Below are 69501 nucleotides of genomic sequence, written 5' to 3'. Positions count from 1 at the left end.
GAAGCAGAGAGATAAACACTGGAACTCTGACAAAAGGGATTTCTCCCACCTCAGTAAGCTCAGTATAGAAATTCCCTCACAGACGTGGCTAGTGAGTTGTCTCCTAGGGAGTTCTAAATTTTGCCAAGTTGACAGTATTAATAATCACAGCCCATCTTTGTTATCAACTAGCTGTGTGGTCAGGTGCAAGTGTCTTAACCTCTCTGACCCTCCTCCAGTCCCTCAACTTTACCACATATCATTAGGTTGCCGTAAGAGTTAAAAGTACCTAAGATGGTGTCCAGCAGATCACAAGAACTGAAGCATCGGTAGTTACTGCTGTTATAATTTGATGAATATTATCATAATAATCACTGTTGTAATGATCTGGGGCTCCTAACAGGGTAGACAGATTTCTCCATCTTGAGGTCCTAATGAAGAAGCACTGACTCAGATTCCAGGCAGGAGTGACAGTACCTTGGGGGCTGTCACCTTCCTGGGTAGGTGGGCTTGTCTTGGCTCCTCCACCTTCACCCGCTTCGCTGTAGCTGGCTGTTAGTGCCTCCGCCACCAAGGTCTAAGACTGGCTGAAATTCCAAGTTCAACCCCAACTCTGCTAGGAGGAAGGCTGTGTGTGTCACATGCAAATGACCCAGCTCACCCCCTGGACAACCCAAAGTATGGCCCAGTGCCCCTGGAGTGGGTTTTTGGTAGCAGAGGAAAATATTTTAAACTAGGAACAGCAGCCCCCACCATCCAGCCAACCGCAACACACACATCTGTGGCAGACAGCTGAATGAGTTAGCCCTGTTTATGGCTGGTGATGCTGTATCAATGCCTGTCCTTTGTGTCTCGGCCCATCTTTGCCTTTCCATAGGTATCGGAGGCCTGTGATGCTGTGTTTGTGTCTGGCCAGGAGAGCCAGGGTGCCAAGGGGGTGCGGGTGGACTTCTGGTGGCGCCGACTGAGGGCTTCCCTGAAGCTGACTGTATGGGCCCCACTTCTGCCCTTGCGCATTGAGCTGACTGACACCACTCTGGAGCAAATCCGAGGCTGGAGGGTCCCAGGCCCATCAGAAGGGTGAGTTCAGGCCTGAAGGAGCCCATAGGACTCTGTGATTTCTTCTGGGACTGAGGGTGCGCAGCAGATATCTCTGTGGACCAAGGCTGGGGTCAGAAACACTGCTCACTGCTTGCAGCCTGTATTAATTGCCTTCCATGTTGCCATGACAAAATAGTTGACAAAAGAAACTTAAGAAAGGCAGTGTTTATTCTGGCTCACACTTCGAAGCACAACCCATTATGGCGGGGCAGTCGATAGCGGCAGGAGTTTAGACAGCTGGACAGGCCACACTGCTTCCAAAGTCAGGAAGTGGAGAGACAGATGGATGCTGGTACTCAGCTTACTTTCTCCTTTTATTCAGTAGCGGGACTACAGCCGGTGAGGTGGTACTGACCGTAGTTAGGGTTTACCCTGATTGAAGAGCTACCTCACCACCTCACTGTCAGGCCCAGAGAGTTACCTTCTAGGTTTTGTCAAGTTGACAATGTTAGCCATCAGCCCATCTTTGACCTCCAGAACCCTGACCACTGTGGTGTGCTCTAGCAACCACCACACCCCCTCTCCCCTGCTTCCTAGTCTGCTATGGCACATAGGAATTCTTTTTGCTTGGTTTTCTGTGCATCCTTCTCCCGTTCTACACTCCATCCCTGAAAATGTTCACTACTGTACCTCGAAGCCTTGAATGGCCCCAAGCTCCATAAAAAACAACTACCCTGGAGAGTGGGGAGGCTCACCAGAACCCGAGGGCAAGGATGAAGTGCCTGGGCCACTGGAAGGAATGTAGCTCTTAGGCTCCGCAGAAACTGAGTTGTCAACCCCATTTCCTTGTCACCTTCCCACTCCAGGGTTATCCAGAAACAGGTGCAGTCAACTGGATAGGCACATTTCATCAGTCAGGACTTGGGGGCTGGGCATCCCTGACCTGAGCAGAAAGACTTGACAGCCAGAGATGAGGGTATTCAGGACAGAATTTGAAAAACAGGAGGCGTACACTAGTGAGACGACTCTCGTTACTATCGTTTTGTCATTTGGGCAAGCTGAGGCAGGAGCTGGGGCATGAAGCTTCGATCTAGAACCTCAAGATGAGTGGCTGGGCCCGGCCTTGTTGAGTTTGGAGTTTGGGGAAGGAGTAGATTCCCAGTGGGCGGGGCTCCTCACTGACGTCCCGCCCCACAGGCAGTCGGAGCCTGAAGCTGCGGCTGACGAAGCTGAGCGGCGCTCCCGGGGCTGCCGCCTGCAGTACCAGAGAGCTGGTGTGCGCTTCCTGGTGCCCTTTGCGGCTCACCCGCAGGACGGTGGCCGCCGCCTCACCCACCTGCTCGGCCCTGATTGGATGCTGGATGTGAGTCACCTCGTGGCAGCCCACGCCCATGTGCAAGATCCTCGAATAGCCTCCTTGGAAGGCGGCCGCATCCTAGTGGGACAGGAGCCTGGAGTCACCTCTATCGAGGTGAGCCACCACGGGGGGCGCTAAAGAGCGAGACTCCACCCCCTCCCCCCAGGGTTCTGGAGGTCAAAGATGGGCTGATGGCTAACATTGTCAACTTGACAAAACCTAGAAGGTGTCTCCAGAATGTTTCTGGCTCAGGGTGAAGGCTGCAGAAGATGTTTAGGCTGTGGCTGGGGAGAATAGGTGGGCAGTCTAGGAGGGAGAGGAGACCGAGAATGAGGTTCACTGTAGGAAATGCCGTACTGTGAAGGGTTAGGGTCTAAGTGTGTAGGGACCACCTCCGGAAAAAGGGTGCTGTTCTCTGCTGTGGATTTGGAGTCTGTGAGTGTATTAGAGTGTAGAGGTGTGATGCTGGGAGCCAAGAAAGGATACTTGGGGGGAGACATCCCCCTCACCCCACATTTGCATCTGCTCCCCACTCTTAGGTTCGTTCCCCACTCTCTGACTCCATCCTGGGGGAGCAGGCACTGGCTGTGACAGATGACAAGGTCTCGGTGCTGGAGCTTCAGGTGCAGCCAGTGATGGGCATCGCACTGTCCCTGAGTCGGGGCACGTCCCACCCTGGGGAGGTCACGGCCATGTGCTGGGCCCAGTCATCTCTTCCAGCCCCAAAGCAGGTGATGGCTGGGGGTGAGGGAGCATGGTCAGCTGCTATTGATGGGGGCTGATGGTGGAAGAAATGGGAGGAAGTGGGTCCTGGTACTTGGACCCCTTGCTCTAGGGTTTTCAAAACAAGGACTGCTTCCCTCTGAGGAAGTGAGTTCTCTGTGGCAGGAAGTGATCAAGCAGTGGCTGGCTGGAGTATGGCGTTGGGAGGTTCATTAGGCTCTCCTGACTCCTGGGCTGAGTAGCAGCCAGGTGATTGACACGCGTCCCCTCTCTCCCTGTGTTTTGTCCATTTGCCTGTGTCTCTGTTTCCTCCGTGCTCTTTCTTCCGTGTGGCCTGTCACTGTGGGAGTGGTCTGTGTGTGCATGCGTGCGTGCCCGCCCTCGCGTGTCTCTGCCTGTGTCTGTGTGCCCTGCAGGAGGTGGCCCTCTCCCTGTGGCTGTCCTTCTCTGACCACACTTTGGCCCCTGCTGAGCTCTACGACCGCAGTGACCTGGGACTGTCTGTCTCAGCTGAGGAGCCCAGTGCTGTCCTGCCTGCTGAAGAGCAGGGAGCCCAACTCGGTGTGGTGGTGAGTGGGGTTGGGGCCGGCGGGCTACCCCTTCATGTGGCTCTGCACCCACCGGAACCTTGTCGCCGGGGCCGCCATCGCGTCCCCCTGGCCTCAGGCACCGCCTGGCTGGGGCTGCCCCCACTGCCCACACCAGCTCCCGCCCTCCCATCCAGCCCTGCCCGGAGTCCACCGCTCACAGAAGCCACTGTGGGGGGGAAGCGGCAGCTAGCGGGTGGTATGGGGGCCCACGTGGATGTTAGGGGCAAGTTTGAGCGGGCAGAAGAAGCTGGGATGGAAGAGGATGAGGCCAAAGAAGAGGAGGAAGATGAGGAAGAGATGGTGCCTGCTCCTCAGCGTATCACCAACCTAGAGCTGGGAATGTATGCTCTGCTGGGCGTCTTCTGTCTGGCCATCCTCATCTTCCTGGTCAATGGCGTGGTCTTCGTGTTGCGCTACCAGCGCAAAGAGCCTCCCGACAGCGCTACGGACCCTGCCTCCCCCCAGCCCCATAACTGGGTCTGGCTGGGAACCAATCAGGAAGAACTGAGTCGTCAGCTGGACCGTTGCTCTCCCCCGGGTCCACCCAAGGGGGAGGGAGGCTGCCCCTGTGAAAGTGGGGCTGCAGGGGACGCCCCAGCTGCGGTCCCCAGTGCTTCAGAGGGCACTGCTGGCTCCTCGAGTACCCTGGCCCGCAAAGACGCTGGGGGGCGTCGGAAGCGAGTAGAGTTTGTGACGTTTGCACCAGCGCCCCCAGCCCAGCTGCCCGAGGAACCTGTAGGGGCCCCGGCTGTACAGTCCATCCTGGTAGCAGGTGAGGAGGACATCCGCTGGGTGTGCGAGGACATGGGGCTAAAGGACCCGGAGGAGCTTCGAAACTACATGGAGAGGATCCGGGGCAGCTCCTGACTACTTCGCAGCCAGCCAGGTGCAGCTTTGGCCACCAGCTCAGGCACTGGGACCAGTGGGATGTCTGGCTGGACTTCTTGCCTGGCCCACATGCTCATCTTCTGGTGCTTGTTGATCCGAGTCCCCTGCTGGGTCCCAACCCAGGTCCCTTCCACCCTACCCCTTGTCGTGGACTATGGTCAAGAGGGAGGGCGCATGCCCCTTATTTATGGGAACCACTTCATTCTAATGTTGGGTACAGAATAAATGAGATGAGAATGGGCACAGCTGCCAGCGCTGTGACACTGTCTGTCTGGGTGGGCGGAGATCAGTTCAGCCCCTGACCCTGCTGGATGAGCTCTGGGAGGCCGGATCTTGACGAGTCCTCTCATAGCGACCAGCAATCCAGAGAAACAGGATGGCTGTGACAGCCTGAATGCCGGCCAGCAGGAAGAAGTAGAGGTCCATCCGGCAGTTGTTGATGTTCCCTGGGGACAGGAGGGCTGGCATGTGGGCGGGAAGGGGCTCTTGGGCTAGCAGCTAAAGCCGCATACCAGTCAGTATGGTCTGAATAGTGTGTGTGCGTGTGGTAGAGAGCCCTCGAGTATCTTAACTCCCCACGTGTTTCTGGTGTGTCTCCCATTCCTCTTCCAAGCCTTCCATTCGGACGCTTGAAGCAAACACCAGGCAAAAAATGTGACCAATCAACAGTGATGGCTGAGAGTCTAAAGCATGGTTGCTCTTCCCATCCCTAAGCCTCCCTCCATCCCTGTCTTCTCCTTGGAAGGATCCCCTCTCACTCACCAAAGTCCTTGGGACAGTACATCCAGCCTCCTGGAAAGGAGAGTAAGGCCACCAGGCCAGAGCCTAGCAGTGACCCTACCCCCGAAAGGCAGAAGAAGATGCCCATGATTGCACCCTGCATGGAGCGTGGGGCTTCTGAGTAGGCAAACTCCAGACCTGTTGGGGAGAGAGGGAAGGGGCTTGAGCTACAGGAGGAGCAGAGATGGGTCCTAATGGCAGCCTTCCACTGTGGGGGAATCACACTCTTTTCCAAGCCTTTATCCTAATTCCCTTGGATGGCTGTGCTCTCATGGTTGACAGCACAGGCGTACCCTTGACATGATGAGCTTTATCGGCCCTGCTTGTCCACGCTTGATAGAGCACATCCCTGGACACCATAAGCACTACTCATTGGACCCGCTGTGACTTTCCTCTCCACACTCCACTCCAGGGCCATCCCCTCACTCCACACCGTGCTGGGCTCATGCTGTTTCCTTCCCATACTTGCTGACTTAGCTTTCCCAGAGGCCCATCTTGTCCCTCTCCACTTGACCCATAGCCCAGCCACACTCTACAGTCCCCAGTCCAGCACTGATTGTTTTGTTTTGTTTGTAACTTAAGTTCGCAGTTTTATCAGGACCTAGAATTTCCACCATGGCCTAGTGGAAGAGTCTGCCCAATGCTTACAGTTCTGGTTCCTTGATCAGGCTGGGACACACACACACACACACACACACACACACACTAGGACACAAAGTTGAGTTCCAGAAGGGAGGAGCCCCCAACCTAAGGGATTATTGAGGAAAGAGGCAGACTGTGAAGGCCAAAGGTAGACAGAATCCATGGCAAAGGGGATGTATGGGAAATGCCTCTTAACCTTCACCTCCTCAGGGTCTATTGTAGTGGCTGGCTCAAGCCTAGAAAGTGCTTCAAACCTCACTGGAGCACATGCAGACTCAATGCCTCCTTCACACAGAAGCCAGAGGGCTGTGCCCGTGTGTTGGAAGGTACACACCCAAGCAGAACCCAGCACCAGTGTAAGAGCTGGGGAGGGAATCCGGGGTACCTGGGATGCTGGTAAAAATCTCGCTGACCCCGATGAGCAGGTACTGGGGGATTTGCCACCAGATAGACAGTGGCGCCGCGTAGTACAAGTCGTGCCCAATCACCTGAGGCACAGTCTGGTTGGCAGCGATGTACTGCAAGCGTTCTTTCTCCAGGACTCCTGGGGGGGTGGGAACAAGAGAGCACAGTCAGACCACCCAAGGCAGCAGTTTAGAGCTCGAGTTCCATCTCTTTTTTGGGGGGTGGGGGAGGGGATGCCCTTGGCTGCTAGGTTTTGTGTTTCGTAGGAGTTCTCATTAATCCAGTCTGTTACGGCATTCTTTGCAAATGAAGAGAGTGAAACTTAGGTTGAGCAATCAGCCCAGAACTGCACAGGCGATAAGCAGTTAGGGCTGAATCTTAGTCCCAGTATATCTGGTTTTCAGGTTGGCCTACTTTCCTCGGGATCACATGACTCCTCTAGTGCAATGTTAGGTATTATGGCGTTTTTCCCAGCCTGGATTTTATGTTTATTGTCTTCTCCCCTTCAGTGCTTGGGAGACACCTTTGCCCTGGTGAAGGAATCACAATCAGATGGGGGACTTGCAGTATCATCCTGGCTCTTCCACTGGCTTGTGCAACCTGGGCAAATCACCTAACCCTGTGGAGACTCCATCCCCTTACCCCAGAAGCAATAAAATCCCTGGGATTACTGAGGATGAATAGGACAAAACACTGTAAGGAATGTAGCCATAAAAGAACACAGTTTCTGTTGCACATGATCAACAAGACAGTGCTCGCTTAGCTTCAATTTCTTCAGCCCCCTATTTTTTTCATTGTTTTCAGACAGTCTCATGCAGCCCCCGTTGGCCTTGAACTCCTGATCTTTTTGGGTGCTGAGGGCTACAACTGCACACCACCAAATGACTTTCACTCCATTATACTATGTGTCTTGAGGGCAGACCTCTCACCCAAGGTGGAATGAACTTGATGTCTCACACACCTGCCACAATGATGGACGTGAACCCAAAGAACATGCCCAGGGCCATCTTCCGCAGAGCTGAGGGCGGTAGCCTCCACCGAAGCAGTAGAGGGTCAATCACGTGGTCCTTGACAGGGACCAGAATCAACACCACCACAACGCTGGCCAGCAGGAGCCAGGCTTCTGGGATCTGGGTGGGAGAGGTCCAGGAGAGGTAAGCTGACAGAGCAGAAAGAGCTCTGGGCTGGACAATATCCCTCGGTAACCCAGGGCTAGTGACCCTGCCCCACCCCCATCACCCATGGAACTCAGCCTTCTCAACTGCGTAACTAGGGGACAGGGTTATATAAGGGAAACAAAGAAGTTCTTCCTAGACACAACAATTCCATCATGAGCACAGCGTGGAAATGGTTCCAGGACAATAGGGGTGAAGGCAGTGTTGAACAGGAATGTTCAAACTGGGGGTGCAGAATGGATGGTGAGCAGTAGCACGGGGTGGGGACACCTGGCCTGAGTTCCTGTGGGCAGCTGACCATGCTGAGAGAGGGGCAGGATGTTGCACGCATCCCCCCACCCTGCAGGTGCTCCTCTTGTGTCCTAAGCGTGCTGCCTCACTGAGGAGTAGGGGAGACACAGGCAGCCCCATTTCCTCCTATTCACACAGGTGTAGATTCTCATAGCCCCAGCCTGGCTGAGGCTGATCACACACTTACCCTGTAGTTGCTGCTGGCTGATCTCAGAGATAGAGAGCTACTGTTAGGGTTGGTCCTGAAGATGTTGGGGATATGGAGGTGGAGACCTTGAAGGACATAGGTAGACTGCATCTGTGGAGAGATGGAGGCAGGTTAGGGTGGTGGAGCCATTGGACCTCTGGCTCCAAGATGCTTTGGGGCAGGCATTCCTCAAGTCAGCAAAAGGTACCCCAACCCACTTCTCTTTGAGAGGCAGCCTTGGGGATGGGAGCCTCTGATGTTCTTGGGCCATGAGCAATGCCCAGAGCCTAACCACAGCTTCTCAGATGCCTGTCACATTGTGTGTCCTGGTCTTTCACAGGGCGGGTATGAGAAGGTAAGCATTTATTGAAATGGGGAATGTCATGACAGCCGGGAGTTGCGGTCCGACACTGAAGCCAGCCTGAGTCCCAAAGGTTGGAGAGGTACTGATCTGCCAGCACAGCTTTGGGCACAGCTGCTGGAAGGAACGGGTTTGGTGATCCTGCCCCTTCCTATACCAGACATTGGCAGTCTAGCTGCCTTGAAGTGCAGGGGTTCCAGGAGACTCTGGGGTCACTTGGGGCAGCAGCTACTTGTCAGCCTCTGTGGAAAAATGTCAATGTCCTGACAGCTGGTGTGGGCAACTTCCCCACGTCTCCGGATAATGTGGGACAGTCTGTGCCACCCTAGACTAGCAGGCTACGACCCTATCTTAGGTTCTCTCCAGTGAAGAGGGAGGGCGTGGGAAGCAATGGCCTTGTTATTTTGGGGTTAGGGATGGATTAGGCTGCTGCCCTGCCTCCACACTTGTGAAAGCACATGCACATATAGACCATGCACATACACACACTCACATGTATGGGGAGTCTATGTACACATGTGCAACGCATGGACATAGACACATGTAGATGCCTGGATGCACTTGAATGCACACACACCATTACCCTGGGGAGGTAATGCTGTGGGCTTCTACTGCAAGGACCATGAGGGGCTGGATTGCCAGGCCCCTGCTCGGAAGGCAGGGAAGCCTACCTGGAAATACACCATCCAGTAAGGCACAAGGGTCACCATCACAGGCAGGAGCTTCACCAGCACCTGGAAGTTGTCCCTGTCTTCCTGTGGAGAAGCTCCTGGCTGTTGATACCTCTGGGCAGGCAATAGGTGGGCAGCTTCAGAGTCCCTGTAAGGCCACGGGGAGAGAGAGAAAAAAAGACAGCCACAACTTGACTCTGTCTAGGACCAAGGCCACAGTTTCTACCTCTATCACCCTCCTCCCAGGATCCCACTGGGAGTAGGCAGTGAGATGGCTCAGCTGGTAAGGGCACTTACCTTTAACCTGAATTTAATCCCCCAGGCCCACACAGTGGATGGAGAGAACCAATTCCCAGACCCTGGGGTATCCCAGCCAGTCCTTTCCTCCATTACACCATTAAGACCACCAGCACCGACTTATCATCCCCACTAGTGAGGAGACTGATGTCACCCAAGCTATCACAGGTGGCCATCAGAATTATCCTGATGGGTTTGGGAGTGGTAAAACCAGAGCCAGAGGCTTTTATTTTTGTTTTTGACCCAGGGCATCCATTTACCATGAGAACCATGGAATTCCCAGCACAAATCTGACTCGGACTCTGACACAGACTTGATGTACTCCAGCTCCCTTGTTGCTGACCCCAGGTCTATCCTCAGTGGACTAAACCGAGAGGCGGAGAGTAGAGAGGCAGAGATGGAAGGACCACCATTAGGAGACCAAATAGACTGACCACTGCTACAACCTTTAGCCTTTGCCCTCAGGGTTTTTGAACTTTCTCATACAAAAGCCCTGAGCTGTCCTCTGAGACTCCAAAAGGAAATTGTCCAGCTGGTCTTCTTCAGGGACAGCTGCCATCAACTCCTCCCCTCCCAGAATTCCACAGCGTTGCCTGTTTCTCTTGCCAGATCCAAGCTGGCTTTGTGATGCTTTGATCAATAGGAAGAGGCAGATGCCATGCTTTGCAAGTCTAAGCCTCTGCAACCCTGAAGAAGACCCACAGCTTCATCTACCTCCCACCTTCGGGAGCATTCCTTCTTAGAATGCTCTCTCTTCTCATAGCCCAGACAACATCCCCAGGAAGTGCAAGCAACAGATGAGGCCATGGGAAGGGGAAATTGAGGCTCTCACCATCACTCCCAGCTGAGCTCTGAGCTCAACATCTACTCCCACCGTGTGAGAATGTTCTAGAATCCAGCCCTTTAAAGCTCCCAAATGACCTGTTGATGCCAAGGGCACAGAAGACACACCCCGCTAACCCCAGTTACCCCCGCAGCATCTGAGAGAGGATGAAAAGCTGGAGCTTGAGTCAGTAAGTTGAGGTGTGGTTTGTGAGGCAGTAAGAGCTAATTAAAACCACCAGACTCCTTGGCAAATGTAACTTCACTAACTGACCTTCAGCCACCGAGCAGGCTGGGGAAAGATGAGACTCTAGATCCCATCCCAGTTGGGTCTGGGTCCAGCCAGGAATTAGAGACAGATCTGCTTGGTATAAGTGGTCAGTTGGGTACAATAGAACTTTATTCAACCATAAAGAGCAATGAAATTATGAAATCTGAGGGAAATGGAAGGAATGAGAAAGTATCATATTAAATGAGGTAACCCGGGCTCAGAAAGACAAGTGCTGCCTGGTTTCATGTGTGGATCCCAGCTGCCAACTGTTATGACATGCTTATATGTATGTGAGATTGTGTTTAGATGCTAGGAAACTAGAAAGGAGCCAGGAGAGGAGACCAAAAAGAGGCTTTAAGGCAAGAGTTAGGAAGAGCAATAGAATGCATGTGATAGAAAACTGGAAGGGAGAATAGGGGGCAGAAGGGTACCATGAGGAGTGGGGGCAGGTAAGCGAATGGAGCAGGGTTAACAAAAACTTAGGATGTATGAAAATGCCAGACTGAAATCTGTTATCTTGTATGCTAATTAAAAGAGATTGGAGGTTTGACAAGATGGATCAATGGATTAAGACACTTGCCACCAAGTTTGACGACTTGAGCCCATGGGTCCCCTTTGGTAGGAGAAAACTGATTCCCTCAAGTTGTCCTATGATCTACACACACACTCACTCACTCACACACACTCACTCATTAAATAAATGAAGTTTTTAAAGGCCAATGGAAAGGACAAAAGTAGACTACCAAGCATTTCCAAGGACACTTGGAATCCTTTTCTCTTAGGTGTGCGCTCCTGAGGGAGTGACCATGGCAGGTGCTTTCTGAAGATCCTAAAAACAGAGTTGTTTATTTTAGAGTAATTGTGATCAACTGTGGCTCCATCTTTGACCTTTGCTCTTTGCCCTTTGTCCTGATAATACCCTAACCCTTTCTTGGCCAAGAGCATTGTGTCATCCTTTGAGACTCAAGAAAGGATAACACCTCTCCAAAGATTCAGATCATATCTCAGGTAACTTCATCATGTTACCGGACCATGCTGATTGTCACTATCAGCCCACTTCCAGTGTCTCGTCAACATACCATCACTGCTGCCGAGACCACCACTGTCCTCTAGACTCCTTTTCTTTTCTTTTTTTAAAATTATGAATGTGTAGGTGTGCATGTGTGTGTGTGTTGAGTTTATGTGCACAGGTGACTTAGTTTTAACTGTCATCTTCTTCACACAGCTTAGAGTCACCTGAGAAGAGAGTCTCAACTAAGACATTGTCCTATGGGTGTGTGTGTGTGTGTGTGTGTGTGTGTGTGTGTGTGTGTGTTTACTTTTTAAATTTATTTATTTTTATTGTATGTGCATTGGTGTTTAGTCTGCATATGTCTGTGTGAGGGTGTCAGCTTTTGGAGTTCAGAAAGTTGTGAGCTGCCATCTGGGTCCTGGGAATTGAACCAGGGTCCTCTGGAAAAGCAGTCAGTGCTCTTAACTAATGAGCCATCTCTCCAGCCCCCAGACATGGGAATGTTTGTGGGGAGTTGTTTTGATTTTTAATTGATATAGGACCCAGCCCACTGTGGTGGGCACCATTCTCTGGGCATGTGGTCTTGGGCTGTATAGAGCCAGCATGAGCCTGGGCAATCCAGCAAGCAATATTCCTATATGATTTTTGCTTCAAGTTCCTGCCCTGACTTTCTTCAGTTATGGGCTGTAACTGGTAAGTGGAAATAAACCCTTTCCTCCTCTAAATTGCTTTCTTCTTCTTTTGTTATTCTAGACAGGGTTTCTCTGTGTAGCCTTGGCTGTCCTGGAGCTCAAAGGCAGAGATCCACCTGCCTCTGCTTCCTAAGAGCTGGGATTACAGGGGCACACCACCAATGCTCAGTTTCTCTAAGTTTCTCTTGATCATGGTGTTTGTCATAGCAACAGAATGAAGTTAGAACAGTGTCGGTGCACCTTCTTGTGTAGGCTAGAGGTGACATTGACTCTCTTAATTCCTTCTCACCTATCAACATGCTTTTAAATTTGTGTGTGTGTGTGTGTGTGTGTGTGTGAGAGAGAGAGAGAGAGAGAGAGAGAGAGAGAGAGAGAGAGAGAGAGGTGAAAGAAAAATCTATAAGCACAAGTGCACATGGAGACCAGAGGAGACCCATAGGGTCTTTCATTGAACCTGGGCCAAGCTGTAGACCAGCAAACCAGCGATCTTTCCCCCTACCCCTAGTGCTGGGATTACAAGGGTGTGTGTGACCATGCCTCACTCTTTACATGGGTTCTGGGGTTCTAAATTCAGCTCCTCATGCTCATACGGCAAATACTTTATCAGCTAAGCCATCTCCCAAGCCAGTGTGTGTGTGCGCGCCTGTATGTGTTTACACAGGTGCAAATGTGTGCATATACACACAGAGGCTGGAGAATAACCCTGGGTCTCATTTCTAAGAATGCTGGCTGCTTTCTATGAGGTGATCTCATTTGGCCTGCAGCGTGTGAATTAGGGCAGACTGGATGTTCAGCAAGTCCCAGGGACTCACCTGTCTCTTCCTCCCCGGTGCTGGGACTGTAGGATTGTGCTACCATTTTGGGCACTTTTATGTTGGTACTGGGGGAGGGACTCAGGTCCTCCAAGTACTTGTAAGGCAGGCTCTTCACTGACTGGGCGATCCCCACAGCCTTGTCCTTATGATCTCTCATTAAAGAATCATTAGTAACAACACCATCAACATCACCACCAGAACCCCTATTGTTTTCACCACCAGCACCCCTAATGTTTTCACTTCAACCTCCGTCGTCAGTCATAGCACCTCCGGCCCACTTGTGGGCAGGTTCTCATTCAGTGACAAGCCTGAAGCCAAACAGAAGACCAACAAGTTGGATTTGGCTTCCCCCTTGCCCGTCCTTACCTGGAAGAGCACCGGGGACAGCAGTTTTGGAATGCAAGCTTCAGCATAGATGACACTTGGCTGCCTGTTGGGGGTTTGGTGATGAAGACGGGGGTGGCAAGGAGAAAGATGAAGAATGCCAGTCCCACGAGGCCCACGATAATGCTGTAGCCCCACAGGAAGCTGATGTTCTGCTCAATGAAGGCCACCACCAGCAGGGACAGTACGGCACCCAGGCTGATGCTCCAATAGAACCAGTTGAAGAAGCGGCGGGTGGCATCGCGCCCAAGATCCATCACCTGCCATTCAGCCAGGGATGAGAGTTAGGGAGGACCCAGGAGGTCCTCTGTACGCACACGTCCCACAGGGATGCTTCTGGAGTCAGCAAGCAAGTACATGAGTAATCTCTGATGGCCAAATATATGTTTGATAAACATCCACTAAATGAATAATGAACATACTTTTTTCATGTGTGTGACGTACATATGTGTTCATGCATGTTTGTATGTATGTAGAAAACACATGTTCCAGGGGTGCTCATGCACATGTGTAGGAGTACTTTTGGAGGTTTGAAACCTGATGTCAGGAATCATCCTCAATTGCTTGTCTTCACCTTATTCAGTGAAGAAGGGTCTCTCAGTCAAACCCAGAGTTCACCAACGCGGCTAGTCTCCTTAGCCAGGCTGTTCTGGGGATCCTATCTCTGCCTTTGAAGGCTGAAATTACAGGCCGGCCACCAGGTCCACTTGGCATTCTGTGTGGGTTCTGGAAATACCAACTCAGGTCTTCATGCTTGCACTGTGAGCGCGTTAATTGCTGAGCCATCTACCCCATCCGTGTTTACACCCTTCTCATGAGAGCCAGTTAACGACTGAAACACTTTTACCCAGCTGATAGCATGTACTCGCGACACACACACACTGTGTCTTCATTGTCACTCACTAAGACATGCCACAGATGTCTTCAAAGCCATTTTGTTCACTTCTGGCTGACTTATTCCTTTGCCTTTGAACAGCCCACACTGTGCGTCAATCAGCAAAAGATCCATAAGGGGCTACACCAGTAAACGTTTTGTATGCTTGCTACTGAAGGGTTAGACCGAGACTGGTTAAGAATTTTCTTTGCAGCTCAAGTTGCAGGCTGAGTTATTGCATGGAAGTTTTCCCCTTCTGATGGGCCTCCCTCCCTCTGTGCATGGCCTAACGAAGCTGGAGTAGCAGCGGAGGTAGGTGGAAATGGCTCTAGATGCACAGCACTCAGAGTGGGCTCTGAGCTTATGAAAAAAAAAAAAAAAACCATCTTTCACAGGCCCCTCAGCAAGGGTAGATCTTATCCCAGGACTTATGTCAATGTAGAGCAGATAGTCCACTTTGTCCTGCTGTCTCTGGCTGCTTCCCCATTCCCAGACCATGACCCCTAGATTCTAATTCTACAGCTCAGCAAGGAGGCCCAGGCTCCTGAATTTCTAAGAAGCCATAAGAACTGAGGGTCACTTTTCAAATGAATCTCTGCATTGTTTGTGGTGTGTGCATTTGTGCTGAGACTTATATATATGTACGCAAACATATATATGTGTGTGAGTGTGTGCAAGTTCGTTGATGTTTATGTGTGTATATACATGTGCCTGTGTATTCTTGCATATATGTGTGTGCATCATGTGCATGCGGTTTATCTATGAGTGAGTGGGGTAGCAACACTGGTGACTGACACGTGTGTTCACAGTGTGTATGTGTGTGTTTTTTTTTTTAGATTGACAGCTCTTTTTTAAAATTTATTTATTTATTATGGATACAATATCTGCATGTATGCCTTCACATCAGAAGAGGGCACCAGATCTCATTATAGATGGCTGTGAGCCACCATGTGGTTGCTGGGAATTGAACTCAGGACCTCTGGAAGAGCAGCCAGTGCTCTTAACCTCTGAGCCATCTCTCCAGCCCCACAGTGTGCTTTTTACAGGACTGCCAGGATCCTCCCTCAGGCCCTCATGATTCCGTGGCGTATGCTCTTAGCCCTTTGCCTTCTACCTTCCATGCTGAAGGTCCAGCTTAGAGCCCCAAGCACGCTACACATGTGCTCTATACCTGTATCTACATCTCCAGCCCTCTTTGGCTTTTATTTTGAAACAGATTTTCACTAAGTTCTGGAGACTGATCTTGAACTCACTCTGTGGCTTATGCAGAACTTGCCATCCTCTTTCCTATACCTCCCAAGTAGCTGAGATTACAGGCCTGCCGTACCAGGTCTGAATAACAGCCGTGTTCCAATAGCCACCAAATCTCAGAACTCATCACTGTCCTTCTTCCAAACATGGAATACAGATTTTCGCTTGCTAAGAGGATTCTCCCACACTTTCCTTGCAGTTATGCTGAGGAAGAGATAAATGTTTTTCTCCTTATCTAAACGTAGAGTTGTAATCTGTACAGATGTGCTTAAAATTGCATTGCCTTGGGGATTCCTTAAGGTACCATTGGGGGAAAAAGGAGGGGCACCACCATGTCAGCTTGCTGAGAATCCTTGCCTGGACCTTCAAGCAGAAAATTGAATATGCTCCATTCTGAACAGCTACCTCCATTTATTAATTGGAAATAAATACGTATGACAAGTGTAACTTGAAGGGAAAGGCCAGGCAGCCCAAGCAGGAAATAAATGAGTCCTCCCAGAGCAAGTGAATACCTTGTGGAGAATGATGGATTGCCCTTCCTGAAATCAGCAAGTGGGCTGATTCACAGCTCCTAGGCATAGCTCTCTTCCAGATGGTGCCAGGCTCCCCATGTCCCTAGACGGACTACCGGTTCTGAATGCTGCAACAGCCTGTCTTGTGCTCTCGTAGCCCAATCCTGTGGCTCTGCCCATCTCTCCACTGCAGTAGAGCCATCTTTAAAGAACTTCAGTCCAATGACATCTACCCTGCCTCGAGCCAGTGCAGTGTCTCTACACTTTCCTAGGGAGTGAGATACAAAGATAGCAAACATCACAGGGAGATGGGAAGGGAAAGGAGCCCCTCAACCCAGAGTCTTCTTTGAAGCCTCTCTCACCAGCTGGTGAATCAAGAATCAAGAATTCCAGCACAATAATTTTGTTGCAATGCTTGCCAACGCAGAAACAATATTCATCTTGTACATAGCGATTTTGTGTTAAAAATAACAGTGACTGGGCTGAAGAGACAACTCACCGAGTAAAGCTGTGCATGCCACAGCGCTGTGACCTGGCCTATGGGCAACCAGCTCTTTCATCAGAAGGAAAGAGAGAAGAGGTGCTTGGTGGCAGAGGCCCTCGGAGGGACGGCGGAAAGACCAGAGCACGGAGATGGTCTCCTCTAGGGAATTTTTCACAAGCTTGGTCCAGGAATCCCAGACTGCTGCTAGTGGGCAGAATTCTCTGAGCTGACTGAACTGCCCTGCAACCTGAGCTTTGGTCAGGGCTTAATTTTGATCAGCAGAAACTGCCTAGATTTGCATGGCTCTCGTTTGCATAGTTGATATTACCCAACTGGAAATTCTATATATAGCAGCTCATGCTGACCTCCCAGAACTGTACACTACCAATCTGGGCTGCCTTTCTTCGTGGTGTACAAATCACATGCCAGGAAATGCCCACAAAGGGCCTCACTCTAACCAAGTGGAGGCCCACGCATTATTACCCTGTGCTGCAGGCGGCATAACAGCTACTTCCCAGCCAGCTGCACACTCAGTAGCAACAAACTCTTCTTTGTATTCTGTTTTGTAGGGTAAGTTTGTTAATTGCCTACAAGCCCCCGTGACAGCAGGTCACCCCTATCTACTCCGGGGTTTCAGGGAAGCTGGGAGTCGGTAAAGCAGTGGGGTGTCAATCAAAGAGTAAAGTTAGTAGAAGGGGCACTCCTTTCAGCAAGTGTTGGGAATCTTCTGGTCAATGCCATATGAGAGGAAGAGAAGGATACCCGAGGCCCAAGCTGTTCACAAATGCCCGTAACTCAAGCTCCAAAGGACCCAGTGCCCTCTGTTGACCTCTGCTATGCATCTGCTCACATGTGTGCACATATACTTGCAAAGACACATACATAAACGAATATAATGAATGTTAGTGAAAAGGGAAATCCTTAGCAAGGATTACGGTAGCTGGGAGGGGTGATGGGCTGTGGATGCCGACCAGAAGACAACCCGTTTAAAAACCACCTTCCTGTGAGTGCTTATGAGGAAAGCGAAGTGAGTTAGAAAGTACAGTTTGCCCAGTGGCCTGGTCACGCTGCCAGTATCACCTGTGGACCCCTCACCTTTCCAATGGCTGGCCCCGTGCGTTTCCAGATTCTGCCTTTAATCATTCACACTGTGTATGGTTGTTTTAATAATGTCCTCTACTTGTTTGCTTATTATCAACTATCCTATTTGTGTACATCTACCAAAAACAGGGCCACATCAGAAAACTTTAAGTCAGTCATTTAGCAAGTATTTATTGGCCTTGTTTTTCCCTCATGCCACATCATGGCTCAGGGGAATGTAAAGGGCTGAGGTTGATGTCTAGCCGCCCCTCTTGGGAGGGGTAGAGATGAGGTCTGAGTATCTTTTAGTCACCGCCTCTGGTGTTGCTGAGTGAGAAAAGGCTGGCTGGCTCCTGCACCCGCCCCCAGGTCCCATCGGCACCTTAGGACAGGGCTCAAGCAGGGAGGGACCTGAGGTTCAGCTGCCTCACCAGCCCTCATGACTTACTCTCTGTCATCTGAGATAAGTTGAGGGGCCCCAACACTACTCACCTAGGGGATAGTTCAGAGGGCCAGGTTAAAACACGGAAAGCAACCATGCGTGGTGGCTCACATCTGAAATCCCAGCACATAGGCGTCTGAGTCAGGAGGATAGCCACAATGTGACATTCATTCTCCTTAATGAATTCTAGACCAATCTGGGCTACAGAGGTGTGACCCTGTGTCAAAACAAGACACACACATACACCATTGAGGCAAGCATGGTGGCACACCAGCATTTGGGAGGTGGAGGCAGGAGGTTCAGGAGTTCAAGTCCCTCCACAACCACAAATTGAATTGGAAGCCAGCCTGGAATCCTGGGACCCTGTCTTAAAAAAATCAAAGGCACTTGGCCTGGGCTTGGGCCATGGCTCAGAGGTGGGACCTGTGGCTAATCTTACTGAGGCTCCTACATGGCTCTTTCCAGAGCAAGTAGCCCTTCTGTCTTCATATAAGGAAACTTGGTATAGAGAGGGGAAGTGGTTTGTCTGAGGTCTCTCTGGAAGCTAGAACCTTTGCCTCGGGATCTCCATGGGTCTCCATGACACAATGCCTCTGTCTACTCACCTGGTCAGCCCCAAAAGACGTGAGGTTGCTCCTCACGGAGCTGGCAGCCAGCGCCAGGAGCAGGAGCACCAAGTAGAGAGTGGTCGCGCAGTAGGGGCTGGACCAGAAGCTTTGGCAGTCTCCGGATGGGCAGGCGGGTCCCAGCGGAAGCTCGGGCATCTCTCCGCAGAAGGATCTGCGACCATCGTCGGTGATGACGGTGAGCAGCAAGCCGGTGGTGGCCAGGTAGAGCAGCAGGCTGAGCGAGATAGCGAGGAAGCGGCCCAGGTACACGTCGGCCAGCCAGCCTCCCACTGGAGCCAGCAGGTAGGAGGCGCCCAGGAAGAGGAGCGTGGCCCGCGAAGCGTGCTCGCCCTCCCAATTGAAGTTCAAGCTGTTGAGGTAGAGCACGAGGTTGGAGGTGACGCCGAAGAACGCAGCTCGTTCCAGCAGCTGGACTAGCAGCACCGCGGCGACCGCTGTCCGTCTCCACCGTGGGGGGGCCCGCGAGCCTTGAGCCAACAGCGGTCGCCGCTCTCCGGACCTGCTTGGCTGCTCTCCGGCGCGAGGAGCAGACATCCTGGGCCTCCTGTGACCCAAACCCTCTCCTCTATCCTCTCTTTTCCTCTAAATCGGAACGCTCTCTTTTCTCTCCCCTTGTTTCCCTCTTTTTTTCCCCTCAGGTCCCTCTGTTTGCTACCTAGATTCGATCTCCTCCTTAATTCTCCACTCTCTCCTTCCACTCTTCAATCCTTCTTGTTGCTCATCTCCTATGTGCTTCTGCCCTCTCCTTCCCCCACTTCGGCCTTCTCTTCCCCCAAACCCCACCCTGTCACCCCGATTACTCCACTTCTCTACCCTCCCCCTCTTTCCTGCTAAATTCCCCCTTTGTCTGTCTTTTCTCAACTGTTGTCTGGTCTTTTATGACACCTGGGTCTCAATGCACACCCTGGCCTTGCCACCTCCTCCACACACTCCTCTTTGCCTGACTGCCTCCCTTCCTCTTCCCAGTCCCCTCTGTCCTTCTCTCTCTGCTTCTTAAGAAACTGCGGACTTCCCCTTTCACTGGCCCTGGGGCTGCCTACGTCACCCAGTATTTAGGAGAAATGAAAGCCTGTGGGTCACAAGGGTCCCTTCTCATCCAGCTTTCTAAAAATCTCCTTTCTCCTGGGCTGTTGCCGGCCCTCCTAGCCCGGGTCTGCCGGCTTTCCCAGGGCCAGGAAGGGACCTTCCTTTCGGTTTCCTTTCACCCCCTCCCCCCTTGCCATCCTAAGGCAGCATCCTCTTCCACTGGAGTTTGCCTCTGTAGCTGGGATGAGGCAGGCAGACACTGAGGGGCATCTTCTACCCAGGGAGCCACCTTTGGAGGAAGTTCAGGATCCTTCCACACTAACTTGTGGTGATGCCAGTGAGATCAGCCCGGTGGAGCTGAGAAGACCCAGATGTCCTTTCACAGACCCAGAGACAACCCCAGTGGGGGTGGGGAAGGGAGGTGGGAAATGACTGGATCCCCCGGTATCTGAGCCCCAGGGTCCACCACTGCCTGTGTCAAGGGAAGTGCTCACATGTGCTTTGTATTGCAAAAGCAGTGGAGGGGAAGGAAGTGGGAGCCACAAGAATGATGGGGCACTGACCTCAGACTCAATCACAGTCACCCCTTACTCACACCCCTCTGGCCTCATGCAGGAGAATAGAGAAGGGCCAGCCACACCTTGGCCTACAAATTTAGAGGCACCTGACCCTGTCCTCTGACTGCGTCTCAACCCACTGAGTGTGGTCTGCTGACCTTTTAGCTCTCCTCTCAGTCTGGCTCAGCACCTTGCTTTGCTTATCCAAATAGACTCTTCCCTGAGACCTTTACGAGGCTATTTTCTCTTTATTTAGGTGTTGGTGAGGAGATTCCCCTTCCCAGGGGCCTTCCCAGATGGTCTGATGTTAGCAGCCACCCGACTGAATTTTCACCATCACACCCAGCAGATCCCCCTGTCCCAGCTCAGCCTCCCTGGCTTACTTACTGTTTCGCACTCTGCCTTATGCGGGGAAAGACTCACTACTGGGGCAGGTGCCCTTGAGAATCATTTATTCCTAGTACTTCCCAGTGCTTAGCAATGGCAGCTGTTCATTAAGTATTGCTTGAATAAATGAATGCGAATGAGAGGAGCTTAAGCAGCAGCATTTGCAAGAATGACATCAGAAAGCTAAAATAAACAGAATTGCCAAAGCTTTAAACTTGTGTGTGTGTGTGATTTCCATTTATTATTTTCTTCGCTTGTATATATATATTTTTTTTCTTTATTTAATGTGTTGGTGTTTTGCTTGCATGTATGCCCGTGTGAAAGTGTCATATTCCCTGGAACTAGAGTTACAGACAATTGTGAACTGTCATGTAGGTGCTGGGAATTAAGCCCATGTCCTTTGGAAGAGCAGCCAGTGCTCTCAACTCTTCAGCTCCTGTTTGCTTGGTTCTTAAGGTCAGGCCTCAGGTAGGCCAGGCTGACCTGTAATTACCATGTATCTGAGGATGACATTGAACTTCTGATCTTCCTGCCTCCAACTCTAGACTACTATGATTGTAGGCGCGTGCCACCATGCCCAGTATATGTGGTGTTGCTAACTAAACTGTGGGCCTTGGGCATGCTAGGCCAGCACTCTACAAACTGAGCTACATCCCCAGCATGGTTTTTATTCATTCATTTCTTTTTAAATATATATTTCTTTTTATTTTATATGTTTGAATGCTTTACATGTATGTATGTATGTATGTATGTATGTATGTATGAGTACCTCAGAGGTCTGAAGAGGGTGTCAGATCCACTGGAGCTGGAGTTATAGACAGTTGTGAACTATCATGTAGGTGCTGGAAGCCAAGCCTAGGTCCTTTGGAAAAGCAGCCAGGACTCTTAATTTCTGAGCCATCTTCTCCAGCCTTTCAGGGCAGTTTTTAACATTGTATATCAGGGAAGAAGCCCAGCTGTGACAGAGGAGAGTCCATGGGAACATATTGAGATAGGCAGAGACAAGGCCAGGAGTGAAGGCAAATACCTTTAACCCCAGAACTCAGGAGGCAGAGGCAGGTGTGTGTGAGTTCAGGGCCAAAGCAGACATAGCAAGAGGGGGAACAAAAGATAGGCAGAGACAGAGGCTGCTCCTAACCAGCCACCTCTGCTTCTCTTGGAGGATGCTTCGAGATCCTCTGACACATAACTCCCTGGAGTTATCCATGGAGACAGGCAGAGACCAGAGATGCCGAACCAGAGACTGAGACGTGGTGACACTCGCTTGATGCCAGTCATCCTCAGGGGTCCACGAAGAGAGCGTTTCTCTTCTGCTGAGAGAAAGCAGCAGCAGAATGAGACAATCGGAGAGGGGGGGGCATGATGGTGTGCCCAGCAACGTGAGGATCCTGAGTTCCAGCAAGGCCCTGGAGGTGTAGGGGAAGGGGAGAGAATGAGCATTCCCACTGGGGGAGGGGGCAAGTAGCAGAATGCAACCTTTTGATGCCACAGGGAAAGATTCAGAAATTTTGTTTTACTTCCTTCCTGCCGCCACCAGGAAAGCCGGATGCCTCTAATGGAGTGGAACGGAGGCAACAGCCGAGCCTAAGGCTCCTTCTGGGTTTTCGGACTAGTCCAAACTCCATTGTTCAACCTTGGTGAAACCCTCCTGTGCCCACCCAGAGTGTCATCTCTTGCTCTGCTCTTTCTACCCTTCCTGGCTCACTCTGCCCTCTGCTCAGCTTCCAGCTTCAACTCATTTGCATCCTGACCCTTGCTGTTCCTCAAGCCTAGGACTAATTACTGTAGTCCCTCAGGACTTGACCCAGTAGTCACCTGTTTTGAAAAGTCTCCCCTAATTTCTCCAGGGAGGTTGGGCTAACCCTCATAAGTCCCCCGTGCTGACTTATGTCATACTATCTGCTCCTCTGTTTCTCCAAGGGACTAGAGATTTTGGGGAACGGGGTTACACTTTCTTTCCCATGCTTCAGAACCTGGCGACCCGCATGAGGTAGCCACATCCTCTCTAAGAGAACAAACTCTGGAGGTGACCAACTTGAACACAGGTACAGCCAGAGAAAACTAAAGGAAAACCATATTTACGTCCGAATTCTTTGTGATCGTCAAAATGAGATGGCTGGCCTACTGTGGCTGGCCTACTGTGGCTGGCCTGTAATAGAGGGCCGACAGATGTCTACACCTTAGTTAGTGTGATGGTCAGCCTGACACCACCCAGAGTCGCTTGGGAAGAGAGTCTCCATGAGGGACTGTCTACGATGGGGGTCGGCCTTTGGGCACTTCTGTGGGGATTGTGTTAATTAAGTTAGTCCGTGTGGGAAGTCCCAGCTTATTGTGGGTGGTGCTGTTTTCTAGGCAGGATGACCTAAACTCCATAATAATAATAATAATAATAATAAAATCAAGCTGAGTATAAGCAAGAAAGAGGGCAAGTAAGCAAGCATGCCTGAACGCATTTATGCTCCTCAGCTCTTGACTGTGGCTACAGCGTGAACACCTGCTTTAAGGTCCTGACACTGTGACTTCTCTGCTCTAATAGACTGTAACTGGATCCCAAAACATTGTTTTTCTTCCCTAGGCTGCTTTTTTTTTTTTTTAAAGGTTATTTTATTACAGTTAAAACAAATTAAACCAGAACAAAAATTTTAACCAATACATCTCAATGAGCTCCTACACAGCTAGAAATGACCATTTTGAAGCTATGGAGTTTCGCTTAGGGTGTCACATTTTGGTTATCAGTTATATTTTTATGTACTTATCAACTACAAGAAATACTATAACGGGGTTTATAGCCACCTACAGCATGATGAAATTAGCTCCAAATCTTTCGTCTTACATAAAACTCAGTTGGAAATGGATCAAATCCCCAATTGCTCACACTTCTAGATGGAAGCACAGGGGGCATTCTGTGAAATTGTGGGTGGGCAGGAGCACACCAACAGCACAGGAAACGATCCTGAACAGATGGGATCACGTGACGTTAAAAAGTCTCTCTGCACGGCAAGGGAAGCCATCAGCAAAGCAAATAGACAGCTCAGGGGACAGGAGAGAACCCTTACCACCTACACTTCAGGAACGGATATCCAGAATTTACAAAGAACTGCAGAAATCACATGCTGAGAAGATAAAATTTTCAACCATCAAATAAACTAGTGAAATGTTCAGTTTTCAAAGGGGAGAACGTACACAGCCCATAACTGTTTTTGAAAGTGTTCAAAGTTCCCAGTCATCAGTTATATGCAAATTGAACTACCTTGAGATATCACCCACTCCAGCCAGAATGGCCTTTGTCAAGAAATCTGACAACAAATTGTTGGGGAGGATGTGGGAAAAAGAAACTTTACCTACTGCTGGTGAGAGCGCAAAGTAATGCAGCCATTGTGGGAATCAGTTTTGACATTCCTCAGAAAAGTAAAAGTAGAATTACCACCTGACCCAGCTACCATCTGACTCCACAACCTACCACAGAGATATTTGCTCACCCAAGTTAATTGCTGCTCTATTTTGGACAGCAAGGGAGTGGAGCCAATATAGATGTCTGTCAACAGACCAGTGGATAATGAGAATGGTATGTATGTAAAATGGAAAGTTATTCAGCTCCAAACAAACAAAAAAAAAAAAAAATGAAGTCATGAAATTTTTAGGAAAAAAAAAATGGGTGGACTTATAAAGTGTACTATTAAGTGAGGTCATCCTAACTTAGAAAGAAAGAAAGAAAGAAAGAAAGAAAGAAAGAAAGAAAGAAAGAAAGAAAGAAAACAACACATGTTCTCCCTCATATGTGGCTCTTATCCTATAATTCATACATGTATAGATGTGACAGACGTAAGGAAGAGTATACCATAACAGTTAGAGAGGAGACCGAGAAAGGGAAACATTGGATGATGAGGAAAGACGGGATATAGGCAAAAGGACAAAGAAGTCAGGGAAGAGGCTGGAAAAGTGTCTTTCTCGCACAGCCCAAGACCACTCTTCCAGGAAACGGTGCTACTCCCAGCGGGCTGGGCCCTCCCCCATCAATTCACTGTCTCCTGCAGACGTGGGGAGTGCAATCCAACCTAGGTATTTCATCAGTTGGGAATCCCTTCTCAGGCGACTCTAGGCTGTGTGTCCCCTTCAATGGCACATGCTCTATGACCAGAAGACCTTTGTATCCGTTTCTTTTATAGCCAATGCTTACCAAATACCCAACAAAAGCAACTTAAGGGGGGTTGGGTGGAGCTTTGAGGGGGCACTCTACACTCTATTGGGACAGGAAGGCAATGTGGCAGAAATGTCATAGCTGGTTACTTTGAGTCTGCAGTCAAGAAGCAGAGGGAGATGGAATTCGGGTGCTCCGCTCCCTTTCTGCTTTTTACTCAGCTCCAGACCCTGGCTTGTGGAATGGTGACACCCACATTCAGACTGTGCCTTTTCTGCTCAGGCAAACCTTTCTGAAAACACCCTGTTAGCCGTGCCCAGAGGTGTGTTTTCTAGCTCATTCTAAATCCAGGTGAATGGCACTGTGATTAATCACTTTCTGCCACAAGCTCCATCTCTTAAAGTTCCCACCACCTCCAGACAGCACCATGGGCTGGATGGATCCTGGGGACATTAAGCAGCACAGATGCCTTGAAAAACTAAAATAAAACAGAGAGACAGAGACAGGCAAAGAGAGAGAGAGAGAGAGAGAAATCTTTTTGGGGGGGTTCAAAATAGGGCTTCTCTGTGTAGCCTTGGCTGTCCTGGACACACTTTGTAGACCAGGCTGGCCTCAAACTCACATGGATCTGTCTGGCTCTGCCTCCCTAAGTGCTGGGATTAAAGGCATGCACCATTACCATGCCTTTTATTCTTGATAGTTTATTCTTGAGCCAAATTTTAGTGTCCATGCCTGGGGAACACAAGATTCAAGTCACCCCAAATAACGAGTTCCAACCAGGAAGCAGTTCCATGAAACTGTCATAGTTACAAGACAGGAGAAAGTTATAAAGCATTTTCTAAGAGCATTGGTCTGATTTCCCAGAGCTCCACTCTGTTGTGGCCCTGAGGCCTTGACTGTCACAGAGAGTCACACGTGTGGCATTGGCTCCACCTCCAGGCTGCTGGGGGGTGTTAGATTCAGCCATTGCACAAGTCAAAAATGGTGAGTGATAGGGGGTCCTACAGGGGAGAGCACTGAGCCTAAGTGGTGCTGTAAATGAGGCCTGCATGTCTCTGGCAATTCTTTAGGGAGGAACTAGGTTTTGTGAGATGCTGGCTCTAACCTCTGACCACCACAGCCCTGATCAGAAGCAGCAGCGGTTCCAGCTGCCAGGGCCCTGGCAATCTCAACAACAACAACAAAAACTACTGTAACCGTTGGATTACACATTCCTACAGCAGTGAGTGAGGAAACAGGGGCCACAGCTGGTTTTACTTAATGTCCACAGTGAAATGTTTAGCATTGTTCATATTCTGAAGTTGCATCCCAGTGCCTGAAGAGAGGGGGACCTTGGTGGTTAAAACCCTTGCAATGCAAACATGAGAAGCTGAGTTGGAACCCGCAGAAACTATGTGGAGAGTGGATATGGCACCCCACTCCCTTAATCCCAGAGCTGGGGAGGTGGAGACAGGATCCGCAGGACTTGCTGGCTAGTGGGGCCAGCAGAATTAGCGAGCTCTGGGTTTAGAGAGAGACCTTCTGTCAAGAAAAAATAAGGTGGAGAGAGATTGAGGAAGACATCTGATGTTGACCTCGGGTTTTTTTAAATGTGAGCTCTCACAGAGGGTGAGGGAAGGGACAGGAGATGGAGAGAGAGACTTACACAGAGAGACAGAGAGACAGAGAGGAGGGGCAGACATCGTCAACTACATACATGTACATATCACACACACAAAATAATCACAGGCCACAGACACACATTTTTGAGGTTATGTGTAACAAAATGGGGAGAAGATTGTCCTAGCTAGGGTTACTACTGCTGTGATGAAACAGTGTGAGCAAAATCAAGCTGGGGAGGAAATGGTTCATTTGGCTCATATATTCTGATTCTCAGTCCGTTGAAGCCAAGGCAGGAACTCAAACCAGGCAGGAACCTGGAGACAGGAGCTGATGCAGAGACCATAGATGGGAGCTGTTTACTGGCTTGCTCCTCATGGCTCACTCAACCTGCTTTATTATAGAACCCAGTACCACCAGCCCAGGGTGGTACAGCCCAGAGGGGTTGGCACCTCCCATAATTAGCTGGTTTTCCCACTTCACTAATTAAGAAAATGCTGAAAGAAAGAAAGAAAGAAAGAAAGAAAGAAAGAAAAAAAGAAAAGGAAAGAAAAGAAAAGAAAAAGGAAAAGAAAGGAAAAGAAAAGAAAATGCTCTACAGGCTTGCCTGCAGCCCCATCTTATGCAGGCAGTTTCTCATTTGAGGCTCCCTCCCCTCAGCTGAGTATGGCTTCTATGAGTTGACATAAAAGTATCGAGCACAAAGGTACTGAGCACTGCAGGGTGCTGTGGCACAGTGGCCGCATCTTGGCAAGCCCCTGATCTGCTGTTCTGGGACTCGCTAGCTGAGCTGGCTGGATTTGTTTTTCTTTTTAAAAAGATGCCATATTTGGGGGCTGGAGACATCAAGAAGGTTAGGAGTGCTTGTTGCTCTTGCAGAAGACTGGAGTTCAGTTCCCAGGCCCCTCATAACCTCCTATAACACTAGCTAGCTCCAGGGGGTCCAAAGCCTTCTTCAGGCCTCCAAAGGCACCTGCACTCATGTGCGCTTCTCTCTCTCCCACACACACACACACACACACACACACATCATAAAATAAAACAAATCTTCAAGAAAAGAATGCTAAATTTACTTGGATCCATAACTGTTCAGACTGAAGAAACTGTCAGGCAGTGTTTTGAAAGTGAAGAAGGCAAGTCTGTCATATCAAGGGAAGCAACTGGTGGTAGTTGTTGCTACCAATGAAACTGGAGCTTTTAAGTGAAAAATCTGAATTTTAGAAAACTCTGCCACTGTGATATAGACAGATTCCCAGCGACTGTAGTTTCTGGATGGGATCAAAGACACAGCAACCTTGATTTCTTGATACTGTGTAAATGAAGTCCATTGATATTTGAAAGAGGTAAATAATTCTCAATTCTATGAACCAGCCTGTTCCACAGATGACCCATGCATGTTTGTACAAAACCGTGAGTGGGGAGAGACACATTTAGAGCACAAGATGGATGCCTGGGTTTCAGTGTTAGTCTCTTGCGAAGCCATGATGATTTTACGTTACAATCCACCGTCACCGACCCCCTCTTGTCTTAAATACATATAGTTTACTTATTTATTGTGGGAGAGGAATGTGCACATACCATGACCCATCACGGTGGTAGCCCAGGGTCAGCTCGCTTAGGACTGGTGACATCAGCCCTCCCTGCTGCACACAGAGGTGAGCTGCTTCTGTGAGCTTTCTCTTCCTTCTGCTTAGACACTTTTCCCTTTGTCATTTTGAGGCCCAAGGTCAGTGGAGAGAGAGTGAAAAATACTTGGATCCCTCGATCACAGAGAGCCACTGGCGCCCCTTGCAAATTGAGATCCAAAGGCCTTGGTTCCAAGAGTTAAAAATAAATAATGGCCTCACAGATGTGAGCATCCAACTGGACATGTCTTCCAGCTTCCTGCTCTAAGCTTCACGCCCATGAAGAACCAGCGGCTTGGGATGTATTGTGTCCTTGTCCTTCTAGCCACCACAGCACTCACCTAGAGCTGCCTCCTTGAGGTACCCAGTGGCCCCCTGCTAGGAACACCCTTCCCCCTACCCTGTACCTCCCTCTGCCACTGAAACCTGCCCCTCCTTTCTATTCCATTTTTAGTTTTGTCTTTTCTGTTTTTATTTGGATTTAGGGAAGAATCCCTTTTCATTCTATTTTTAAAAACTGTGTGTGTGTGCACGCCTGGGCGCCCGCGGGCGTGTGAGTGTGTGGATGTCAGAGATCAGAGGGAAACTTGCAAAAGTCAGTGGTCTGCTTTTACCATGTGATGTGAGTCCCAGGGATTGAACTCAATGTATCAGGCTTGGCAGTAAGCACCTTTACTCACTGAGCCATCTCATTGTTTGTTTGTTTGTTTGTTTGTTTTGTTGTTTTGGGTTTTTTTTGTGTTTGTTTTTCTTGGCAGCATTGGCTGCCCTGGACTCACTTTGTAGACCAGGCTGGCCTCAAACTCACAGAGATCCGCCTGCCTCTGCCTCCCTGAATGCTGGGATCACAGGCGTGTGCCACCGCGCCCGGCCACCATCTCATTCTTACTGTGAATTGTATGCTTCTTGAAGGCAGGGGAGTTGTTTCATCTCTTCTCTTCCCATGGAGTGTTTCTGAGGTTACGCCCTCCCAAGCCTCTGGCGAGGGAGTGGAGTGGAATCTGAAAGCCAAAGCTGTCCCTTGTGCTGTCAGAAGCTCTCCACTAGAGGGCGCCCTCAGCCGATGCCAGAAGCGGTTCCCGCCCCTCTCTCCCTCTGGGCTGGGCGTGGTCTCACGGTGGGAGGGGCCTGCTTCACTATGGCTTCCCAACTTGCCACATCAAATTTCCCCTCAAGCTGGTGGGACACTCCCACTACAGGGAGAAATCCTTTCCATGACACACGTGAAGAAATGAAGACAAGCTAGAGTGGAGGAAGTGGAGAACCAGAAAATGTCATGTGTCATGCGACAAGGCTAGACTTGGAAACCAGTCCTTTTCTAGACCCTGGGGTTCTGCTTAGAGAGACAAGTTATCCATTCTCTCTTTCTCTCAACAAAGTTTATTTAGCACCTACTATGTGTTCCAAGGGGAGCTCATTGGTGAGCTCAACATACACTCTCCGGCCTCCTTCCTAGCACAATTCAACACCTCCCAGGCAGCCTGGTCCCCGCCCCCAACCCCAGCTCTTTCCTCTCTGAATCTTTTCCTTCCCCAGCAGCCTCCTGCCATGGCCATCTGCTGAAAACCCACTCACCCGCTTGTCCAGCTCTTATGACATGAACAGCCGGTCCTCGAAGGCAGAATCCATATTCTGTGGCACGCCTGTGCATCTCCTACCTGGGATGGAGGTGGGGGAGTCCTACTTTAAGATCCCTCACTCTTTGGGTTTTCCTTTGGAAAGGCTTAGGCCTTTGCTTCTCGAAAGCGCACCCCAGGACTGGGGAGATGGCTCAGTAGGTTGTCAGCGAAGCATGAGGACCAGAGCTCAGATCTTCAGAACCTAGATAAAAGCCTGGCAGGCATAGCAGCCTCCTGTAAGCCCAGCACCTGGGAGGCAGGGATAGGGGTTTCCAGGGGGACCTGGCTAGCTAAACTAGTGGACTCAGGAGCTCTGGATCCAGTGAGAGACTCAACCTCAATAAATAAAGTGGAGAGCAACTGAGGAAGATTGGTGACATCAGCTTCAAGCCTATACACACACACGCACACTCACACACACAAATACCACACACACAGTCACACACACACCACACACACCACACATACACACTCACACACACAGGCACACATTCACACACACACCACACAGACACACAAACACACACACACACACACACACACACACACACACATACACACAGCACACATGATATATCCCTCCATACACACAAGCAAAAGAAAAGCACATTAAGACCCTACCCCCTGTCTCTTAGTCACCACCTTCCCAAAGACGATGCAAACCTTGGCACTCACCCCCACGAGAGCTTCAGTGTGTGGGAGGGGCAGCAGGGGGCCAGGAGTTCACTCTTCCAGCCCCAGTTGCGAGACCATCTCTGAGCTGTCTGTCTCAAGGGAGGAAGCAGCCTCTCTGTCTTTCTCGGGAGACCCTCGACGATGTGCACATTTGGGCATGAGACTCTGTGATTCTTGGGGTTCCCATGGGTTGGTGGGCTTACAAAGGCAGCTTGGGCTCCCCCCCCCGCCCCAACACCCCTGTGACAGCACCCCTGTGACAACAGCCTGGCTTCCTGGAGACCAAAACCACAAGCAGAGTGTAGAGGCGTGAGCTACTCACAGGCTGGGCCTGCGTGAAGGGGAGACGGGTGTGCAGCACAGAGGACCCTGGGAACAAGAACAGAAAGGGCAACTCGGGTGAGACGGGCCATAGGCGGCACGGCTGCCTCCCCGAACCAGGATGGCGCTTCCTCCAGGCAGGCGTGTGTAGCAGCGGGATACAGCACCAGACATGTGGCTCTTCCTTGGGATCGCTGGATTGCTGACGGCGGCGCTCTCAGGTATATATCTTCCGTCGCTTCTCGTCGCTTGGGCTTGAGGACCTGCATCCTGTCTGCTTGGCTCCTTGCCAGCTGTTTGCCTGTGGCCACCTTGGTAGAGCCTTTTAACCTGCGGCCATCCTGGTGTGACAGCACCTTGGGGCTTGAGCGGACACGGGGATGCGTTAAGGGGCTAGAACTGGCTGGGTGGTGCTCTCATCCTGAAAGGCCTCCTGGGAGTGAGATGAGTGAGCTTTGTGCCTGCCTAGGGTCCTAGGTCTAAGGAGGGAAGCACCATACCACCCATCCATAGCTTCTTACCATCTCACAGAAGGGCAGGGACCACTCCTTTGAGAAGGAGGACCAACCAGCAATAGCATTTTTCATGTTAAGTCCTGGTGGGACTCACAAGGGCCAAAAACAGAACCCAGGGAGAACCAGGGGACCTTTAGACCTTCAACTTGGTGACTTTAGTTCAACCTCCTGGATTAATTTGAGACACAAATGATCAGGGAGGCTCTTGAGGTCCCGAGCCTTGTGTCCTGGGCCAGGGTTCTAGAGCAAAGGCCCAAGGTCACCAGACACTCATGAGGCGCCTTAGAGTGTCAAGGCTAAGCTGGTTGGAACAGGCAACAGCCTAGAGATTCGGGAGTCCCTGTACGTGGTGGGCTTTTACAACTCAGGAAAGGAAGATGGTACAGAAACAGACTTAGGACCTAAGAAGTTAGATCTGCCTCACAGAAGCCGAGCCCAGGCAAGGAGTAGGGATATCAGGCTGGACAGAGGCTGTGAGCGCTTGGGGACTTCTAAAGGAGCGTCTCCATCTGGATCTGCAGGCACATCCTCCAAGCCCCCTGCTGTTAAATTAGCTTGTGTCTTGGACAGTCGGGCTTTGTTGGCTGTCTTTCTTGACCAGCTATTTCCAAAGCACTGGTTCTTGAGGCTCAGCTGCCAGGCTGACTACAAATGGTGAGAGGCCTCCTGCCTCTTCCTGTCCGTCAATGCAACTGCCATTGCCCCTCCCGAGAGGCCCTGTACAGGCTCAGGATTAAGTCCTAAAGGGAAATGACTGCTGACTGCCCCAGACTGGGGCTTCAAACAAACCAGCTTCTCCTGTTTCCACTGCCTCCCAGGAGGGATGAGACAGGATGAGCCGGATCCCAGCGCCCTTTGTTCTAAAGCTGATAGGTGGCTGGTCCTCGGTCTAAGATGGGCCCAGGGTGATGCCTACGGAAAGGCAAGACCTCAGCACCAGGCAGGCTCCTTAGGTATGGGTTGCACCTGGCCCCATGCACGGCCTCAGTATCCTCGGCTCCTTCCTGTCCCCGGGTTGATGTCAGTTGACCTGTTTTTTGTTACTGATACAAATTTAGTTTTGAAAGAAAACTCTGTCATGTCGTAAGTAGAAAACCCTTATCGTTTGCCAGAAATTAAAAAAGGGAAACAGAAAAATAAATGGTAGCAAGCTGGTGATGGCGCACGCCTTTGATCCCAGCACTCTGAGGCAGAGGTCGGCAGATCTCTGTGGGTTCAAGGCCAGCCTGGACTACAAAATGAGTTCTAGGACAGCCAGAGCTGTTACACAGCTGTCCTGAAAATAAATAAATAAATAAATAAATAAATAAATAAATAAATGAAAACAAAAAAACAAAAAGGGAGCAAAACCCAATTGTGGCAATTGAAATGATTCTAGTCAATGCCCTGAAGCCTAAGGCCTATAACCTCCCTCCCTCCCAGTTAATGGGGTGATGAGGGAGGGCATAAGAATATCCTAGTTCCAAATTGTTATTTTCTTCTGAACTTGCCCAGCACATTGAGCAGGGAATAGGCCCTAGTTTGGGCAATGCTCATTCATCCATCACTGATGGTCTATGTCCCACTGAGAAATGTCCCCGGAGGACGATCTTTGCAGGTGTAAGGAAAATTGTACCCCTAAGTGACCCTATGTCTCCCTCCTGCTGATGTCAGGGAGGCTGAGGCTCTGGGCCCAGGGCCTGAGTGTTCCTTCCCCTCTGCCTGACCTGGCAGGCCTCACTGGCTGGGCACGGAACTGTGTACAGGGGTGCCGGATCTGTGTTGGACCACTCGGGCTTAGGGAGAGGACATTAAGGGAGAAGAGAAAGAAAGGGTAGAGAAAATGGTGAACAACAAGAGGAAAGGGAGCAGGAGAGTGAAGCCCAGAAGAGAGTTCTGGCGCTTTCTGGCGCTTAGTGTCCAAACCCACGTGGTCCAAGCCTTGCTTGGTTCCATTCTGGGAGTTAGGGTAGGGAATGCCAGGGGTTGGTGGATGCCAGCTTTCCTGAGAAGCTGGAGAGCTCTCCTCTGCTCTTCTTCCTAGGTCTGGTACCCAGCTCTCTACTCTGAGTTCCATACAGCTTTCTTTGGTCGCCCACCTCCGGCAAGGCCTGAGTGTTACTGGGTGGCCAGGGCTTACAGAGACAGACCCTCTGGGCCTCAGTTTCCTGATCATCCAAGGGAAGAAAGAGACTGACAGTGAACTAGAAATGCTAACAAGAGGGAGTTTGGGATTAGGAAACTGGAGTTTTCACCCAGTGTTGCCTGTAATTCACCAAGTGCCTGGGCTCCCATCCTTCCCTGTTCCTCGTTTTCCTGGTTAGTGGATAAAGTCTTTTGTGTCCTGAAAAAAGAAAAATTGTACTTATCTAAAAAGACTATTTCAGGCTGGAGCTGCTGCTCAGTGGTTGATGCTTGTCTAGTATGTGCAAGATGCCCGCTTTGACACCAAGCACCACACATAAAAATTGTTAAATTTTTAAAAATTAATCAATTTTCCTCATTTGTGAATATAAGTTTGTTTTATTTGTAAGCTTGATAATTTCAAGGGGCCTTTGAGCCAATGAGGCTGAAGAGAGCAGTTCCTTTTTCTGATTAAATGCATCTTACTGATTAATTCTAGCTAATTAATTCCCTCAGCTCCATACTGTCCAATATGGCCGCCCCTGTGTTCCAACCATATGAGAAGTGTCAGTGCGAAGCACAAAACAAATTCTGAAAATGATTTAAAATTGTGTGTGTGTGTGCACGTGGGCACACTCAAACTAATATATGTCAGAGCGTATGTGGAGGTCAGGGGGCAACTTTTGGGAACTGGTTTTCTCCTTCCAATATGTGGGTCTCATGGATGGAACTCGGGTTACGAGCGCCTTTGCCCACGATACCATCTTGCCAGCCCATATTTTACATCTTAAACTGAATTTAGGAATCGAGGGGCTCAAATATCCTTACCATCCGTCCTTACTCTCAGACCCACCAGAGCCTTTCCTTTCACAGCAGAAAACAAAGACTTCCCAAAGAAGGAAGATCTCAGACTGGGAATTCTCCTGAGGACGCTGACGATCTTGACAGGCACATCAAATCCCCTTGAATTTTTAAGTTGAACATTGACTTGAGGGCACTTGCTCCGCCTGCTCTGTGGGAGCTCCGAGGGCCAGGTGTCCTCAGATATCACAAGCACAGCCTCTTCACATACCAATGCACAGAATTTGACCCAACTTTCACTTCACGCACCGCTAGAAACACTCAAAGGTTCTATTTATTTAATCACGTATTCTTTGTAAAGTCTGGTGGGGTGTGCTGGAAGTCGGGGGCCTCCTCGAGAAGGAAGGATTTGTCATCTCAGTGGACTCAGTTGAGGTCAGTGGGGATTTTTTGTTTTGTTTTTTCATTTTATCAAAATAAAAGATGTGATTCTTCTGTGCTGTCAGCAGCCATGTTGCCGCCTCTTCTCCTCCAACTGGGCAGTCCTTTGATCCACAGTTTCTGGGTACAAGGGGCACAAAACTAATTTTCTATGTCTGTGTCCTTACCTGGCAGATTAAAATCCAGCACGTGTCCATTTTTCCATTACATTTTGTGCCACATTCTTCCTGCCTGTCATACAGTTCACAGATAGCATCAGTAACACAGGACAAGCTTAGGCTTCCTCTGGCTTCTTGTGCTGTCTGGTCATAGGTGATAACTGATAGGGGACAAATGTCACGGCTATTACATCAATGGCCATCCCATGTGGTAGAGCTGGCACATTTAGGCAGATGTAGATGGTTTCAGAGTAAGCCGAGTGGACTGAAATATTCTGCCTACAGCTCCCGTGTTTATTCTGTGTGTGCCAAGGCCTTCTGGGCTGCCCACCTCAGCCTCACTTCCTTACAAAAAAAAAAAAAAGTCCTCATGATACAGCTAGACCCTGGCTGCTAGATTCTGAGGCTAAAAAAACCCAAGCTTTTCCCTGATTCAAGTAAGAATAAGCAGCAGTTGGTGGGGGTCAGCAAAAATGCTTCAACCAAGCCTGGTGACGTAAATTCCATCCCTGGCAGAAGGAGAGACTAGATTTCACACACCTTGTTCTCTGGCCTCCATATGTGTGTCTTGGCAAATCTATTTACGTACACAAGAGAGAGGGGCAGGGGTTGGAGAGGGACGAAGGAAGGAAGGAAAGAAGGAAGAAGAAAGAAAGAAAGAAAGAAAGAAAGAAAGAAAGAAGGAAGGAAGGAAGGAAGGAAGGAAGGAAGGAAAGAAAGAAAGAAAGAAAGAAAGAAAGAAAGAAAGAAAGAAGGAAGGAAAGAAAGCAAGCAGAGTAAGCCAGGGAGCTAGAGAGTAACTCTGACTGATCAGGACAGAGCTAGAGGATCCGACAGAAAAAGACTGTTTTAGAACCAGGTCACCTTCCCCATGCCCAGACCACAGACTGAAGCCAACAATTTCAATGCCTGTGCTAAGGCCTAGGCTTGCACTGAGGAGCCCCTGTCGATCGGCATTCCCAGTCACCAGTGTCTTGCCATCCCTCAACCCTTCTGAAATGTCTCGGTTTATTTGTAGAAGAGAATGCATGTGGCTTACAGGGAAAGCTACAGGAAAGCACCTGAATGTGCTGTGAGCAAAAAAAAATAAGTGTCACGGAAACAAAAAGATGGCACCAGACACTAGACACCAGCCATATGCTTTGGTTGTTCTTGCTGTCCTCCAAAGAAGTGGTTCTCAACCTGAAGGCCGAATGACCCTTTTACAGGGGTCGCTTAAGATTATTGGAAAACACAGCTATTTATCTTGCAATTCATAACAACAACAAAATTACAGTGATGAAGTAGCAGTGAAAACAATTTTATGGTTGGGGGTTACCACAACAGAAGGAATGTGTTAAAGGATCGCAGCATTAGGAAGGTTGAGAACCGTTGCTCCAAAGGGAGAGGTTTGTGTATCAGAGAGGCATTTACCACTGGCCCCACAGGAAGCCCTCTCCTCCATGACAGGCTGCAAGAGAAATGTGATAATAGTGTTGAGGTTGGTGGCCAAACAAAGCCATTGGGCAAACTTTTGGGTGTGTACTTGCATCATGGAAACACTGATCAAAGAAAGGTCAGGGGCATTGGACCCATGCCCACTTGATAAGACTAAATCTGAGGAAGCCACTCAGCTGCCTGGAACATTCTGGATATAAAGACCCCATAATGGGCAGCCCAGGGTACTCTGGGAAGCCCCTGAATGTCTCTGATGAGCCTTGAAATAGATATGACATCCAAACTCATGCTCTACAGCTCTGGTTTCTGTTCACACGGAGGCCTGACTTCAATCGAAGATGTTGCTCCTCTGCAGCCGTCCACCTTGTCGGGAAAGCATCCTTGGCTGGCCCGGAACTCACAAATTAGGTTAGGGTAACTGGCCAGCTAGCTCCAGGGATCTGCCCATCTCTCTCCTTAGTGCTGGCATTATGCCACCATGCTCAGCTTATTTTTTCATCAGGTCCCGTGCTTGCAGACTAAGCTAGCCCCTTCTGCTTCCCAGTTGACTCTGGAAAAAGGGTTCCCTATGACCTGGAGAAGATGGGGACTCTTTGAAGGGCTGAAGTCAGGATGGGTTTGGGGACCAGCTCTCACCTTAACTAACTCTGCAGGGTAATCTCAGGCAAGTTCCTTCTTTTCTCCCGTGCTGGCTTCCTCACTGGAAAATTAACATATTGAGCACTAAGGTTGCAACGATCTAGAAATCCTTGCCCTCTAAATATGTCCCTGGAGACTACAGACTGAGAGAAACCCAACCTCTGGATGGGTACAGTGTGTCACAACCCCAGCCGAGACCCCGAGGCCAGACAGGCTTGTTTCCAATCCCAGCTCTGCGTGACATGGAGGCTACAGATAGCAATGCCTGGCTTGCCAAGGTGGTCAAGTCAACTTAGATCAGGCCATCCAAGGTTGCTGAGCAAACTGCGGCATTCAAAAGTGTTATATCAGAAACATGTCACATGAGGCCCAAGACAGTCAACCTTGTGCAGGTTGCCTAAGATTTGCTCATTAAGCTGACACCATTGTACAGTGAGCTCATTTACCTATAAAGCAACTCTCTCTTATAGATGCAGAAATGGAAGCTTGGCACACCTCAGAGATGAACAAAATATATAGCTAGCGAGAGCAGGAAGCTGAGCAGCCCAGAGCCCTTTCCCCCATGAGCGAGTGGCCTGGTTGACACCTTCTTCAGTTGTGAAGTTTTTTTCCCCAAATAGCACCCTTCTTTTGCTTGCTCACCATTGAGTCCAGGGTCTGCTGGAGGGGGAGGTGGGGGGCTCTGGGGTTCTGTGGTTCCAGTTGGCCTTTAGCAATACAGGAGACATAGTGTGGCTGCCTTGCTCAGCCATGGCTCTCCTTCGGAGTTTTCCTGGCAGGAGGGTCCATGTTAACATATTTATTCTGCACTGAGCCCTATGCTCACATTAAGATACAAGATAACAAAAGTCATATCATGATGAAGCAGGTGGGGAAACATATCAGGGCCAACCTGGCCTAATGTGGCCCCAGATACAAGCCAACGAACTCTAACCCCCCAGCCATCCTTAGGGACTTTCATTTTCTAAGTCTCAGCTTAGATGTTTATCCTATCCAATCCTCACAATTCTAGGGTAATTACTCCTATTTTAGAAGAAGAGAGTTTGAGGCTCAGAAGGTTACATAATTTGTCTCAGTGGTAGCTAATGGTAAATTTAAAGAAATCATGTCTAGGATTGGGAAGATGGTTCAGTGGGTAAGGTACTTGCCTTGTAAACATGAAGGTTTGAACCCATGTTAGAAAACAAAAGGCTGGCATGGTGGGTGTGCAACTGTAATTCCAGTGCAGGGAAGGCAGTAACTTATGGGTCCCGGCAGTTCTCTAGCTAGCCAGCCCAGCTGATATAGTAGAATCCAGGCCAGTGAGAGAGCCTAGCTAGCCAGCCCAGCTGATATAGTAGAATCCAGGCCAGTGAGAGAGACTCCATGAAATGTCAGCTGACGCAGACTAAGAAAAAGATTAGGTGTCTTGGGATGCTGCAAGGGCCCTACAGCTGCATTGTTCGGCAGCAGGTGATGTGGCCGAGGCATGGGACAGCAGAGGAGAAACAAAGCAAGGGCCAGGTTTCGGCCCGCCATTTTGTAGGTTCAGTGATCTGCCTAGCCGCCTGCCTGAAAATGGTGCCTGAAAAAGGCACCAGGCTACAATAGTCAGTGCAGCTGATAAACTGTTGATCGAGCTATGGGCCAGGCTTGGCACATCTGAGATTTCCAGTAAAGAGTCTTCACCAGGGGAAAGCAACCTCTTGCTTTCCTCTGCAAGAGACTGAGCCCCTGGGTCTCCACAAGTGTTCATGATGGGAGGATATAAAAGATCCAGCTTCCATATCTCCAGGCCAGTCCTGACCTCCCTCACAAGCCTGGCCTGATGATTGTTTCCAGACAGTGCCAACAGATGCCCAAGGGTTCTGTGTGGGACTGAAAGGATGGGGAATGGTGGCAGGTTGGAAGAGGAGAAGTCTCCCTCAGAGCTGGCAGCTCTTTTGAACATCCATCCTCACTGAGGAAATCTCCTGTCACTGTCTGGGTCAGGAGGACCCTGTATCTTCAGAGGTGGGGGCCAATGCTGAGCAGGGATCTGCTCCGTTTTCAGAAGAGCAGAGTGATGGCAAGGAGCCTTCAGTTCCTGGTAGCAGCCCCACCCCCATCCCGCCCCACTCCTGCCCACTAGCTGCCTCTTTCTCAATGGGGTTAGGAAGAAAGGTTTCATCTGCATGACAATATGCGTTAGCTAGGGTGTTTAGTTCTTTCTGGAGGGGTACCTTCAGATGGACTTGGGGCCAGGGCAGAGGTAACAATGGACTATTGGGCTGCCAGAGACCCAGGCCCTACCCTTCTTGACCCAGCCTTCTCAAATAAGTTCCTTGGAGAAATGTCTTCTTCCCAGACGAGACTCTGAACATACAATAGTATTTAAGCTGGAGGACACCACAGTGGGCAGCCAACTGCTCCTATTTCTCAGAGGAGGAAAGTCAACTGCAGAGTGGGAAGCCCAAGGTCAGGAGAAGGCAACTCTACAGGTCTAGTCCCAACTCCAGGACTTCTTTACACATCACCTGTGAGACCGGTTCATGCTCAGCTTCCTTTATGGGAGACCAACTAGGGGATGCTATGGTCTAACCTGCTCTCACCTGAACACAGGCGGCCCACCCTGGGCTTCAACTTTGTTGGCCAGCTGGATGAAGACAGGAGCTGTCTCCTACAGGCCCTCTAGCTTGCCCGTCTACCAGCTGACCCAGCCCCAAAGTTCTGGGAACTTTGTATCTTGGGTGTTTTCATTTTCCCTCCAGTTCTTCCTTCCTTCTTTTCTTCTCACTTCCTCTCTTCTCTCTTGTAAATTTTACCACAGCCACTTAATTTGAGACTTACTGAGAAGTTTCAAGGACAACACGGCAGATTTCTGAGGGTACTTCATCCAGATTCCCACCCATTAAATGCACCTCATTTGCTTTGTCATGTGCTCTCAAAGCGCATTTTCTGTTACCTGTTACTGTTTTCCTAACTATCTAAGAGCAGGTTGTGGACATACTATTTCCCCCTACATGCTCTAATATGTTTTAGTTTTCTCTCTTAGGTTACATTGACGTTTTTGTTTGTTTTGTGCTGGTTGTTTTGCTTTGCTTTGTTTTTGAGACGGGGTCTCAGAGTCTGACCATGTTGCCCAGGCTGGGCTCAAGCAATCCTCCTGCCTTAATTTCTCATGTATCACTATGTCCAGCATTAGTTTTTCCCCCCCCCCCATGATTCCCATGAGAATTTCATACATGTAATAAAATATAATAAAATATGGCCTTATATAACCTCTATTTCCCTCCTGCAACTCATTTTCCCTCCAGTACCTCCTCCCTGTCCTAACTTCCTGCCCCCAGGTCCTTGCCTTAGCCCAATAACTCCAGTTAGTGCTGCTTCTATGTGTGCCGTTGTGGAGTCACCTAGTGTAGGAAATCTACACTAACCACATCCTAGGTGAATCGTTCTCTCTTTTGTAGAAGCCATCAACTGCCAACCGTTTTTCAGCAAGAGATAGGGCCTGGAGGGCACCTCTCCCATCTACATAGGAACTTCAGCAGCATGTGCACAATAGCCCAGGTCAAGTCCAGAAGACAGCAGTTCACAGGGCTGGTCCCCATCCTCTAGCTCTTTTGGTTTTGTTTTTTTTTTTTACTCCCTCTTCCAAGATTTCCCCTGGACTGTGTGTGTGTGTGTGTGTGTGTGTGTGTGTGTGTGTGTTAAAGATGTTCCAATCAGGGTTGGATGTTTTAGTTTTGGGGGAAAAAAAAAAGACATTTTCTTACATAATGACACTGCACTTTCCAAAAATCAAGAAATTAACCGGGACACAATATTATTACTGTGCAGACTTTACTCAGATTCTGCAGACCAGTCTAGTAACATCCAGAAGAAAACTCTGCTTAACATTCTGTGTGCGGTTCTCATGTCTATTCTCTTTCACCTAGAATGACCTACCAGCTTTTTTTGTTGTGAGCCTAGGCTTTAACAGCTGAGCCATCTCTCCAGCCCTTACTAGCTTTTTCTTTCTCTTTCATGACATCGATCTTCTTGAAGCACACAGATTGCTTGTTCTGTGAAAGGCCCCTTAACCGGCTCATCTGATGATTGCTCCTGATGGCTTTGAGTCATGCCTTGTTGGGCAGGCATGACATAGGTTGACGTGGATCCATCTTAGCACCTCCTTCCGGGAAGCATGTGGGATGGACGGTCCCACCATTGTTGGCCTCACTGATCACTATCTGCTGGGTTGCTCTATTAGAGCTTCCTCTGAGACTGACACACACTTTCTGGATAGAGTTTTTTTGTTTTGTTTTGTTTTTAAGAATGTACACATAAATACATAAATATCTGGTCCCCTCCAACCTTTGCCTGCTTTGCAAAATGGATGACCCTCGCCCGAAACACTTACTTTGGTTATGGTTGTCAGTCTGTGACCTCGGAACACCATCGTCGCTCCTGAATTTATCACTACTCACGTGGTTTTCTTAACTGCCTGAGTGGGTGCAATCTTGTTAGCTTGGTGCATGGAAGGCTGGTAGAAATGAAACCAAGGCTGGAACTTGCCCTCGGGGGAGCCTCTGATGGCTGCCCTGCCTCAGTTGTTAGATTTTGGCTCAGCAACTCTCTGCCACCGTGGGGAGTTCTCCTTCCTCTTGCTGGGACTACAGTATTATGCGTTGCCTACTTTAAGTCACAGAAGTTATGGGGAAAAGTGAACTATAAACACATTTTAAAAACTGTATCATTTCATGAAGTGGCACACACAGGAAAAGTGATGAAGCAGTCTGGGTTAGAGATACAGGCAAGAGCTCTAAGGACATGGGAGCAGAGTCCTGGGTGACGCCCATATCTGTGAATGCTGATATCAGGGAGGAAGCCAGTCATCCCAGGAACAGGGAATAGCTGCCACAGAGGCCTGGCGTCAGGTATAGGAACGGGAGGGTAAGGAGATAGGCCACAGAGCCTGGGATTCAGAACATACCCGGAGGAAGTGGGAAGTCAGAATTTAAAGTATGAGATTATTTATACATATAAGCAAAACACTAAAAACAGAGGGCCAGCAAACAACTTGCCCCCAAGCCTGAGTGGGCTCTTTTTCTTAAACAGTGTTAAAGGTTGGTAACACATATTGATATGTGTGTGTTCACATGTGTGTGTGTGTTAGTGAAGCACAGTATGTGTATGGCGGTCAGGGAACAGTGTGCAGGAGTCTGTTCTCTCCTTCCACCCTGTGGGTTTTGGGGATCAGTTCAGGCTTGACAGCAAGCACCTTTGCCAGCAGAGCCATCTAGAGCACTTCAGATTTTTCTTGAAGGGTTGGACAATTAGAAAGGGTGTCGTTTGCTTACTGTGCAATGCAGGGCTGTTTAATCTTTTATCTTAAACTGTCTCCGGAACCAAGGCTGCTGTGGCAAAGGTTCACTAATTTGTGGGAACAGTAGTGGGTAGAGGCAAATGGGATGGTGGAGAGGGGGCCATGTTGCGAGGGACAGGAGCAGAGTTTACAGTCAGTGCTGGCAGCCGAGCTCCTTCAGGCAGATTCCAGCTGGCCCAGTGTCTGAAGGAAAGGACCAGGCGCTTAGTGAAGATGGTCAAGGTAGCTGGGCCCCTTCCACCAACTCTCACCACCCCACCCAATTCTAGTGAAAATTCAGAAACAATGTAAACATTAGTCATCCTAATTGTAAAAGAATTGTAGCAACCACATTAAAAAAAAAAAAAAGAAGAAGAATGCAAAGAGAACAGAAGTCTCACTCGGCACTTCACACCCCTCCCCTTTGTCCTTGAAGAAGGGACCTTTTAATTCTCAGAAGCTTAGAGGACATTTTGGCCCATCAGCACATGGGTGGGGGTGCTAAGAAGTAGGCACCAGGCAGGTTTTGAGCAGCTTTTGTGGCGTGGCTGGGAGCACACAGATTCCAGGGTCTTTGAACAGCACTAAACTCTTTGTTCCTGTGAATTTGAGGAAGTCCCCAAACTCTCTCCGCCGGTAGGTCAGTCCTTCCACTCCAGGGCTGTGACAGACCCTGCGGCTCCCTACAAACTTCTACAGATATTTTGTCACCAGCACGTGAGGCTGCTTAAGCTCTAGCTGTATCAACATAGTCACAAAACTCAGGCTTTGGAAGGACGTGCTTGCTTATAGACTCTACAAGCAACCGGAAGTAAAGGAAGACCCGTCCTTCCATCTTCCTGGTTCCTCTCCTCTCTTCTAGAATTCTAGGCTCCTCCCTCTGAGCTCTCGTGGAATTTCAGTTGCAGATATGAGTGTAGAGGTGGGTGATTTAGTGTCCTAGGGCTAAGTGGCAAAATCCCAAAGACTAGGTGGCACCATTCAGAGACGTCTATTTCACACAGTCCTAGAGGTTTGAATTAAGGTCCAGGGTCAGCAGCTGGGGTTCTTGCAGAAGGCTGTGAGGGAGCATCTGTTCTCATCTCCTAGCGTCTGCAGGTTTGTGTCCCTCTTGGGTGTTCCTTTGGCCTGTAGAAAGGTCACTCTAGGGCTAGGGGTGTAGCTCAGTTGTTAGACTGCTTTCCTAGCATGGGATAAGTCTTAGGTTCAAACCCAGCACTGCATAAACTAGGCACAGTGGCTTACAGCGTAATCCTAACAATCAGGAGGTAGAAGCTGGAGGACTAAGAGTTCAAGGCCATTTTGAGTTTAAAGTCAGCTTGGGCTACATGAGACTCTGTCTCAGAAAACCAACGAACAGCGAAGCAGCACTGCAGTCTCTAGCTTCCCCTTGACAACACTGTGCTGTCTTATGAAGACGCCCGTAATGTTGGATTAAGACCTGCGTACCACAGACCTCACTTTTACTTGATGCACACTCTATATAAATACTTTATTTTTGAATAACGCCACATTCTGGGGTAGCTGGATTTAAGATTCCAGCATTTAATTTATTATTTTTATTTTATGCACGTTGGCGTTTTGCCTGCGTCTATGTCTGTGGGGGGGGGGGTCGTCCTATCCCCTGGAACTGGAGTTACAGACAGTTGTGAGCTGACATGTGGATGCTGGGAATTGAACCCAGCCCCTCTGGAAGAGCAGCCTTAACCACGGAGCCATCTCTCCAGCCCCCAGCATTTAATTTTAGTGGAAAAAAATAATCACACACACAAACATACCCAAAATTAAAAGAACAGAATGGATAATTACAGCATTTCTGTATGTTAGAATAATACTTCTTTTTTATTGTTGTTGTTTTTAGCTTCAAAATACCTGAATTTCAGCACAGAGCCATCTCCCCAGCCCCTTATTAATGGCACTTAAAATAATAGTTTGTTGTCGTTCCCCTGGCTTCTTCCCCAACCAGCGCCTGCCTTTCGCCAATAGCTTTCTTTCTTTCCTGTACCCCACACTTCCCAAACCCTCTTTGCCCTCTAATGGTCTCCGGTCTAGTCTCAGAGAGGTTTTGCCTATACTACAACTTCATATACAAGCACTGAAGGGTAGGCTCTGGGTAGAAGAGAGCATGTGTGGTTTCTCTCTGAGCCTGGGTCATCTTACTAATAGTCTTTTTAAAGCTCTCCCTATTTTCCTGAAACTTCAGTAAGTTTATTTATACACTGCTTTCCTACGGTTCACTCCTCTGTGGATGGACATCTAGGCTGGCTCCATTTCCTGAGAAGAATGTACAAGCATCTGTGTAGTGAGACGATCCCTCGGGCATGTGCCTAGGAGTACTGTAGTTGTATTTTTAATTTTTGGAAGAATCTCCCTACTGATTTTCATAGATGGCTATGCTAGTTTATACCCCCCACCAGCAGGGAATAAGGGTGCCCCCTTCCACATATGGCTTAGATTTTTAAAAGTTGGCATGATGCATATACTGTCCATGATGCGATGTCTCAGAAGGAGGCAGGGAAGCCATTAGAAACCACATACATTCACACTTCAACAGAAAAATGTAGGATTCTTCACACTTCGTGGGATAAATAAAGATTGCAAATGGCTTCTTAGGGTGGGCCTCACAATCAACAGAGTTATAGAAGCACCCTCTAGGGCCTCAGATTTGCAGTATGGTTGTGTAAGAGTGGTCACCACCGCCCCCAGGGTGGTGACTAAGGCTGGCCCTAGGTGCCTGGGCTCTCTTTCACTGCCTGACATCCCTCAGAAAGATGTTAGGTTGGCAAAACACACTAAGGCTCAAAAATAGAAAGCAAGGGATTTGAATCCACCTCAGCCTAGCTCTAAAGCCACAAACCCCCCTAAGCTGCGGAATTTGCCCCTCTCTCCCAAAGATTTCAGAATTTAAATGCTAAGTCATAACCATGTGTGGTGGCTCACACCTTTAATGTCAGCACTCTAGTCTGAGTCAGGCCAATCTCTGGGTTAGAGGTTAGCCTGGTCTACAGAGTAAGCTTCGGGACAGCCAGGGCTACACAGAGAAACTTTGTCTTGAAACACCCCCCCCAAAAAAAAAACAAAAAACAAAAACAAAAACGAAAAACAACTAGATCCTAAGCCAGAAGAGGAGGCTGGGTGAGCAGGCAGGTGGCCATCTACCTGAGAAAGAGTCACCCCAAACAGTGGGCACTGATTGACAGAGTCTGGGACGGCTGCCTCATGCCTCTGCCAAAGTTCCCAGGTAATCCTTGCACTTTGGCCTTGACAAACGTTCTATCAAGTCACTGCAAGTCCCATGTTGAAGACTTATGGACTCTGTATGACATTCAGAGGCTGAGAAAGCAACGTTGCACTTTCAGCATTAAAATCAAGGTTTGAATTTTGTTTGTTTGTCTTGTTTTTCAAGACAGGGTTTCTATTGGCAAGGTTTGAATATTTTTGTTAAAAAAAAAAGCATATGGGTTTCCTGTTGTATTATCTCACTGATGACAAAGGAAAGGTGTGTAGGTGGACAGGGGGTACAGTAGGAGTGGCAGGTTACCGTTCTATACAGCTATATCTTACCATTCACCCTCTGAAAATATACTTTTGTCTAGCTTAGGTTGTTAGGCAGAGATATGAGTCTTTGAACAGAGTCTCAGTCCTATTACTTCCTCATCCTTGATAGTGCCTACTTGTCTTCAAGACATCCTTCTTTTTCATCTTTACTTCTCTCAAAGTTTGCTTCAAACCCTAAGAAGTACTTTCATCTGCTCACAGTCATCTGTGAACTCTACCAAGACAGGGTGGCACAGAACCAGCTAAGAAAAAGGAATCCATAGAAGAATGAACAACCAACACCTCCAAGACTAAGAGTTTAAAGACACAAGAACTGGAAAGACCTGGAGTTGTCACAGAGGCACCCACAATGTGACTTACAGAGCATTGTGTAGGATAGCCATACGGCTAGGTAGCTGCAGGGGCTCTTGCTACTCAAATCTGGACATGTTGCTTAGTAATTGTTATCTTGGAGAGGTCTTTACATGCTGCTGAGCCTCAATTCTCATCTGAAACCTGAAATTTCATGGGTCCCTAAGAGAGATGAATGGGCACACTCTTAGTCCCTCTCTAGCTTCTCTTAGAACATGGCATTATTCTTGACTTCACTTAAAGCCAGGTGGTGGATGAAAGGAGGAATGCTGAAGATGGGGGTCTATGAACACAGGAGAAATGCCTGTGAGCCTGGCTGCTGAGTTAGAGCTTGCTCCTGAGGCCTGAGTTCCCTGGACTCTGGTCCAGCCTGGAGAAGCCTGTTTCCCTCTGAGGTGGGATGATGATGACTTCTGGTGCCTTCTGGTACCCAACATCAAGGTGCCCTTCTCTTAGGAGACTCCAGCCATCTTAGGAAGGTCTTGTCTTAGCCCCCAACCTCCACCCCACATGGGGAGACTGCTCATCCCTGTCATCAGCCTTAGCCCCCAAATGCTGCCCACAGCAGGGAGATTGTTCATCCCTTGCCCATGCCCAGAAACTGCTGCCCCAGCATCCCAAGAAGGCCTCACTGCAGCTCGACCCCCACCCCAGCCAGTGGGTGGGGACAGGCCCCAGGAGGTGAGACTCAGCCCAGCAGTTTCAACCTCTGCCCCTTCCAGCCTACGAAAGCCAGCTCAGCCTTCACATAGACAGCTACCCTCTAGACAGTTTCCCTTTTCATTTTAATCTCTAGTCTAGTCCAACACACCGGCCCGCTCCATGCTGTCTCCAGGCCTTTGCTCATGGCACCTCCTGCCACTTCTACCTCCTCTCATTTGTTGAAGCCACCTGCTATATTCGATAGAATGGCTCTGTCAGAAGCCCTGGAACCAGAGTTACAGATGTTTATTAGCTGCCATGAGGGTGCTGGAAACTGAACCTGGGTCCTCAGGAGGATCAGTCAGCTCATCTCAGCAGCCACCTCTCTAGCCCCTGAGACAGGTTTCATAACATTTCCTCATATGATGTAATGTACTTCAACCCCTAGGCCCAGAGAAAGTTCTTGGTACGTGTGGAAATGCTTTGCCAGACCAGTGAGAAATCCCCTTTCTGGAGGGTCATTAAACCTGAAAGTTACTGACCTCAGTAGCCACTGATTCAGTCACTTCCTTTATTCAGGCAAGCATGGTGATGCACACTTGTAACCCTGGCTAAGGAGGTTGAGATAGGAGGATCATAAGTGCAAGGTCTACCTGGCCTGTACTGCAAAGTTTAAGGCCAGCCTATTTAACAAGACAAGACAAAACAAAACAAAACACTGAAAGAACAATGGGCCAAGGATGTGGTTCCAGACAGAACACTTACTTGCCTACTATATGCTAGACCCTGGCTATAATTCTTAGTACTGAAAAAACAAAGCCAAGATCTTCTTGGGTTTGCTGGCTCCCCTGCTTCAGCCGAGAAGTCCTTGCTCTCCTTTGGGTTTCTGAGACTCATCGTCCACTTCTCTGTCACCATCTGCATCCTATAAATAGGATTCTTGACACCTGGACTTTCAAGCTTGGTGACAGCCAGAAGGCCTGGCAAGGTCCCATATCTCTGCTTCCTAACAGAAGGGCAGCTGGTCTGGGTACGGCTCAGGAGACACTGCTGGAGTGAAGACTCCTCAGCCGTCACAAAGGTGACATCACAGAGGTGTGAGTCACCCTGAGGAGACTGAGTGACAGTTCAGGATGGTCTCAGTCTGGGCTCTGCTCTGTCTCTTAGGGACTCTGTTGTTCTAGAAAGTTCCTTCATCTCTTGACTCTCATCTCTTTACCAGTAAACTTACCTCTGAGAACCATTACAGAGACTGAGACCCATAATTTTCCAACTAAGAATGGGCAGGAAGACGTTTGGCACACATCACGGTTGCGTGGGTGATTTACAAAGGCCTCCCGCACATGTGCGCATCAATTCTATCCTTATCACTAAGATTGAATATAGTAAATGTTACAGAATTTAGAAAGCACAGAAAAATGCCAGTAATGCCACCTTTATAGGTGGTTCTTATTTAGTGAGTGTGCAGGCCGTATCTTCTGTGTGGCGGTAGGAGGACCACTTAGGAGCATCTGTCCTCTTTCTACCATGTGGCTTCTGGAACTAGAACTTAGGTCATCAGCCTTGGCAGCAAGCGCCTTACCCGCTGAGCCATCTTGATGGCCCTCAAAGATGGATCTTGTCACTACCCATTACAGCATCTCCCAGAAGCGTTGTGACAAATATCACACTCATACAAGTGTAATATGAATATTTTGACAAGCCAAAGTCATCCTTAACCCTCATATTTAAGCAATGCTTTTGTTTTGCCATATTTGCTCAGATCTCATAAGGAAATTATTGATTAGCATGAAAACCACACAGATATTATCAAATGACTTCCTTGTCTTTTGCCGCCCAGAGAGCATCTTCTCTCCGGAACCAGCATGGCGTGTGCATCTTTTTCTTCTGCCCACGCACAGGGGGCAGAGTTGGGATGCGAGCTGAATTGCATATTGATTATGCTCTCCCACCCAAGAACTAAGCAGGCCCCACCCTGCTTAGCTTGTATGACCGGACAAGATCAAGGGAGCACTGAGTGTGGATGACATGTATGGGACATGGCATTCTAAACCTTCACCCGGGGCTCTGAAGCTGTGCCAATGAGCTGCTCCATTCCTTTAACTCGGTACTTTCTCTGTATACAGCACAGTACAGCCACTTGCAGCTGGTGGGCTGTGAGGTGGCTTCTCACTTCTGTTAACACTGAACATTTCTTGCATACATCGGCATGGGAACACCCCAGAGGGTTTCCCCCCTAGGATGCACACGTGAAGCTATGATTTCCAACGTCTTGAGTGTTTATCAAGGAATCACCATTCTCTATGCTATTTCTCTGAGAAGTATAAGGACGCCTGGTATATTTCGGGTGCGATCTGCTTTCCCCACCCACGAGACATATGCGCGCACATATAGCTACTACATACTTTATACGCTTGGGCCAGGTGATTCAGCAAGACCTTCCTGGGAACCTACAGAGTCAGCAGTACCCTGAGAGGGTTCTTCTAATTGTGCCTCAGTCCTGTGAGGTTTTTATACCCAGGAGGTGACAGTAGGTGAAGAGATTTGTCCAAGGTCACTCCACACTGGAAGGGAAAACTGAGTATTTTAAAATATTGTGGGTTTTTGTTTTTGTTTTGTTTTTTCTTTTTGAGATGGGGCCTCATGTACCCTAAGCTGCTCTCTAACTCACTGTGTGGCTGAGGATGACCTCGAATTTATCATCTCTCTACTCCCTGAGTGTTAAGTGTACAGGTGTATACAACACTTTGTGTAATGGTGGGTATGGAGCCCAGGGTCTCATGAATGTCAAGTAAGGACTCTCCCAGCTGAGCTACTGTCGGGCCCAAAAGAGACTGGGGACAAATGGCTAACTCTAGCACTATTAGAATGCACTATACCAAAGTGCATGCTGGCCTCCAGGCTCTCCCAGCATCATAAGTACCTGTTACAGAGTCCATGCTGGCATCCGGGCTCCCCTCAGCTCTTCTCACCCTGCCCCTACCCTAAACCTGTCCAGCTCAAGGGCTTCGTATTCCTATACAATCCTGCTATATTGCCATGTGTTCTCTTGGTTCTTGGTCCTCTCTTGAGGCCCTCTCTCCTCTTTTCTCTTCCTCTCTCACTCTCCCTGTCTCTCCTCTCACGGCCCAGTTCAGTCTACCGGCCATGTGTAGTATACTATTCTATCTCCCTGCTCTGGACTCCCCTGCATATTGACAATAAATCCTTCCCTTCAGCCATACCTTGGAGTGGTCATGTCCTCATTTTGTACAGCTACATCCCTAACTCCAAGGCTAAATTTGAACCCGCTCGTGTTTGGTTGCAATCTGGTACTCCTTCTGCTATGTAACATCTGCTAGAACAGATGGCTTTCCCCAACCAGATACCAAGACTCTAAGATCCTCCAGTGAGTGCGACGCTAGAAAGCGACCTGGACTTTCTATTCTGCCCTAAAGCCTTAGTGTAAGATCAAATGTTCATGAAGCAAAGGAAAAGCCAGTGTTCCTGGCTGCTGGGCTCTTGTGGAGGCAAAACCTCCCTGTGCTCCTTGGGAATTTTATTTCAAGTGCTCTTTACTCTCTGTGAAGTGGTGTCTCATCTTGCTGTCTGGTAGCTGCAAAGAAGGTGCAAGCTTAATAGGCCAAGAAGAGAGCGATTTCACATAGAGAAACTCTTGTCACCATGGTAACCAGAGCCCACATCTCTTCAGGAACAGAGGATGCCATGTTTGCAGAGTCAGGGAAACCAGCAGCTAAGCTGTGAAAGAGGCAGCCGTGATATGATTAAGGAGAGAGATAGGGAGGGAGGAGGTGAGCATGTGGCCTTGGGGAGAGTGGATTGCTCCTGTGCAGAGACAAAGGCTGAGAGGCTTCAAAGTCACCACGAAGCCAAGGAAGGAATATATAATTACTGCTACTTTGCACTCTCAAATCCCCTTGGGGTTGAATTAGAGAAGTGAGGTCGGAGCCTCAGGGTGAAGGGTAATAACAGCGGCAGCCGTGTGCCACGTCCTCAACCTTTCACACATGTCACCCTCCAAAGCAATCCAGTACCAGGTTATTGCTAACTGGGCTTACCGACTTCGTCAGGTCCTGAGGCTGGTGATTGGCAGTGATGGCTTAAATCACTTGGGGACAGACCAGTGTGTCTGTCCCCAAGATCCTCTTCTAAATCATGAAAAAAAAAATAAAAATAAAAAAAAAGGCCTTGAGAACAGAGGCCAGGACACGAATGAATTGCTGCTCTGGAAACGTCATGCTGCTTCTACTTTCTAGATCATTCCATTTCCGCTTATCTCCTTCACACCCACCCCAGCTCCCAGCATGAAGCTGAGTTCAGCAAATGTTAATGGGCTCATTGCCTACACTGGCATGAAGGCAACAGGCTTGTTTCCCAGCATCGGGAAGAGCCTGGCTCACATATTCTCACTGTCTCAGGTTGAGGCAGGGGACAACAACCAAAGCCTACTGGACTGTGAAGAACCTAAAGTAGAGATTCTGAACTGCCCCTTTCATCTACCTGGACTCAGTGTCAGAAAGGGAAGGGTGAAAATTGGAGTTCAGGGAGGCACAAGAGATGCCAAGTAGGTGAATGTCTTCTGCTGTGGGATATGGTGACAACAGTGCTTTTAAAAGCTGTGCTCTTGGGCTAGAGAGGTGGATGGGCAGGTAAGAGCACCTGTTGCTTAAGCATGAGGGCCTGAGTTCAATCCCCGGCACCCACATAAAAAGGCAGGCATGGTCATACACCTACAACCCTAGCATTGCAGCAGTTAGGGCTAGGGCAAGACAGGACTTGCTGGGCATCAGCTAAGCTCTGGATTCAGTGAAAGACCCAGTGAGAGAGAAAGAACAGGGAATCAACATCTCTCAATTGCCTCTACAACACACACACACACACACACACACACACCGAAGGACCGAGTTCTTTGGGGTTGGAAGCCCTTGAATCTCTGACACTCATATTTCTACATCAGTCAAGTACATAGACTCTTTACTGCATTCCCCAAGTCCTTCCTAGGTAGCATGGGTGAATAGAAAACGTGAGGCTTGTGAAGTAAAGGGAAATGATACCAAAATTCCAAACTAATGATGCTACCTTGACCACACAGATAAAGCTAATTTAATAATGCTTTATTTTCTAAAATATTTTTATTTCTTATTAGTGAGTCTCTTTTATATCCTGTTTCCCTCACTAAGTCATTAGAATACAGTATGAACTTCACATTTAAAGCACATATAAATTTGAACATTAATTTTTAGAAATAAGCAATCTGCACTGGGCGTGGTAACACATAACTGTAATCCCAGCACTCAGGAGGCTGAGGCAGGAAAATGGCCCAGTTTGAGTGCTAGTATGCACAACAAAGCAAATACTGGAATATCCAGCTATGTGAGATCCTGTCTCAAAAAGAAGAATAAAGAAAGGGAGGACAGGAAGAAGAGAAAGAGAAAGGAGGGAGAAAAATGTTCTAGGTTTATATCTTACAAATTTCCAACTGAAGAGGGAGATTGCTATACCCAAGTTGTTCCAAGCTTTTTTTTTTTAAAAAAAGCTCTCCAGACAGCCAGGCGTGGTGGCACATACCTGTAAATCCCAGCACTTGGGAGGCGGAGGCAGGCAGATATTTGTGAGTTCGAGGCCAGCCTGGTCTACAAAGCCAGTCAAGGACAGCCAGGGCTATTACACAGAGAAACCCTCTCTTAAAAACAAAAAACAAAAACCAAAACAAAACAAAAACAGAAGCTCTCTAGGTCCAGGAGATGGTTCAGGAAGTAAAGATGATTGCTGAGCAAGCCTGGCAACATGGATTAGATCCCCAGAATCCACATACAGAGCAAAGAGAGAATCAGCTCCACAAAGCTGTCCTCTGACCTCACACATGCACTGTGGCATGAGCTCCTACTTCACAGGATGAGGGTGGTGATGATGATGATGAGGGTGATGATGATGATGGTGATGGTGATTATGGTGATGGTGATGATGATGATGGTGATGATGATGGTGATGATGGTGATGATGATGAGGGTGATGATGATGGTGATGGTGATGACGGTAATTTATCCTTTTAAAAAAAGCTCTCCAATGGTTGAATGGAACTTAAAATTAAATAGAGATTCGTCAAATCACATAAAAGGAAATTTTCTGTTTCTCAGCTGCACAAACCACATCCCATGGGGCCACAGCACATGCAGCTCTCCCTCCAAACTGAATAGGTCAATCTTCTGAAGACAGGTCCATACAAAAGACCAAAACATAGTCTTCCCAGATTAATTTTCTTGGCAGCCTTCAGGCTGTGAGTTTCCCGCACACAGTGACATTGACCCAGCCTTTGCAGTGGTACCAGGGGTGTAAAGAAGCTGTCCTTTCTAGACTTAGGGGTTCAGCAGAGTGGCTTCCAGAGCTTGGCTACTCAGGTGCAAATCTTGCCATCATCACTGTCCATCCGGGTGTCCCTAGATCACTTGCTGAACCTCGGTGTGTCTTTGATGGTGACATGGGACTGATAAGGGGCCTCACCCGAAAGGGCTCTTGGGAATCCTCTAGTTCATCTTCCAGGCAAAACAGCTGAATAACAGCTACATCTAAAGGTAAGTGTTCAATAGTTGCTCTTTCTCCCATTTTAGATGTTAGTCTAATTACCAAAGAATGGAAGGGGTGGAGGAGATTAAGATGGCCATCTACTCATTATACCAGTGAGAAAGCAAGGGTCACACAGCAAGTTAATGCCAAGAACCAACCAAGATCCCTGTTTGCCAATGCGTAGGCTGCTGCTCCTTGCTCTGTGCCTCCCCCTAGAGTATGCTGACATGTGCAGGGAAAATGCCCAGATCTTGCAATGATATGAGCTGTTTCTTCCCCAGGAGGGAGTTGGCTTTGGTTAACCTGGCCATATGTTTTGCACTAGCTTTATCTACTGAGCAGAATGCCTGGATAGTTGGCTATAAAACTCGTTTCGCGGGTTCTGTGAGCAGCCACCTGGTGCATTTATTTGAAGATTTATGAGTGAGTAGGTGAGTTAGTTTTTATTTTGATGTAGAATGTACTGGCATTTTAGAAGAACATAAAGCAAGCAGCAAGCAGAAAAACGCACCATGGGAAGACGTGTTTTCATTTTCTGATGATCCCTCTTCACTGGCAAAGATTGAGCTACATCTATTTCTATCCCTTTAGCATCCTTTTTGGATGAGGCTCTGTGCTTGGTGCAGGTGGCCAGCAAAACAGATCAGGGTGCAGCCCATGTGTCCCTTAAAATATAGCAGGGCTGTGTTGGAAAGGCTTTCTCTTGCTGTGGCAGATGCATTAGAAAATGAATGAAGGGAGGAGAGATCGATTTGGGCTTATAGTTTCAGAGGTGTCCATCCATCATTTCAGGGAGCACGTGGCAGGGCAGAGCCATTTACCACATAGCCAGGAATGGAGGGAGGGGTTACCTGAGGCTCAGAGAGGGTCGGTGACCTACCTCAGTTTTACAGACAGTCTCATCTGGACGGACACTCCAGTAGTTCCAAGTATGGACTCTGATCTCCACGGGGAATCGATACCAGAAGTTCCACCCCACCACACCCCTTGCCTTTCCCTCTACTCTCTTCCTTTCCCTCCCCTTCCCCTCAACCCAACAGAAGGCCCCACACAGTTCAGGCATGCTCTGGCCGTGAGTTTCCACCCCAGCTCTCAAGGCTACTCCAGAAGTAGAGGCACAGGCAGCCCGGGGCTTAGCTTGCTGCTGTCGTGGGTACTTGCAAACACTACCCTGTGTTTCTAACCGTGTCTCCAGCACTGGCACGTGCCACCCTTCCACAAGGTTATTTCTTCTGTAGATTCACTCTCATTTCTCAGCCCTCCTTTCCTCCCTCATCCTAATTCCTCCCCAACATGAAACTTTCATCCATCATGTGTTCAACCTTATTACACATCTATGCTTTTCTCAGCATCTCAGGTTGAGCCAGTGGCCACAGGCACCCCGGGCTGTAGCTGTCACCTAACTGACACATACAGCTGTTTATTTGAGGGAAGGGACCTAAGGGTCTCCTTACTAAATTTGCTCCAATGCTGGGATGGCCAGTGGGGTCTCAGCTTCCCTTAAGTGTCCAGGCTCCTCACCACTGCCCCTCCAACATCTCTCCCCAAAAATGCCTGCAGGAACCAGGGGCTTCAATGACACAGGATAAGCCAGAGCCCTAGTTCCTCAGACTCTTCTGTGGGCTTTGCTGCTGCTCTTGTTTTGAGACAGAGTCTCATTATTTAGACAAGGACGATCTTGAACTTCTAATCCTCCAGCCTCTACCTCTGAAGTGCTGGGACTATAGATGGGTACCACCTGGGTTCTTCTACAGTTTATTTTCTTTCTGAGAAAGAGTTCCTCGATGTAGTATGGGCTGACTTGGAACTCTCCATCTTTCCCTCTCAGTCTCCTGGGTGCTGGGGTCATGAGCTTGTGCTGCCCCCGGCTTCTTTGGAGCTTTTGTCCCTTCCGTGTTCAGAGTCCCCTTGGTGGCACCTTCCTCTGGAACCTTCTCCTCAGTAGCTCCGCCAGTCCCACCAGGTTTCTGCTTGGGACTGGACTGCAAAGGCATTCTCTTTGTTGGCTTGGGCTGCTCTGTCCATTTCCTACATTCCATCCCTTCCCTTTGTTGGCCCACTGCTTCCTCAGCATGCAAAGTACAGCTCAAGGTCATGTTTTAGGGAATTGAAGGGCAATTTCAGGTGGTCAGTGAACTCAGCATTCAACACTGAGGTAGCCGAGGACGACCTTAAGCTCCTGATCCTCCTGCCTCACCTCCCAAGTGCTGGCGATACACCCATGTGCCACTGTGCCCGGTTTGATGTGTTACAGAGAATGAAACCCAGGTCCTGTCAGGCATTACTCTCCTAACTGTCCTCAATTTTAATATGCTAATTCCTTAATTTTAATATGCTAATTCTAACACCTGTCATCTAGTTTATACAAACAGTATAAAGCTGCTTTGTGTCTCAGCGTCTTCTCATTGTTCGCATTCACACCTTACACACACGGCCACTAACAGCCGTGTAGCTCAGCTTCCCTTCATTGTTTTCCTCTCTGCGTCTTACTTAATGAAGACAGCATGAAAATCCCTCAGGTCAACAGGGCTCGGTTCTGTTTCTTTTTTCTTCCTTTTTCTTCTCCTTCCCAGCCCCCAGAACGTGCCACAGAGACCTGACTGACCTTGAAATCACAGAAATCCACCTGCCTCTGTGTCCAGGGTGCTTGGATTAAGGGCGTATGCCCCTCTTTCTTCTCTCCTTCTTTCATGGGCTGCATCCAATGCCGAGAGATGAGCACACCAGGCTTTCATAAGCCATTTTCCCGTGAACAGACATTTTAACTCTTTTTTTTTGTGCTGTTTCATAAAAGTGCACTGCACATTGTTTTCTTAAATGTAATTTTTTAATTACATTTTTTAAAATTACATTTATTTGATTGTGTGTGAGGTCAGAGGACAACCCACGGAGGTCCTGGGTTGTCCTGTGGGTCCTGGGGACTGAGCTCAGGTCGACAGAGCACCCTCTTCCATTCAGCATCACTTTCCTTTTAAGTCCAGGCGTCTTGATGGTACAAAGCAAATGCACGGGGAAAGGCAAACTTAAAAAAAAAAATTATTGCAGAAAAAAAAGTGACCCAATATGAAATGGGTCCTGTGGGGCTGAGAAAAGTGTTGGTGGCAAAGAGGAAATGCTTGTCCTGTCCTGGGACCTCTGTGAACAGAGACCATGGTTAAAGGAAGGCTCAGGGTATCATGGAAATTCGAGATCCCCAAAACCAGATCCCCAAAGCAGCCAGTAATAGGACAATGCCTGTAGCACAGAGCCCCCGGTGCTTGAGTGCAGCCAGTTTTAATAAACTGGTGACAGTTTTCCTGGGAGCTGGCAGCGTCTACTCCGTGCTTCCTGCAGCCAGCCAATCAGCAAACAGTGTGTTGAGCATCCTGGAGGACCCACCTGGGATCCTCCCTCCAGGACTTTCTGGCCTAGGAGAAATAATATGCAACTTTATACATAAGAAAATGATATCTACACCAAGAGAAAGATGATACCAAAGTGAACTGAGACCCCCCAACATGGTTACACACACACACACACACACACACACACACACACACACACACTTGGACATGACCAGATGAATGCAAACAGTCTCAATCAGATACACACATACACACACAGCCCCACCCCCGACCCCGGCCACCATCCCAACCCTCCCATCTTCTCCCCAACCCCTGCATATGCAGAAATATTGAAAGCCACACTGAAGCACTGGGCTCATTGCTGTGGGAACCGGAATTCTGCAAAATTCTGCAATCGTCGCTCCCACACGTCTGAGTTCCCGCTCTGAGTGTCACAGTCACGGTGTCACTGTGGAGTTTGTGCTTTGAATACAGAGTTGTTGCGTCATCTAGGTCAGGCTGGGCAGCAAAGGAGGGAGTCTGTGAAGACCAGATTATTTTCTGTCAGGATCTAGACAGGAAGAGCCAGGGAGCAGCTCTGGGGCTTCCCTGGGCCTGAGACAAGAGGTGTGTGGGGGGGGACCCAGAGGGAGACAGTTGGGGAGAGGTTTATACTTTGTGAGAAACAATGGCATTCAGATAAAGGACAGCCTTTGAGGGACCTCACAGGGAGGGAGGGGGTGATGAGGACCACACAAGCTCCATGCTTCTACTCTCCTCCCTCCCTCTCAGCTCTGTCGGAGCTCCCCATAGCCTGGATCCAAAGCCCCAGGAGGATGCGGAGGTCAGCCTCCTGGGACAGAGTGGACCAGGGTGGCTCTGAAGGGGTGAAAGCAACATAACTGGCACCAGCGAAGGACTGTTGCCGCCTGAGCTTCCCTTTCTGCCCTATAAGACGGGACTGGCAACAACACACCACACTGCGCTGTTGACAGTAAATGGACTACGACATGCAAAGACCTGGAACAGGCCCTTAGAGAAAGTCAGTTTCTTGGTGTCGGAGAGCTCAGCGGTTCCCACACAGTTCGAGAATTTCCCCCACCCTGAAAGGAGCAAAGGAACCCAAGCCTGAGAGCCACATTTTCCCAAAAGCCTCAGCAGGCTTTTGTCATTAGGGCATTTCTATGGCCCCAGGTTTGGAGCTCCCTTACCCACCCTGGTTGTTCCTGGTTCATTTCAGGCCCCCCATCTCCAGCCCCCTCTGGCCAGCGCAGAAATGGCAGCAGCACTCCAAATGTTCCCTTGGACCTAGGTGAGCAGACCGTCTCCCAGGGCCTACAGTCAGCTTTCCGAGGCCAAGCAGACTGTGTCTGGGCTAGCAAGAAAGGACAGCGGACTTTGAGGTACCAAAGAGGTCCTCTGACTCCTGAGACCACCCCTTCCCGAGCCAGGGACCCAGGTTCTATACTGTACGGCTCTCCTTGAGGCATGAGAACTCTGAGTTTCACTTAGACCACAAGCCGCTTGAGGGGTTTGTGCAGAGGAAGCTAGAGTTTGTGGTGGGGTCGTGGGCACCGTCAATGCAGTCTTTCATTTGCTCTGCACGTGTTTATTGAGGCTGTACTCTGTGCAGGGCTGTGAGTGAGCAATGGGGTGCATTCTGGGGAGCAGAAACAGACAAGTCATTCGAATAGGAAGGTTCTTGGACTTAAGAAAGGTTCCTATAGGAAGGTCATCTGCTTCCACTACAGCTGCAGGTCTTGTCACTGTCATGCATCCTAGGATTGTACCTTCAGTGCAGCCCGGGGACCAGAGAAGGGACTCCTGGACCAACAGGACCCCTGAGCCAGAACCCTGCTTTTTTTGTTATAAAAGGGTGCCAGTAGAGACAGGGGCACCAGAGAGGGGACTGTGGGACCCAATCTTTCATTCTCACACTAGGTCTAACAGTTCCAGAGCCGTGCCTGAGCCTCAACTTTTCTCTAAATTGAAATCTAGGCTCAGGCCTTGACTGACTTCTCCTGTCCTTCCATCGTATGGCAGGAAGGCCTCAGGCCCAGAGCTGGGATAGGTGTTGGCCAAGCTCATGAAACAGGGTAGAGGTGAATCCCTCCCAAGTGTCAGCCCCACCCCCATGCGCAGGTATGGGAACATAGATCTGAGGAGGTCTCAGCTCATCTTTGACCCTTCCAGAGGAGCAGCTGGGGGTCCGCCTGGCGAACGGGAGCAGTCGCTGCAGCGGATCTGTGGAGGTTCTACAGGGGGATTCCTGGGAGCCTGTGTGCGCAGCGCACTGGGACAACCTCACCACTGACGTCGTGTGCCAGGCACTGAAGTGCGGTGACTCGGGGAAGCTTACCCACCTGACGCCACCTACCTCTGAGCTGCCAGCTGGGAACACCAGCAGGGCCGGGAACATGACGTGGGCGCGGGCACCAACCGTCCAATGCAGCGGAGCCAACTGGCAGCTCTGCAAGGTGGCAGAGCACGAGTGTGACAGCGACAGGAGACTGGTGTGGCTCACCTGTGCAGGTACGTGTGCCTGCCGCTACCTACGCTACACCTCAGCTTTCAACCACTGCAGCCAAACCTTCATCTCCAGACTTTCACCCCCAGCCTCCCAAGTCGGGCAAACTCACGAGTTCCACATTGACGCCCCCACCAAATCCTGTCATTTCCAGATCTGAGCATCGCTTCAGATGTGGCCTGCACACTCTTCCCCTGCTAGAGCTCAAGAGCGTCCACTTAGTCCCCTTTGGTCCCCTGTCCTAACCCTGTCTCTGTGTATTACGTCTCCTTCCTGGCAGGGACCTGTATGTTCGCCCTTCCCTCCAGGTAGATAAATATGCCATGTTCCCGGGCTTCCTTTAGCAGGGGCTTGACGCCTGAGACCTACGCTCAAAGCCGCGCCTACCAGACCTCTGGTCCCGCCTCCTGCCCTTCAGGTCCCTCCCACATGATCTCCAAACCACCTCCACCCACTGGGTTCTCAGTTTAGGCTCCCAATCCTCCCCTCTAGGTTACAGCCGCTCCCATCTAGTCCAAAGCCCCATTCTTCCTGCCCCAACTCCTAACACATCCCAAACCTTCCCATCCTCAGAGAACCAGGCTGTGCGGTTAGTGGACGGTGGCAGCAGCTGCGCAGGCCGAGTGGAGATGCTGGAACACGGTGAATGGGGAACAGTGTGCGATGACACGTGGGACCTGAAGGACGCACACGTGGTGTGCAAGCAACTGAGGTGTGGCACGGCCGTGCAGGCTCTGGCTGGCTTGCACTTCACCCCAGGCCAAGGACGCATCCACCGTGACCAGGTGAACTGCTCTGGGACCGAGTCCTACCTGTGGGATTGCCCCGGGCTGCCTGGAAATCAGTACTGCGGTCACAAGGAGGACGCAGGAGTGGTGTGCTCAGGTCAGTGAGCCTGGAGGCCTTGGGACGGGATATCCTGAGTAGGACTAGGACTGAAGGCCGGAAGTGTCCTATCTACCACCCTGCCTCCCACTGTTGAACTATTACAGACCAGCGTTCCGTTTGGCTTGTGCTTCTTGTTTATAGCCACAACAATGGCGGGTGTTAGTAAAGTAATCAGTAACACACACACACACACACACACACAGCCGAGATGCAGCTGCTTCTGCATGTCCACGGCCCACGCTTGGGGCAGCCAGGATCTAGAGTCCTGCCAGAGGGCTAGCCAAAGCAGGTGGGGTGCACAAAGGGGTCACAGATGCAGGAGGGAAAACGCCGTCTGGGTTCATCTCTGCATTGGGGTTCTAGGTTGGCTGGGGTTTGGGCCCGATCCTAGCCTGATTCTTTCACCTGCCTGCAGAGCACCAGTCCTGGCGGCTGACTGGAGGTGCCGACCCCTGCGAAGGGCAGGTGGAGGTCCAGTTCCGAGGGGTCTGGAGCACCGTGTGTGACAGCGAGTGGTACCCGTCTGAGGCCAAGGTGCTCTGTCGCTCCTTGGGTTGCGGATCAGAGGTGGATAGGCCCAGGGGGCTGCCACACTCCCTGAAAGGTAGAATGTACTACTCCTGCGAAGGAGAGGAACCCACCCTCAGCAACTGTTCCTGGCGCTTCAACAACTCCTACCTGTGCAGCCAGTCGCTGGCCGCCAGGGTCGTCTGCTCAGGTATTCCTTCCCCAGCCCCTCCACTAGATTTAGTCCATGGATTTCGCTGGCTTAGCAACTAGCAGATCCTGGCCCAAGAAAGACCATTGCCCTTACCATGCTCAGGCAGACATTACTAATCGATCAGGATTTTTTTTTTTTTTACTAGATGCTCAACTCTGGCCCAAATTCATGGATTAAGTATTTTTCAAGGCAGTCATTATTATATGCTAAGTAGTTGGTCCCTTTTTGCTGGAATTGGTTCAGTGATTGAAGCCCCTTCGCTATCCCAAAGGTGATGATTGCAGGAAGAATCAGATTAGGAAACACGGATGATGACAATAACGTGTGACATAGCATAGGGAGCTATACTCACATGCTAAGCACTGTCAAGCTCCTGAAAGCTTGTTTCATTTCAGCCTTACACCCGCTGTAGAAGATGGCTTCTACTGCACCTCACCAACTCTAAGACCACAGTGGCAAGTCACAGCCTTGGTGTCTTTTTTTTTTTTTTTCATTTATTTTTTATTTTAATTTTTTTATTAATTACACTTTATTCACTTTGTATCCCCCCTGTAGTTCCCTCCCTCCTCCCCTCCCAACTTCTCCCTTCCTCCTCCTTCTCCACACATGCCCCTCCCCAGCATTGGTGTCTTATGCACCATAAAGACAAATAATTGCAGTCTGGAAGTGTAGTTCAGTGGGAGACCACTTGCCTGGTGTGCCTGAAGCCTCTGGGTTCAGACCTCAACACCTCGAGGAGGAAGAAAGGAAAAGGAGAAAGACAGAAACACCAAAAATGCTGTGGTCGGTGTGATAAAAGAAACTAAAAATAAATACTGCCCAAACTCTTCACATGCTGTCATACATAGTGAGGCCGTTATTTCAATTACAGAAGCTTTATAATGTGAAAATAAGGGTCCCACCTGCACGGACTCAGTGTTAGCATCCCTGTGGGGCTCAGACCCCTGACTCCAAGTTCCAGCTTTTCTGTTCACCAGCCTGGAGGACTGGGACAGTTCCTCAACTTCTGTGGCTTCAGAATAAAGGCTGTTCCTCCAGGTAGCTGGAGACTCGGATGCTACAGCTAATGGGCTCCATACCTTAGGAAGCAGATCCACTAGAGACAGTGGATTACACTAATGAGGACATAGACCCCTAGATCCTGAGGCCCCAAAGAACAATCAAAGTTGAGTGGGGAAAGGATAGAGGGTCTGCAGCAGGAAGAAGGAATGCTTCCATCCATCTCCATTCTAACTGAAGCATCGTACACCCAGCTCCCCAGGGGATTGGAAGTTTCCTTACCCTTGTGCCCACAATGGGAATACCCCATCCGAAGTTTCTGTTTCCTTATGTCCACAATGCCTGTGGTTCCAGGACACTTGTCTGTCTTGTTCTGTTTCTAGAACAATGCTCGGCACACAGTAGGTACTCAGTGAACTCACTAAGTGTATTGGTGGTACTTTCCAACAGGCTCCCGGAGACATCTCAATCTGTCTACATCTGAAGTGCCTTCCCAAGTTCCAGTCACCATAGGTGAGTGTAGCTTTTCCCAGCAGTGCAGTGTAGCTTTTCCCTGTGTATGCATGTGTCTGCCTACAGACAGGCTGAAGGCTTTTTTCCAGGGTCCCCAATCCTGCCAACAAACCAGTCCCTCGGGGACATCCTGCCATAGAGGACCACAGCCATATGACCTATGTGAGCAATACACACTCTTGAACACACACACACACACACACACACAAACACACACTCCTTAAGTCAGAGAGGTCCTAACTGCTTTGGAACCAGTTGGGTTCAACACTCCTGAACTGTCTAGGTGGTGAGGTACTGTGAGTAAGGTTTAGGGCATGGGGTCTAGTGCCCTCCTGCATTATTTCCCAAGCCGTTCTTCCTCGAGACCCGTTGGCCAGCACTAGAAACTTTAACTCTATTTCCAGACCTGTGCCAGATCTGTATAGCGTGGCCGGCACCAGGGCTGGCTCCCGGGCCTCACATCCTGGCTGTGTGTGCTAGCCATGTGTCACCAGGTCTCTTCGCCTCAGGTTCCTTGAGTTTGGGGGACAGTGACCAAGGTGTCTTTCTGGGGCTACTGCTATGAAGTCATTTCGTGAAATAGTTTCTAACACTTAGAATGGGTCTGAGATATAAAATATCCCTATGGGAACTGAGCACTCTTTGGATTCCCTTCCCCACAGCTTGGATCACTCACAGCCTGCATTGGACTTTCAAGAGAGGGCAGGACAGTGTTTGGAGGAGAAACTGGGGGACTAGAGTCCTGCCAGAGACCCTGGCTATGGATAAAGAGCATAGACCACAGTGAGATGCTAGCAGCTGCTCAGGCTATGGAATGAGGCTAGCAGCACCTATAGTTCCCATGTCCCCTTTTAGAGTCAGGGTGGAGAGTCATACTACTCCAAAAGACAAAGAAAGATGAGGCCTCAAAGAGCCAGGTGGGGGCCATTGTCAACCCTTCCCTTAGCCCCAGGGGTTTTCCTGGGGTCTACACTGCAAAGCCACCCATATCTCAGCATCCCCTCACACTGCTCCTGGGTACCAAACCTACCTACCCTTCCTAGCCCAAACCACCCTGTCAGCAGCCAAAAAGGAAAGGGGAGAAAAATGAGGACTGAGTGAGTGTTGTTTCCCCCCTGGCGAAGCAGACACAGTCAAAGCATGTGGCCCAATTTGTTCATCTCCCCACTCGGCAGAGCCACCAGGCCTGCGATAATGTCATCATGTTTTAACCCTAAGATATAATGCCTGACACACGTGATACTAAATAATTGTCTACTGAACAAAGACTAAGTACTGAAGGCCAGAAGAGGGGGAGGGAGGGTGTAGGGAAGGAGGAAGAGCCAGCTGTGGGTTAGTAGCCAGAGGAAAATTTCAGGCAGTAAGTGCATTTCGTCAACTGCTCATTTAATATACACTTGCAGAGCACTTACCATACACGAAGCACTTAAAAGCTGCAGTGAAAAGATTTGAATAAAAGAAGGGAGGAGGAAAATGGTGAAAAGGAAAGTGGAGCAGTTTCCTCAGAGTGGAAGGCAAGAAAAGGTATAAACGTGGCCAACATCTATTTCTTTTTCTGCTTGTTTCCAGAATCCTCTGTGCCGGTGAGGGTGAAGGATAAGGACTCTTCAGATCTGACACTCCTCATTTCCTGTATTATCCTGGGAACTCTCCTCCTTGTCTCCCTCATCTTCATAGTTATTCTTCTCTTAAGAGCCAAAGGACAATATGGTAGGTGTGAGGTTCTTGGAGTTACTGGATAGGAAACAGCAGTTTTGAGGCATAGGCATCCCTGAGTATTGAGATGTGGAAGAGCCCCAAAGGGAGTGGTCCTTCAAGGACCACCCAGCTCAGGCTTGGAGAAACCTTTAAATGGTGGGAAGGAAGAAACAGACTCTGTGTTGGGTGTGGGTGAAGGAGATGTGCCCCCGAACCTGGAACCTGAAAGACTGGGAGACGGAAAAATAAAGCAGAAATGATGCACAGGCTCTCTGCCTCCCTTCCCTCAGCCCTCCCTGTTTCAGTGAACCACCAGCAGCTTCCCACTGCCATCCAAGCAGGGATCAATAACTACCACGCTGTCCCCATCACCATTCCCAAAGAAGGTAGGCTGTCACCATGGGAAAGGCTGGGGTCGGGGGGAAGGTAGACTCTGGAGGGTCACCACTGCTGAGGCCAAAGTGGCACCAAGAGGAGAGGAGCCCAGGCCAGACCACGCATAGACTGTGTTGTCTTGGGCAGTCCACAGCCTCTGGACTAGTAGACAAGTTCTTTCTAGTTCAGTCTGGCACCAGCTCTGGGCAAATACAAACCAAGTATGAGATGTTGTTTCTCAGAGGAAATGTTGGCCCTGCTCGCTGTGATGTCAGTTCTAATGCTTCCTAACCAGATGCCCCACAGAGCCCATCACCATCCTCCCAGAACAAGGGCTGGGGGCGTGGCTACACTGGTAGTGTTTGCTAGATACACACAGGCCTTGGGTTCAATGCTCAGCACTGCGCAACCCATACATGATGGTACACTCCTGTGGACCTGGGAGGTGGAGGCAGGAGGATCAGCAGTACAGGGCCAGCTTGAAGTTAACATGAGGTACATGAACCCTATTTAAAGAAAAGATTCTCTTGGATCTTTTTTCATATTCTCTGAGTAAAAGAATTAGGACTGGAGGGCTGGAGAGATGGCTCAGTGGTTAAGAGCATGGGCTGCTCTTCCAGAGGACCTGGGTTCAATTCCCAGTACTGACACGGCAGTGCCCAACTGTTTTTAACTCCAGTTCCAGGGGATCCAACACCATCACACAGAAACAGGCAAGTAAAACACAATGCATAGAAAAGAAAAGAATTAGGATTGGGGAGATAGCTCAGTCTGTTAAAGTGCTTGCCTTTCAAGCATGAGTACACCATATCCATGCAAAAGTCAGGCATGGTGGTATGAGGCTCTAATCCTCCTAGTTAGGGGGAGGCTGAGGCAGGCAGATCCTGGAGCTTGCTGACCAGCCAGTCTACCTATTCAGCAAGGTCCAAGTCCCAGTAAGAGAACCTGAGAAAATATGCAGGGTGTGGTGGTCGGTGGCAGATGGCTTTAATCCTAGGGCTCCAGAAGCAAAGGCAGGCAGCCTATGAGTTCAAGACCAGCCCTATAGGCATAGAGAGGTCCAGGCCAGCCAGGGACACAAAGTGAGGTCCTTATCTAAAACAAGTAAACAAAAGCAAGGTGACCATCTCCTGGGACTGACCTCTGCACGTGCACACGTCACCCATCCTTTAGGATGCATGATTTGTCTCTAAAGAATTTGAGTTCAATCTCATTGCATTTTAAAAATGAAATGGGTCACTTGCTACTCTGTCCCCTGTCCCTCCTAAAAGGCTCTGAGTCCCTCCCCTTAATCTTTCTGCCCACCTCAGTGCTGTGCCCTGCCCCCCAACCCTCTGTTCTCTCCCCAGCTCCTATGCTGTTTATCCAGCCCCAGGTCCCTGAGGACTCAGACTCCAGTTCCGAATCCGATTATGAGCATTATGACTTCAGCTCCCAGCCACCTGTGGCCCTGACCACCTTCTACAGTGAGTGCTGGGCTGGCTCCAGGGGCTTGGGACCTGCAAGAGAGCACCTGCTGATGCCCACAGGGCTTTCACAGGACTTCCTTGTTGTTCCCTTGTACTGATTCTGAATGGTCCTAAAGTAAAGCTTTCAAAGTACCCTTTGACCCTGGAGACTGGTCTATTCACAGGAGTGTATTCTGTGCTGTCTCTGGGCTGGGCAGGGTCTCAGAACCATCATCAGGCCCTGCACATGCATCTAAGGATGCCTGAGGCTGTGCAAACCCTGAGGGCCCAGGGGAGACACGATTCAGGCAAATCCTTACACACTCACCGCCCCCAAGCCATGTCTCACTCTGGCCTGCCCAGCCTCCTCCACTGCCACGCTAGCCCACGCCTCTTAGTCAGTCTGTCTAGCTCTCCCACTGCCTGCTGGGAACAGGACCAGAGAAGCTAGCACTTGCATCAGTATCCAGTCAATGCTGAGAGGACAGACTAGGCCAGAGGGTCCCTCACTCCTGTGGATCTATTTGGAGCGTGTCAAAATTTCTTGAGCCCCACTTATGCCTACTGTACAGTCAAGTTAGGACCAGAGTTCAGCCGTGTGTGACTGAGACCCTCCAAATACCAGAGTTCTGGAAGTCGGGGGCCCCCAAGATTCCTTTGCTGCTACTGTGAACTCCCTAGGATGTTGCCTTTATCTTCGAGGGTGCATTCGAGTCATTGCCACATCCACACAGCAGGACAACAAGGACACCTCCACCTCCACCCCTCCACTCAGAGTGCAAGCCTGCTAGCTGTTAGAGGGGCAGGGCAGGGGCCTTCCACCCATGAAGCTGAGGGTCAGGCAGGGGAAGAATGGACCCTGGGCAGTGGTCTCTATCTTCACCCCATCTGCTGACTCTGGGATGCAGAGGATCTGCCTCTTCTGGCCCAAGAGTGGGTGTTTGGTAGCCACTAGGATACAATGAGGCATTTGAGTGCAGGTGTATAAGGTGCGATTTTGTATCTCAGATGCAGTGATAGTGGAACTCAAAGTCATTGTCAGGCTTTGAAGAGCTGACAGGCATGCTTAAGACTCAACCTAAGCCGGATCCCGAGCCTTAAAGTTACACAGGATACAATCATCCTGGGCCCTGTGGCTCTACATCCCAAGAAGTGTTTCCCAGGGCAAATGTCAGCCTATTTCTGGAGCAACCAGGGCATAAGGGCGAGCCCAGAGTCAGTAATATCCTTATAAGGAGCAGCTGGAGCATGCAGCAGGGGTCAAGGCACCAGGTTTCTAGCCAGAAGCTACCCGTCTCCACACTGGTCCACAGTAGACCTGAGATACCCTAGATGAAAGTAGAGCCCTCTCCAAGTCAGGGTTGTCTGTATGCCTCCACCTGACCCTGCTTCCTGCAGATTCCCAGAGGCACCGGGTCACAGAGGAGGAGGCCCAGCAGAACAGGTTTCGAATGCCACCCCTGGAAGAAGGTGAGTTGGGAGGGGGCGGGTCTGGGAGAAGAGAAGCAGTGTGCCAACCTTGCCTCCAAACTCAGTAGCTAAGCTCACCCTGGGAGCCACTAGCAGCAACTCCCCTCAACTGCTGTGTCTGGCCTCGGTAGTAAGTTCTGTTGGGAGTCTAATTTAAAGCTCTCTTGCTTCCTTGCTTTTTTCCCTTTTCCTGGCCCAGGACTGGAAGAGTTGCACGTGTCCCACATCCCAGCTGCGGACCCGAGACCCTGTGGGGCGGATGTCCCCTCTCTGGGCTCTGAGTACCACAGGAGGAGCCACAGTGGTTCCAGCACCTCGTCTGAGGAGAGTTACTGCAATGACACCAGTGGCAAGCCGCCTCCATGGAACCCCCAGGTGTTTTCTTCCGAGAGAAGTCCCCCCGTGGAACAGCCCCCCAGCTTGGAACTGGCTGGCTCTCAGGCGATGTTTGCAGGTAGTTGTGTGTCCTTCCAAGCTCCCAATCCTATGTCCAACATCTCCAGCAGAGGCATAGAGCCCAAACCCTGAGCAGATGGCTGGCTGTGTGACCTTTGACAAGTCTCTTCCTCTCTCTGGACCTTCATTTCCTCATTTGCCCAGCTCCAGACTTGGTTTTCCTGAGTCTTCAGGGCTAGTGGCTCTGGTAGTTTATGCGCAGGCTGGCTCCTGGCAGAGAGTAACTAGCTCGGGTCCTTCAGCAGGGACCTCAGCCGATGACAGCTCCAGCACCTCATCCGGAGAATGGTACCAGAACTTCCAGCCACCACCCCACCATCCTCCAGTGGAGCAGTTTGAATGTCCAGGTAGCAGGGGGATGGGGGAGAGGGGAGGGGAGAGGGCAGATGATGTGGACCGGATGGGGAAATATTCAGAGGTTTCTGTAAGAGGAAGTGAGTTCACTATCAGCGGGGGCATTCAAGCAGAAGCTGCTGGTTGGCCACATAGGGGAGGTATCAGTAATGGTAAGGCCACCACACGCACTCATCCACCACTCGCCAGCCTGGGAACCTCAGCCTTGCACTAGGCAAGGCTCTGGCTGGAGGCAGCTGTAGAAAAGAGAATGAGAAGGTTTCAGACAGTGCCACGGGGACTGGGGTAGGAGGTGGACACAGGCCTGCTCTTGGTGCGGTGGCAGGGGTAGTGACTGTGCCCCTTGCTCATCCGATCCTCCTGGTCCCACAGGGCCTCCGGACCCCCAAGCAGATTCCACTGATGAAGAGGAGGACTATGATGACATCGGAGCAGCCTAGCCTGGCTCCCCGAGGCTCCTGGGTGACCCCTCCCTCTGCTCTCCTACTCTACCATCCATAACTTTCTGAGAGGCTGAGGCCCCTAGCAGAGCTGGGAGGGTGGACGTTCTCCCAGCCCCACATCCTCCCATCGATCAACCTGCAGGAGCCTGGAGCAGAAGGCATGGCCAACGGTGTGAGCGCTGAGTCCTGGGTTGAACAAGCAGGCTCTGGCCACCTCTGGCAGTGGTGAAGGGCCATGCTGGGTAACCTGAGGCCTCGTCTCACTGCCATGTCCAGTACTTTGATCCTAAGTCTCAGGAAGCTGCTCAACCACTGCTGAAATGCAGGCCCCGCTTCGGGGCTGGCATTTTCACTCAGGAAGGCAGTGCTGCCTCAATGAAACCAGGGCCTTCAATCAGAGTAGTGTACCGGCTTAGCAAGGGACGTGGCCTTCCTGGGCACTGTCAGCTGAACGTAGCCAAGACAAAGACGTGCTCCCACCCTGAGTCAGGCCAAGGTCAGTCCTGCCAACTGGAGGTCTCTGAATCCATCATGGGCACTGACTGGACCTCTCTCTCTCTATCTCTGGATAACCGAACATTTATTCTGAGATCCTTGGGTTCCTGCCCAGCCTCAGAGTAAGGGGAGGGGCAGCCTGGATGGGGCAGGAATGCAGGGGCCTGTCTTGGAGTGCTAGAGGGCACCAGAAGCTCTGAGTCCCCACAGATCCCCTTGGGTTGACAGGAACACGTTGGGCTAAACAGGTCCCCACAGCCTCAGAGAACTGGAGGGCCCCAGCCAGGTTACAGTGGCCTGTCCTGAGTTCCAGAGATTAAATGATTGCTGACTGAAAGCGAGGTGTGTTGTGACAATTGCTTAAACTCAGTGCTCTGTGTGCTTGTACATGTGTTCTCATGTGAGAACATGTGACGGCATACATCTCCTCAAAGGTGGAGGAGTTCAAGTCCTTACTGTGGCATGTTCTGGAGGCTCTATTAAAAAATGAGAAATGTGACACCACTCACAAGTACATCTTAAGTCTGGCCGCCCAGGTTCACACACCTTAAGGTAGTTCCCCAAGGCACAAGAGGTGGTACCCTGTGGCTGGTTCGGGGCTTGGGCATGCTTCATCTCCCCAGCCCTCCACACACATTCACGTATGCCTTAGCAGGTGAGCCCAGCGCTCTGGTA

At 49.7% G+C, this 69501-nt stretch overlaps 3 protein-coding genes and 1 long non-coding RNA gene across 12 annotated transcripts in view; 2 read left to right on the top strand and 2 right to left on the bottom strand.

Moving 5' to 3' along the window:
• The window catches only part of Tmem132a (transmembrane protein 132A), a 12394-nt gene extending 7575 nt beyond the window's left edge, over positions 1–4819 (top strand). For both annotated transcript variants that reach the window (XM_060386694.1, XM_021636033.2), the window contains exons 8-11: positions 857–1059; positions 2218–2491; positions 2917–3108; positions 3517–4819. In XM_060386694.1, coding sequence (XP_060242677.1) covers positions 857–1059; positions 2218–2491; positions 2917–3108; positions 3517–4557 — 1710 coding nt within the window. In that variant the 3' untranslated portion in view covers positions 4558–4819. The remainder of the gene's footprint in view (positions 1–856; positions 1060–2217; positions 2492–2916; positions 3109–3516) is intronic.
• Positions 4737–19796, bottom strand: Slc15a3 (solute carrier family 15 member 3). Of its 2 annotated transcripts, none has more exons than XM_021636034.2 (8): positions 18632–19790; positions 13366–13643; positions 9091–9238; positions 8059–8169; positions 7367–7535; positions 6386–6544; positions 5341–5496; positions 4737–5024 (listed from the first exon to the last, which is right to left on the bottom strand). In XM_021636034.2, the coding sequence occupies exons 1-8, from the start codon at positions 19187–19189 to the stop codon at positions 4870–4872; spliced, it is 1734 nt and encodes a 577-aa protein (XP_021491709.2). In that variant the 5' UTR covers positions 19190–19790; the 3' UTR covers positions 4737–4869. The 2 variants fall into 2 exon arrangements, with proteins under 2 accessions (XP_021491709.2, XP_021491710.2); XM_021636035.2 differs by lacking the exon at positions 4737–5024 and adding an exon at positions 5031–5206 and having other exon boundaries at positions 18632–19796.
• Positions 19797–30620: 10824 nt separating this feature from the next.
• Cd6 (CD6 molecule) lies at positions 30621–69163 on the top strand. 7 transcript variants are annotated; one of them, XM_021636100.2, is made up of 13 exons: positions 30621–30823; positions 57680–57751; positions 58633–58971; positions 59540–59851; positions 60270–60572; positions 62025–62087; positions 63657–63797; positions 64076–64171; positions 65510–65626; positions 67007–67078; positions 67278–67532; positions 67780–67881; positions 68261–69163. In XM_021636100.2, the coding sequence occupies exons 1-13, from the start codon at positions 30775–30777 to the stop codon at positions 68326–68328; spliced, it is 1989 nt and encodes a 662-aa protein (XP_021491775.1). In that variant the 5' UTR covers positions 30621–30774; the 3' UTR covers positions 68329–69163. The 7 variants fall into 7 exon arrangements, with proteins under 7 accessions (XP_021491775.1, XP_021491773.1, XP_021491774.1 ...); XM_021636098.2 differs by having other exon boundaries at positions 67777–67881; XM_021636099.2 differs by having other exon boundaries at positions 67278–67535.
• Positions 35936–41159, bottom strand: LOC132656820 (uncharacterized). Its single transcript, XR_009594568.1, has 4 exons — positions 41057–41159; positions 37339–37468; positions 36694–36757; positions 35936–36070 (listed from the first exon to the last, which is right to left on the bottom strand). It is a non-coding gene; the product is annotated as an uncharacterized LOC132656820 (long non-coding RNA).
• Positions 69164–69501: the final 338 nt, after the last annotated feature.

This window comes from Meriones unguiculatus, chromosome 1 (assembly GCF_030254825.1).
Source record: "Meriones unguiculatus strain TT.TT164.6M chromosome 1, Bangor_MerUng_6.1, whole genome shotgun sequence".
NCBI lineage: Eukaryota > Metazoa > Chordata > Mammalia > Rodentia > Muridae > Meriones > Meriones unguiculatus.
Note: the sequence above shows the minus strand (reverse complement) of the source record. Positions and strands in the feature narration are given on the sequence as shown.

Excerpts from the sequence above, each read along its gene's own strand:
- Slc15a3 (XM_021636034.2), bottom strand. The coding sequence starts at position 19,189 with ATGTCTGCTCCTCGCGCCGGAGAGCAGCCAAGCAGGTCCGGAGAGCGG. Across the intron at positions 13,644-18,631 it reads CGTCTTTTGGGGCTGACCAG|GTGATGGATCTTGGGCGCGA; the intron begins GTGAGTAGACAG and ends GCTGAATGGCAG. Across the intron at positions 6,545-7,366 it reads CACGTCCATCATTGTGGCAG|GAGTCCTGGAGAAAGAACGC; the intron begins GTGTGTGAGACA and ends CCACCCCCCCAG.
- Cd6 (XM_060386662.1), top strand. The coding sequence starts at position 30,775 with ATGTGGCTCTTCCTTGGGATCGCTGGATTGCTGACGGCGGCGCTCTCA. Across the intron at positions 30,824-57,679 it reads GCTGACGGCGGCGCTCTCAG|GCCCCCCATCTCCAGCCCCC; the intron begins GTATATATCTTC and ends GGTTCATTTCAG. Across the intron at positions 65,627-67,006 it reads GGCCCTGACCACCTTCTACA|ATTCCCAGAGGCACCGGGTC; the intron begins GTGAGTGCTGGG and ends TGCTTCCTGCAG.